Source organism: Ambystoma mexicanum, chromosome 13 (genome assembly GCF_040938575.1).
Source record: "Ambystoma mexicanum isolate Mex_15411 chromosome 13, UKY_AmexF1_1, whole genome shotgun sequence".
Classification (NCBI taxonomy): Eukaryota; Metazoa; Chordata; class Amphibia; order Caudata; family Ambystomatidae; genus Ambystoma; species Ambystoma mexicanum.
Genome location: NC_090938.1, coordinates 377,924,887 through 377,996,975, shown reverse-complemented (window position 1 = coordinate 377,996,975; position 72,089 = coordinate 377,924,887). Strand labels below are relative to the sequence as shown.

At 46.5% G+C, this 72,089-nt stretch overlaps 1 protein-coding gene across 4 annotated transcripts; it reads right to left on the bottom strand.

Annotated features, from left to right (window-relative positions):
- Window positions 1–15,908: 15,908 nt before the first annotated feature.
- On the bottom strand, window positions 15,909–59,990 carry LOC138521230 (neural retina-specific leucine zipper protein-like). 4 transcript variants are annotated; one of them, XM_069633918.1, is made up of 3 exons: window positions 59,864–59,990; window positions 37,072–37,529; window positions 15,909–17,955 (listed from the first exon to the last, which is right to left on the bottom strand). In XM_069633918.1, exons 2-3 carry the CDS (start codon window positions 37,513–37,515, stop codon window positions 17,566–17,568), a joined length of 834 nt encoding a protein of 277 aa, XP_069490019.1. In that variant the 5' UTR covers window positions 37,516–37,529; window positions 59,864–59,990; the 3' UTR covers window positions 15,909–17,565. The 4 variants fall into 4 exon arrangements, with proteins under 4 accessions (XP_069490019.1, XP_069490021.1, XP_069490022.1 ...); XM_069633920.1 differs by lacking the exon at window positions 59,864–59,990 and adding an exon at window positions 59,413–59,847; XM_069633921.1 differs by lacking the exon at window positions 59,864–59,990 and adding an exon at window positions 59,510–59,847.
- Window positions 59,991–72,089: the final 12,099 nt, after the last annotated feature.

The following is a 72,089-nucleotide window of genomic DNA, read 5'->3' as shown; positions in this document are numbered from 1 at the left end:
CGCCGCGTAGATCGAGTTTGGTAAAAATGGAAGCGTGTGTTAAATGATCTAAGAGTGGAGTGATTAACGGGATGGGATATCTATCCTTCTTGGTAATCGCGTTAAGACGCCGATAATCCACACAAGGACGTAAATCCCCCTCCTTCTTGGGTACAAAGAAGATAGGACTTGCCGCTGGTGAAGTGGAGGGGCGGATGTGTCCTAAACGCAGGGCGTTCTGTACATATTCTTTTAACACCAGTTCCTCCGAAGGAGACAAAGAGTAGATCCTGCCCGAAGGAACAGTGGAATCAGGAAGCAATTCGATTGGGCAGTCATAAGTTCTATGTGGAGGAAGTACCTCAGACGAGCCACGATCGAAAACTGATTCGAAAGCCCGATATTCTGGCGGAATCCCGGACACCAACCCCCCAACAGTATGGGACTGTATGACTTCTGGATTGTCAACTGTCAGTGTGAGTTGTGCTAAGGCTCCCAAGACCCGAGAGGGTGTGTCAGGGGCTTGATGGATCGGGAGACAATAGTTCTGACAAATATCGGACTCAAAGAGTACAGTGCCTGCTTGCCAATTGATCAGTGGATTATGTTCACGTAACCAGGGAATCCCTAGTATGATACCGAATTGAGGTGCGGTGATCAAATCAAAACATAAGGTTTCTGTGTGTATGTCTTGTATGTTCAACAAGAGGGGTGCAGTTTGATGTCTAACAGGACCAGAAACCAATGCGGAGCCGTCAACGGCTTGGACATGTTCCGGTCGTGTTTTTACCACTAAGGGTAGATTGAGGGAATGGGCCAAATCAATATCTATGTAATTGCCAGTGGCACCGGAATCAATAATGATATTGACTGCATGTAGAAGGCCAGTAGAGGGACATAGAGTAGCCTTTACGGAGATGGGTTGAACACGAGCAAAGGCAAGAGGGGTTCCCGGAGAAGATGATGGGACACTCGACCTGGTCTCCGGTTCTAAGGTCGAGCCATCCGAAAAACCTGACTCTTCTTGGGACGTCGAGGACACTCTTTCACGAAATGTCCAGTGGTGCCACAGTAAAAGCACGCATTATCTACCCTTCTACGTTCCCTCTCAGATGTTGTAATAGGACTGCGTACCCCTCCCACTTGCATAGGTTCTTCAGTACCGGAAGCGGGAGTATTAACAAGAGTAGGAGAGGAGGAGGCCCCCAATTCAGCTCTACGCTCCGATCGGCGTGCATCTACTTGCAGGACGAGATAAACCAATTCCTGATACTGAGTAGGCATAGAAGGGATCACTGCTAAAGCGTCTTTCATAGTGTTATTCAACCCCCTATAAAAGACCACCGCCCGCTTATTTTCTGGCCATGATGTTTCCGCAACTAGCTGATTGAACCGGGTGATGTAATCTATCAGAGTTCTTTTGCCCTGAGTCAATTCCAACAACTCCAAATCCCTAGACTGTGCCTTGTGTCGAGTATCGAATACTCGGGACATTTCTAGGACCAGCAAATCAAAGTCATAAAGAACCGGGCTATTGTTTTCTAACAGGGGATTAGCCCAAGCGGCAGCTGTTCCAGCTAAATGGGAAAGGGCGAAGGCGGCCTTAGCAGTGGACGTGGGAAAGGCCAAAGGCCTGCATAAGAAATGTAACTTGCACTGGTTAACAAAGGTTCTGAATTTCTTGGGATCACCCTGGAAACGTTCAGGAGCAGCCAGGGGGGAAGGAGTTGGGAGGATTATTGGAGTCGGGACTATAGAAGCAGCCAAGGGAGGGGGTGTAGTGGAGGAGCTGCCATCTCCAAACTCCGGGTCTGCAGGAAGGGAATGCTGAACGCTCTGTATGGTATCCAACCTTTGATGGATCACTGTGTTCGCGGCGGCCATATCTGCCCTTAATATTGTAATTGCCTGAACTAGAGCAGTTATGGGTTCGTCCGTGGATCCCTGCATCGTCTAACACGACTATACGGCTTCTCAGTCTGTTCTGACTTGAGTGTCGTGTAGACCGATGAGACCTCCGTCCCCAAGTGACGCACAGGGGAACAAAACAGAAACCCGCTGTGCGACCCTTGAGGCCACAGGTGAGAGATGTCTTCCCAGATCCACGGAGCCTCTGGAACACCGATGCTGCTGTCAAGAAGGAATGAGGTTAAGCACCAGGCAATCACAATACAGGCAGGTAAACAAAAGAATCTAAAGTGTCTTACCTATCTGGTGTAAGGGAGACCCAGGTAACCTAGTAGGGAGGTTCGAGGCTCAAAAAGATACAGCGGTCCCTGGAGTGGTAGAACCGCAGGTAAGCGTGGATACAGGTAGGCCACCTGTAAGATAGGGCTTGACTTGGGCGTAGAAGTACAGCAAGGAATTCAGGGATGATCCAAAGACAAGTCGATATGCAGTCCAATAATCCGGCAACAGGTAAACAGTTCCGAGCAAAGGTACAAAGGGGTGTCCAAGAGAGTCCAAGATAGAGTTCCGTGGTCGAGGTAGCAAGGAGCAAGTATAAACGCCAAACAGGGTCCGAAGCCAGCTGAGAAGCAATGATCGTCCTGCTGCTCAGTTCTTTATACTGTGTGTCCCTGGGTCATGTGACGTCTACCAAGATCACATGAGGAACGCCACACTGTATCACGTGACCGACGTGATGACGTATCGCCGTCCCTTCTGCGATACATCCTCCAAGGCAGTTGCCAATGCAGAAAAAGCTGTAAACGAGCCCGTACACCAAAGAAGGAACGGTGTTTTCGGTTCTGTGGGTTCACCGAATCCCTTGAGCCTCGAAGCTGGGGTGGAGGTGTTTGGGGAATGTGAGCAGTGTTCTGAAGTGGGGAGGCCTGATGTGCTGAGGATCGCCTAACAGTTTGCACCATGTTGCACAGCCATTTGGCAATTTTCTGATGTTTCTACAAAAAGCATAACAGTTAGGAACATGTAATTTATTACCCATATTCCTAATTTCACCCTCCACTCATTTACCAACTCTCAAATTTTGAACATTTTCAGATCAGCCAGAAACCCTTTTTAGATGGCCATTACAGTTCCCTGAGTCATGGATAGAAGAATTCTATATCCCCAAAATCACATGGAAATTATCTAAAAAATGACATGTCAATAAAGAAAGCACAACTTATGGTTGCTGAGAAAAAAGCCTAAATGTTATGTTGAAAGTCCTTTTACATTAATAGTAAATCTTTGGCATATGCAAACTGGAGCCCTCCTGCTCTCAGCACCATTTGCCTCTCCGGCCCACTGTTTTTACAGTCTCTTTGAAGTTGAAGTCAAAGTTCAGTCTTGATTGCTGCCCCTGATTTCACACCTCACCTTATATTCTAGACATGCACCAGCCAAGGGAAATTGTCCTGCAGAGACTTCAAGGGCCTGATTCACAGAGAGTTTTCCTATGGGATTGTGCCATTATAAAATGCTTCTGTGAATCAGGCCCAAAGTCTACAGAAAGTTGGTTTTCCAACACCCCTCAGGTAGGACCCATTTTATTGCAGTTGTAAACAGTTGAGAGGCCAGCCAGGCTTTCAGTGGGAGAGTTCTTTGTGACTTTTGCCCAGACCACTATCATTTGTCCTGGGCTGAAATAGACTCACATCTTGCATTTTCTAGCGTCAGCCTTGATTGCTTGACATACCATGTGTTTTCAGGGTCCACTTTGCTTTTTTGCTGAAAGTAGAGGGTTGTTTCTTTCAGTCATTAATAAAATACACTTTTAATTATCTGCTGTTTGTTTTCCTGCTGAAAAGGGAGTCTGAATTGTCACAGCGAACCACCTTTTGATGGGTGACAGTTTCAGAGAAAATGCTGCATTTTATTTCTCAGCCAGCAATGTGATGTGTTTTTCCAATCTGCACTTGGATTACATTTTTTGTTTTAGCCTTCTCTGGATTTCCCTTGCAGAAGACACCTGCATAGTCTGCCTAAATAGGCCTACAGGAACTTTTCATGGCAACCAAGCAGGCTTTTCTTTTCAAATGTGTAGCCGGTATTTTGCATGCAAAGCATAATCTACCTTACTTTTTGTCAACACACACACCATGTCTTTTCCCTGACATTTTTATGTTGGCAGAGGGACGTTTTTCTCATGTCTTGCTTTAACTTGCAAACACACATGCAAAGATGTTTTTGTGTCAGTGTTTAAAAATCCTGTTTTTTTTATGTGAAAGAGACCTTTTAATTTCTTCTTCTTTTGTGAATTAAAGGCTGCTTTTCTTTTGGTAATGACAGGTAAGCCTTTTTCACATGGCCCTTGTGCTGGTTTGGGGCCTTTGATTACAACCCACAGCACACCCTTTGGGCCAAGGTATTCCATTTTTGAGGAATTCAAACTCTACCTTCTAACTTTTCTGCACCTCATTCCATCCTGAAGAACCCCCTGCAAGGTTGTAGCATCACTCTAATATAAAAGTCCTGGTGGCACCTAAAAATTTGGAGAGTTGTGACATTTGGGAGCATGGAGGCGGGCTTTCATTTTGGAATGTATGACAAATGTTTGGGACTTGTAGATGAGAGGAGGGAAGACCTGTGCCCCCTACCCTGACCAGCACTTTGCTCTGTGCCCCCAACATGCCCCGCCCTCAACAGACAAAAGTCCCAAATGGCCAAAGAGAGCAGCACCTGAGCATGTTGTTTGAGGTGTTGTTCAGCCTGCCAACCAACATACGGAGGGAGGAGAAATGGGTGCATGTGATCCGCAAATTTCAAGCAGTCATTTCTCTGAAACAAAGGTTCTTACCTCCCATAACCATTAGCATGTAGCTTATGATAATGAGTGGAGTTTCCAGACTACCCTTTTTCCTCATGAGCCAACTCGTAGATTCTTATTTTTTTGTAAATCTGATCAAATATTCGATTTAAGACAGCAACCAAGAGAGAACGATTTGAGCGGACTTGACAGAGGATATGTGAGCTAGTAAAATGGGACCTGTCTTCATGAGGCCAGAGGGAGGAGTGCAAGGTCTTGTGTTGTTGTTCCTCATAATGCCTACTCCGTCTGTCCCCTGACTAGCCAGTGACTCACCAGAGTAAAGCAAGCATGATAAGTGTTATTACTAGTCAGGTAATGACACTCATTTTATGTGCTTTACCCTTGAGGGACAGTAGACAGTGCCCCACAGTAACTTTCTCAAGGGTAAAGCAAACATGATAAGTGTTATTACATGGCTAGATAGACTCATAAAAATACTTATTATGTTTGTTGTACCCTTGATGCATAGTACTGTGCATCAAAGGGTAAGCAAACGTGATAAATGTTATTATGTGGCTATTTTTGTGTCATGCCATCTTTGTACTTTGCATCAATTGTAAAAGCAAACATAAGTGTAAGTATGTGGTACACTGGCCTATCTTGGTATAGCTAGTCTGGAATGGATATACTTTAATTTTGTGGCATGGCATGTTTTACCTAGTGGGAGCTATATGGTAATACTGACATATGTTGATGCAGCCGGCATGGACATGTATGGGCACAGTCAGCATGAAAATGTTTAATATTCTGACATATGTTGTTGGAAAAGGCATCATGAAAAGGAAAATGGTCCTGTGCACTGTTGGCGACTAGCATCTTTTTTTTTCATGTGGTACCATAGCAAACCACAATGTTAACCCATTATTTTTAAGACATTCTCTGGGGGAGAACCCTCCGAACCCTCTCGTTTGGTTCAGGCTCCCTCTATATGCTTGGTTGCTCCTGCATATTAGGTGTGTACATGTGCGCCCTTCAGTTCAGAAATTCACCAGCAGCTACTGCTATTGAACAAGCTTTTTCCATGTAGGGCGAATTGGAATTTGCAGCACAAGTTCGGAAGAACGTCATAGTTAGTGTGGCCATGTTCATTTTCCCATCCCTGTGCATGCAACTCATTGTAATCCTTCCCGTGCAGAAATATAGCACGATGTACAGGGAGAAAGCAGCAGTGTCCAATCCAAACATCAGGGCTACATGGGCATGCAAGTGAGATCTGACTCATTTCTGGAGGCTGAAAAATAAGTGCTGGTCAGAAAAATTAAAACACATACATGCTTGCACAGTAACAGGAAGCTTAGCACACGGGCAGAGTTTTAAAGTGAAAGCATTGAAAATGATCATCAAAAGGCAAATCTACTGTAACATGGATTGGCAAAAGAAATGTGTCTGGCATTAAAAAGGCAGAGGGCAAACTGTTTTGTTCTGTGTGGGCTTTACACCAAAATCATACCCTCTACATTTATAAAGCCAACCCCAGTGCTTCCATTGGGGGTTGGGCTTCAGCGTGTGACTTTTGGCAAGGGGTATGCATGAGTCTCTTTATAGTTTGTTGGGATCAGCATCTGGCTTGGTGCCCAGATGTTGGTTATTGCCATTGATTGCTCAAGCCTTACTATCTGGCTAATTGCTGGGCGCAGTAGGACATTAATTCTGACTACTTCATTGCGTATCAGGTCAGTCAATGATTGCTTCATGTAATTGCGGTTGTTTGGTGAATGATTGCCATGGCTGCAAGGTATATTGTATCCTTGTGGTTTCCTTGAAGTGATGCGTTTACAGAATTGCGCCTCCTCAGTTGTGATGGGTATTGTTTTACCATTTCTTATCTAAGATGGGAGTTAGATGGCTCAGAGAGGGTCTTATTGCTGTCAGCCAGTCTTTCTTTTCTGCTGTGGTTTTCTAGATCATTGGAAACGTCCTATAGTTGCTTTTGTGCTATCACCTCGATGCACTCCGCATGAATTTTACATTTGTGTGCGTATGCTGTGGGGTCTATTTGAGCATGCTGCATGAGCAGAGGTGGACTGGCCCTTAGGGAACTCTGGAGATTTCCAGGGAGGCCTCTGCACCCTGGGCCTCTTTTGTGTGGCAACTTATTTTATTTCCAAATGTTCTCATAGGAAAAGGTTTGGGCTTGCTGATATGGGGCCGCTTTAAAAATTATTTCCAGGGCAGCTTTTGGTTCCCAGTCCACCATTGTGCATGAGTGTATCTCCGAGTTCGCTTGTCGATTGCACTCAATTACATTTTTATGGCAATTTAGATCCTTGAAAGTCCTCTTCCCATTTGGGGGATCGGATGGAGGACTCATTTGGATCATTGGGTGATAGCCTTCTGGTGGCACTTACTAGTGGCCCCAGCTAGTCATTGGTCTCTTTATCCATTCATTGAGAGTCATATAGACCAGTATGGACTGGCATGCGTAGACAGCCGCTGGTGCCCCATCGCTTCTGGCAGCACTTGGGTGTGTTCTTAGAAGACTTCCCATCTCTCTGTCCAGGGAATACTTTTGGTAATTGACACTCTGTTTCCTGATGCTTTTTCAGGCTCTGTGGTTATTCTACTTGGCTTTTTTTGATTTCTGATTCTGTGGCTTTGCCGTCACCCATTTTTACTGATGCCTATCGCTGAGGGGCTGAACTTTCTCACTCCCGGGCATATGGCTGGAGGTGCCTTCATCTTGTTTAGCTCCTTGTCCCTTCATTATTCACATTAGAATCTTGCAATGGAAGTTGGGGTAATAGGTTTTGCAAGCAGTCTCAGGGATTTTGGGCTGACTATTAGCAGCGGTTCTGCCGCTCATTTCATGTTGTGAGCGTGTGTCTCAGGGTCAGGTGCCGAAGGGTGTTATTGTACGACATGCCACTGCTTTGCACACCCTGATCCTGTTAGGACTGTGACGAACAAGAGGGAGAAAATAGTAATGTCTTGATTATTTAGTGGTATACCTTACATGCACCAATTTCTAATCTTCCTCATCACAATCCTTCGACATATGTTGTACTGCTTGGTTACTGTAAAAAGGGTGTACCGGGCATGTATATATGTCCTCAAACAAGGGGAGGGATTTAAAGGATATGTGCGGTTCTTTGTTACGTGGCCATGGACTCACCCTCATTCTGTTAGGACTGTGAAGAAGAAAGGGAGGACTTACTGAAGATTACCATTCAGTGTTCAAAGTCACCACTCCCATCTAGAATGAAGAAACATTCCATGTTCGTCATTACAAACTTTCCATCATTTCCACACACACTTATTTTCACGGGCAATGTAAAAATACCTCTACTGCCTAACACAATTTATTTGCATCTTCCCCCTGGAACACTTAATTGTCAATTTTACATGTCTAATCCTCCATCTCTGATCAACTGGGTAGACTTGCGACAATACGGGGCCTCTTCTTGCATTGCAAGACCTCCTATAAGAGATTACACACAGAACCAGTAAAGAATTCGTGCAACTTGCTTAGTCAAATGTTTTAATGTTTTTTTTATTTAAATACAAAATAAAGAGAATTAAATGAAACCTACAGATGTAGCAATCCTTTTGCATCTGCCCATTTGTATCTCTGATAATCACGTGCCATATTTCTGATGAGTACCATACTCCTTTGGTTTCAACAGCAGGAAGAGTGTGGCGGCCATTTTGATCTCTGTAGAGGAGCAGTCACTGTCTGCCTGAGCAGAATATAAGCTCCTTCCCGCCCCCTTGATGTTGGTACGGGGTGGAGCACGGCAGACATTTTGATCTCGTACCATTGGGACAGCAACCTGATTCTGTCCAGCAGCTCACAAGCTCGCCTCCCCTCTGTCTTTGATGTGAGGAGGGCATTTCGAATACCAGTGCCACAGACACACACTCATACACACTCACACACAAACAGTATAATTGTTCACAAAAATGCCAAAAATATGAAAAGAAAACAAACTCCTGCTTTCTCTAAATATATTATTCATATATAATATAGGTATAAAATCTGATTTGTGCAGAACTAAAGCACGTACACAGTAGTTGGAGATAGGACCTGCCTAGATACTGCATCCATGATATGTCTAGTTCCAGACTCTGAAGGTTTTTTCAGTTTCCCTTTTTCGAAACCCACCACACAGGTTCAACTTCCCACAAATCCTTGCTCTTCTTTCTCCTGCTTCAGACTACAAGTTTGCAGTAGCGTTTAGTTGCTTGGGGCAGCTAAGAGGAGTTGAGGGTCGTCAGAAAGTCCCAGCCCTTGGTAAAGTGAAGGGATGAAGAACATGAATTTTGGGGGGACACTGCTCCATTGAAAGTATGGAGCCCATTTTAGAGCATTGAGTAAGACCTTTGCAGTTTATGGGGAATGTAAACAGGGAACAAGTGCTACTCTCTCTCTGCAGGTTATGGTTCCAGTGGTAGGGGATTGGGTGAGACTTCTCAGTTGGGAGCACGGTCAGCTATTGGGGAAAAGAATAAAATGTGTCTGTAGTGTACGGGGTCAGTAATATGAGAACAAATAAGACCTGGCTCTGGTTTATGATGCCAGGCCTTGGGCAAAAAGTAAGACGGATTCCTGCTAGGCCTTCAACGGGAGAACAAGCAATATGTCTATGTAGTGTAGGAGGCCAGCAATGGGGAAACATGTGTGACATCTCTTTGGTGTGGGGAAATGCCTGAGCCTTGTGGGAAAGGTCTACAATCAGCCATAAGGAATACTTTAGACGTTTCTTTGCTTTACTAGTGGGATAGGGTAACACGAGCGACTAATCTGTAGTGTATGAGGCCAGCAATAGGGCGAGCACAGGGCACCCCTCTGTACTTTATGAGATAAGAGAAGGGCCAATGAGGGAGCCTTCTCTGTAGTCTTTGAGGCAAATGATGTGAGGATGGGAGGAGCCTGGATATGTTTCATCTCCTCTTCCAGGTGCTGCACGCCAGATTCTGTTTTAAAACGTGACCTTCCAGAGTCTGCATGAGGAATCGATTTCAGGTCATAATGCTAGATTCCTGTATTCCTCTCCGGGAGTCTAAGCAAGAAGCACATACCTCCATTCCAGGCTCCTTTTCAGGACATCCCCTATTCAGTTACCTTCAAACAATGCTGGTATTTATATTTTGGCTTTTGTATAGCTCAAGGCTTGCTAGGGAGCAACGGAGGACTGTAGGTGCCCTTGAGGGTAACATGAGGTAAGATGAGGGGTGATATGTGCCATGGGATGCTCAGTCCTTTGGTGTGGGATGTGATGCGGGAACACGCAGGGCCTAGGTGGCACCTAAGTATTAACTGAAGAGTATGGTCCTGAGTTCCTCTGTAAACTGCAAGTGCCTTGATGTGTTGCAGATTGCCCGTAATGGTGGTCTGGTATGTAAGGGTGAAAAAAAGAAGTCCTGTTTCATGATTTGCCCATCAGTTTCGCGTCAGGCCTTGCTATGGCCTAGCACCTGGAAGAGTCTGACCCACCCACGTTCTAGAGTTTTGCAGCTAGGTAGGCAGGTGTGGGAGCGGAGGTTGCTTTATAGGTAACGCTGAGGCTGGGATAGGAAGCCCGTGCAGCTCCCTTAGGATTAGAGAAATGTGGTTGAATTTCTTGTTCCCATGATGAGTCGTGTTGCAGTGTGTTGGGTGTCCCTGGATGGGGCCAGGTGTGTGTATACGCAATGCCGGTCAGGAGGGCATTTCCCCCAACAATGTGTGAGATAACCATGGCCTTGACTGTGGTAGTGAAGCCCTTGAGTGGTAGAGAGGTTTCATCTCTGGAGAAGGGTTAGCTGATACCAAGCGGTTTGGGCCTTTTTGTTGAAATGCTATCAGAAGGACAAAGTGCTGACTACAGTGAACCTGAGTGATTTGGCTTTTGGGTCAGGTGAGGTGGGAAGCCATCCAGATGCAGGCTGTTTAACCCCAGTGCCCCCTGCGTGGAATGGAATCCTGCTTGGAAGGGTGACCAAGGAGAACAAATTCCGTCCTTGTGGGATTGAGTTTCAGGTGTGTGCTTGCCCTCCAGGATTGAATGGAGGCAAGGCAATTCCTGAGGCGTGATATGTTCTGTGTACAGCTGACATTTAGGTATAATTGAGTATCATCCACGTATTAGTAGGGTGAGATGTCAGTGTTATTGAGAAGTGAACCCAATGGCCCAATGCATAGATTAAAGGTCACCGGGGAGGGTACTGAGCCATGTGGGACTCGGGCAGGAGACGGGCAGTGGTCCAACCTGATGTTGCCCGCCTGGATGATTTAGTATCGCTCCAATCCTGTGCTTCCCAACTCCTTGCTAGGCTTCTTCCAAAGGTGAGCAACTTTGTATAACTCTGCAATAAATGATGAAAGATTACCGCCCTGGTATGTATGTTGGTGGCCTTCTATAGTGCAAGCCTGTATAGGAAGCAACAGAGGACTGCTGGGGACATTGTTTTCTATACAGCAAGGGCTTAATGGTTGGCTGAAAGGGCATGCATGCTTACTGGGTACATTGTGTAAGGCCTCCTTGTGCAAGTGCAGGCTCAATGCTTAGGTGCAAAAAGGCCACATTTCACCATCACTGGAAGGGCTTGTTGTCTCGCATCATGGGCTAAATTAGTGACATAGGCACTCAGTGCCCAGATATAGGAGTTGATCACAACCAAGACAGAGGAAGCATCACAACCCATGCACAAGAAGTGCTCACAGTCCAGATATATAAAGGGGTCACATGCAAGTGATGAAATCACTGGCCAAGTGGAGGCCAAGTGGAGGAGACATTTACAGTGCCCCCACTCCTTGTCCCCACACTGGAAGGGCTTGCTGACCAGGTACAGGAAGACACTAAGGGATACAGTAGCTCACACCCATAGAACATGGACTTACCAATGGGTTAAATGAGCTTGCTGCAGGGGTGCAGAAGCTCACTGCCGGGGCACAGGCATTCACTCCCAGCGATTGTGGATCCCTGCCAGAGCACAGCAGCTCACTGCTAATGGTGCCTGCTGCCGGGGTACACAAGCTCAATGCTGAGCTCCATTAGCTCACTTGCAAGATACCAGAGTTTACCGCAGAGATATAGAAGCTCATTATAGGAGTGCAGTATTTCAGTCCTGGGATACAAGAGCTCCCCAACAGGAGCAAAGAAGGTCACTATCGGGTGCAGGAGCTCGATACCAAAGTGCAGGAGCACAACAGCAGGTTGCACGAGTTCACCTCCGGGGTTCAAAGGCGAATTGCTGGAGTAAAGGAGCTTACATCTGGGGCACCACCCTTGCTGCCATGGTACAGGATCTCACAGCTGGAGTAATACACTTGCTTAGACAGCAGAGGAGCTCACTGCCTGAATTTAGGAGCTCACTGCACCTGTACAGTGGGTGGCCCTCACTACTTGCCAAACAAATAAATAATAGGCGATTGTTATGACTTATTTCCTCTGAGGAAGAGTCACATGACCAGAATATGAAGAGCTCTGATGTAGTGACATGATACAGAATGCACAGGTGAGATGCAATTCTAGGACTCCAGAATATGCGCAGGCCGTAAGTATTCACATGTCACATGCAATACAGTCATATGAACTGAATGCGCACAGGCAAGAGGCAGTCAGGCGACCAATGCAATGCAAGCAGAAGGTGCGTGACCACACAATGTAAACGTGGTAGGGACAGTTATATGACCACAGAATGCACAGAGGTCAAAGCAGAGGCAGCCAAATGACTACAGAATGTGCACATGCCAGAGACAGTCATATGAGCCATAGAATGTGAGAGCCAGTCGCATGACCCGGAATGCACACAGGCCAGAGAGTTTGAGGCAGTATCTGAATGCACAGAGAGCAGACGCTGCCAGTCGGCCCAGAATGAACACAAGGGCAAAAACAATGGCATGGCCATAGCATGGGCACAGGGGTTGTAAGCAGACACTGCAACATGCAGAGAGCCCAAAGCCAGTTACATGAGTCCATATTGTACACATGGGCCATAGTCAATTACACGACCCCAGAATGTACACAGGCAAGAGTTCTTTAAGTAACCACAGAAACAAAGCAGACCAGAAGCAGTCACTTGGCCACAGAATGCACCAAAAAATGGTAGTCACGTGGTCAATGAATACACTGTCAAGGTAAGGCATAAGACCACCAAATGCACACTGGTGAGTGGTGCCCAGAGACAATCAGTCGACCACAACATGCACTTGATAGAAGAAGACAGCGCTACATGACCACAGCAAAATGGCAGGCCAGAGGCACAGAAACCTCTGTGCCGCCTGGCACACGACTCTTGAAAGGACACAGGCCAGATATTGTGAAGTAACCAAGGGATGCACATGGGCACGAAGTGGTCACTTGACTACAAAATGCACCTGCTGCCTTACAATTGCAATTTCAGAAAGATTTGGATATTTGCTGGTTTGATTTCTTAATTAAATGCCGGTATTTGTTTGCCATAAGCAGTTTCTTCCATTTTGCACACAGAGAGGCCCTGATGGGGAAAAGGCAGGATGTGTCCGGGTGCCTCAGTGATGCTGGAGGTTACTGGTTCTCCGTGGGAAGGGCAGAGTGGGGAACGTTTTCTTGAGCTTCCCTTTCATCAAATAAAATAGCAATTGGAACTCATGTTGGCCAACAACCAGATTACAAAAGTCTTGTGTTAAGTAAAAACAACCAAATTACCGACTCTAGACTTGTTGACCTGGACCATCACACTAATCCGTTTTTTTGTGTTTTTCTTTTTGCTTCAGTCGCCCAATGAAAGCGCTTTTTGTTGACTAGAACTAAAATCGGTTCTTTTTGGCTGGAACTAAAAGCGATTCCTGGAAGAGGGAACTAATCAATAAAATAGGTCCACGTTGGTTTGATGTAGTGAACAAAATGCCCCCGGGATGCTAGTGCTCTTTATAATGTTATAAAATAAATAAATAAATAAAATGATCCCTTTTTGGTTTTTCTGTTCAATAAAATTGGTCTTCGTTGACAATGGCCAGTCAACCAATTGGTCCATGTTTGTTTTCTTACTATCAAGAGTCTGGCCTCATTAAATGTTACCATTTATCAAATTGGGTCTTTGTTACACTGAATATAAAGTCGAGTATTTTTTTGATTAAACTAAGGAAACAGAGTGATGTCTTGTCTGCCGGCTTGAACAGCAAACGCTGCGACTCTTTGTATGAACTAACCGATACAATCAGGCCTTCTTGGCAGGGACTAAACAACAAATAAGCACTTGATTGTCTGAAATATATGATCTTGCTTGAACTAACAAAATTTTGGGGGTAATTCATGGATTATTTGCGACGAAAAAAAACGGTATTTGTGCGCCATTCTGCCCGCAAATCCCCATTTGTTAAACAGGGATTTGCGGGCAGAATGGCACACAAATCCCGTTTTTTTCGGCGCAAATAATCCATGAATTACCCTGGCTTGCCTGAACTAACTGCCACAATCAGGTCGTGTTTGCTTTAAATAATTATCACAGTCTGGTCTTGTCTGTCTGAACTGAACTACAGAATCTGGTTATAGTCACTTGAACTGACAAACATCATTGAGGCGTGATTGCCCAATTGGACAATAGCGTGAATTACTACACAATCTTGCCTTGCTTGCCTGAACCAACCAACATGATTTGGTCTTTTGTGCCGAAACCAACATAATCTGGCTTTGTTTGACTGAACTAAATATGAAAACCTGGTCTTGTTGGTCAGAACTAAACAACGCAATCTGGTATTGTTATCATGAATCACCAGAACTAACCAACAAAATCGGCCCATATTGAGCTGAACCAACTAACAACATGTGGGCTATTTAGCATGAGTTAGACAGGAAAGTGCAAATACAAGTCTGGGAACCCCTCTACTGAGAACAAACAAAGCCAAATAACCTGTTCTCTGGGAAGGTGGCCACTCAGGAGTGCCTACAACCAGGTTTTAGCTCACTGTACCTTTCACAGTGGAGAAATATCAATTTGCTTATCAGTCTGGTCCCACCCACTTGGGCAGTCCAGCACCGAAAGGCTACGCAATTCTCCTCTGAACCAGAGCACCATCAAAATCCCCAGACACATGTTTCGGCCTAGTTGGGACTCATCAGTGTGGTGCAGCTGTGCCTCTCTAAGCACAGTGAGCAAGGGGTCCACGCCTGGATTGCCCAGTCCTTGTTGGCTGGGACCAGTCAGCAAGATCCGGCCCAGTTGGACTCAACAAGACCGAAAACTAATCTTATTAAATTAATATAGTAAAAAGTCTGCACTTGTTTAATTGAACCAACCAACAAAAGCGAGTCATATTGAATTAGCCCGCAGCATCTGGGCTTGTTGGTCTTAAATAAGAAACCTGGTTAATCTTTTGATGCGGGCTCCCAAATTTTACATTTGTTGAAGGTTTGAAACAGTCCACACGCATGTTACTTTTCTGGCATGAATGTGTCAACAGTATATGCCGCGTTAGAGGAAAATCTAGCTTCGAACTTCACTCGCTAGTTAATGGGAAAAAGTCAACACAATCTTATCTTATTTTTTTGGACCAGGCAGTAATCCTCTTTGTTATCACACAACCATCCTATAACACATGATAGCATTGGCTATTGTAAAACATATAAAGATTTGATCCTGCTGTCATACTACATCAGTTGGTGACTCACGGCCGGTCTACATGAAGTGAGTGTCTTGTCATGCCCCCACTCTTCCAACAAATGAGCAGCATCCTAGCCCGTGGTCCACCACAGGGCCTGTGTTCGTGTTGGCCCACAGCCACTTTCAAGTCCAAAGGAACAAGAACCGCTGCAACCACAGTCATTTTCTCCACGACTGCGCAACTATTCAGTACTCAGAGTTGCCTTTATTTTCGGTGTCCTCCTTATGCCATCAGACACATCCTCTCACCATCAGCAATCAAGATAGTCGGAGCCAACTCCTGCAATTCCTCTGTCCATCATCGCACCCACACCTGTAATACTACCACCCAGACTATGGCACGGCTGTGAGCTTCCTTCTGAGGCAACCGACATAATGAAAGCGGCAAGTTCTCATGGCCAATGCACAGCCCTGCACCTACTGCTTGAGTCTTCCTTCTGAGTTGGAACTCGTGGTAAGGGGCTGAAGGTGGGCTGCAAGTAGCTGTGGCAAACTTGCTATGCATATGCCAGTGGATGTAATCTCTCTGGTTTATATATGCCACAGCGTCAGTGCACATCTCCACACTAGCATATCTTTTTTTAACCAAATAAGGGAGAGATGACTAGAAAAAAAAGGACCCCAACCTTTACTTTTTTATTAAAAAACACCAAATCTGCGCCCAATCTTCTTGGTGTAATACAGAGTTGACAGCTGTTGCAGTGCTGTTCCCGCTGCTTGGATCTCTTCCGGCTAGCCCTGGAAGAGCCTGCACCTCAGAAGCCTTTGAAACGCATTTGGCTGTGCTTTTAGAAGTTTGTGGAATCTAAGGTGGTCCTGGGCATGCCTGATAGGAAATTAATAAGAATGTCAAAGGCTTGCAGTCCGGCCCGTGGAGGCACAGCCCGGTTGGGCGGTAGGGGTGGAAAAACAAATGATTATGATTCGAAGACATGGAATGGAGCGTAGGTGCACACAGTAGGCTTTATGAATTGTAAGGGGAATCCCAGGCCGAGCCTGTGAGATTTACATGCAATGCACCTGCTGGAAAGAAGCCGATTTTACAGGAGACATCAAAGGAGGGCCGCAGGCTCTGCACGGCGCAAAGAAGTGTATTTCCGGTTGTAAACTCAGGGAGAATATAAGTGAAGGATATTTTTCTTTAAACATGTAGAAACTAAGATCCGGTTATTTCGTCTAATGTGGCAAAAACCCACTGTAATGTGTAACTGCGCTTCAGAGTTGACTAGAAACCTTACCACCTGAAAAAGCGACTGTGGAAGCTCAGGAGACGCCCTTGTTCCTAGAAGAGACAGCACCTCAAGCTGTATCCCCCCCCCCCCCCCCCCCCCCCCCCCGTCTCCCCGTGACAGTGGCTTGGACATTTTGGAATGCATACCATGGCCCTCCTGACAGCAGCATGACGGTGCCAGTGAAAAGGAACTGGAGTTGTTTCAGGGTGGCTTGCTGCTGGAGTCATGCGGGTGGTGGTTTTGTGTCTCCGCGCATGGCCTGCATGCATGGAGCTGATGGAATAGACTGTGAAAGAGGGTGGTGAGTGGGGGTGAATCCAGACAGCCTCACGTGATGCACAACAGAGCTGCCAGGGAGGGCTTTGTGTAGGAAATGTTGCATGGGAACTGCATCGAAGGCACCCCAGGGACTCACTAGAACTGCACCTGCCCCAATGTGTATAGAAAACAGGGTCTATGATTGGCATAGAATGCACTCCTGGGACTCAACTCTGCAGTTGTAGTACCTCCCTTCACTAGGAAAAGTCCTGTAATCTGTAACCCCAACCCCGCTCCCCCCTTACCAAGCATGCACCCCATTTCTTTTGTAACCAAGCAGGACCTGGCATCTGGATAGAAAACACCACTGGGCTCCACCTCAACACACTGTCACCTCCTTATAGGAAGCAGTTCTTAGGAGCTCCATGGAACTCGCTCCTGGGAGTCAACTCGCCAGTGTCATGTAAAAAGTAGAGCGTTGCATATGTAGAAAACAGTGCCTGGGAGACGTCTGAGCTGTTACTAGATTTGCCTGGCAGTGACATAACTCACATCTATTGAAGGCAGCGGCAGCGCCACTGGTACCTCGCCTACTCCCACCCCCACGGTGTCATTTGATTGTGGTAGGCCGGCTGGGTTTGGCAGGAGTGTCGTGGCCGCGCCTCTGTTGCGCCTTTGGTTGTCCCCACACTCACACACCCTGTATTCCCTACCCCTGCGGCATACAAGCACCCCTTGCGCCCACAGTCTGTTATTCCCACCCTCCACCTCCTAGGGGGGTCACAGAAAGAACTCGGGTGGCGGGGTGGGTTCCGAGGCGTTGTGCTCCGCCGCCGCGGCTGCAGCGGCCCGGCTCTCTGCGAAACCGCTGGCCGCCAGCTTCTCGTAGCGGGCCTTGTAGGCGTCGCGCTCGCGCATGACGCGGCTGAGCTCGTGCTGCAGCTGCTCCAGCTGGCGCGAGAGGTGCGACTTCTCGGACTCGAGCACGTGCTTCTGCTGCACGCGCTTGAAGCGGCAGGACTGCGCGTAGCCGCGGTTCTTGAGCGTGCGCCGCTTCTGCTTCAGCCGCAGCACCTCCTCCTTGCTGAAGCCCCGCAGCTGGCGGTTCAGCTCGCGCACCGACATGCTGACCAGCTGGTCGTCCGAGAAGCGGTCGTCCAGGTGGGAGAGCTGAAAGGAAAGGAAATACGGGATTATTACCACAGGAAGCCAAGTCATGTTTAAAATCAGGGGAAGGGGCGGGTATTCTAGTGCGTCAGCCCCAGTGACAGCGAGGATCACAAAACATACACAAAACACCTCAGTCAGAGCGCCAAGAGACTACGCAGGTGGCAACAGTGCGTGGCACAAAAACCTTTAACATGGCATGGCATTTGAAAAGTGGTATCTGCACGCTGTCCAGCAGGTCACTGGAATCTAGCACTCGCCCTTACAGACTACACCCCTATGGGGTACAATATCACGCTGCTACCCTCTTTTAACAGAACTAGGTAATGTTGGGAGTTCAGATGTTCCTGGCAGAGTTCCTGCAGCCCCCTGGTATTGTCATCTCAGCGCCCACCTCCTCTGTAAATGTCCAGGACCATATACATACCCACATTATCCATTTGGGAGATGCTACTCCAGTTCGGTCTTTTGGCATTCTGGGACTTGTAGTCCTAGAATGGCCTGTTATAAATCCAGGACTACAAGTCCAGGAATGCAAAATTAAAACCAGGACTGGACTAACGAAGACCCGAATGGAATGGATAATGTTGGCAATTATGGCCTTGGTCTAAGTGGTTTGTTGATGGTGCCAAGTTTACAAAGTTATTGGTCGGGTCGGGCCTAATCATTATTGGCGGGACCCAGATCAAACAGTCAATAATGGAATTGGTGCTGTGGAAACTACCGTGGATGCACGTGCAAGGGCCTTCCTCTGCACGCCTAACTATTGCAGGTAATAAAGCTCCCCAGGAACTGCATTCTTGGTCTGGCACCTATGATATTTCTAGCTAGCCAGGCTTTCCGTTGTTATTCGACTGTCAGGGTGAGTGGCGCCTGTACCCCTCGCCACTGAGGATTTCATTTTCTATCCTGCGACTCCGCAAGTCATAACCTCCAAGGGATAGAATACTTGCATCACCATCTTCCTCCCATACGCCCTCTCCCTCTCCCCCCATTCACCTGCGCACACAGGAAACTCTTGGCTCCACTTTATTTCAAGGATTGGTTATCACCTATCTAATGTGCAAAATGTTATAAACAACATAAGTTTGCCGGTTTACCATAAAAGTTAGGGTGCAAAATGAGTTAGGGTGCAAAATGTTATCATAAACAACATAAGTTTGCCGGTTTACCATAAAAGTTAGGGTGCAAAATGTTATCATAAACAACATAGGTTTGCCGGTTTACCATAAAAGTTAGGGTGCAAATTGTTATCATAAACAACATAAGTTTGCCGGTTTACCATAAAAGTTAGGGTGCAAAATGTTATCATAAACAACATAGGTTTGCCGGTTTACCATAAAAGTTAGGCCCTGTTCTCCCCTAGAACAATGTACAAGTAACCTTGCTTCCACTTCTTTGCCTATTCAAAAGGTTTTTTGTATAATCAACATTTGGTACATAGACAACAAAATGCATTGAATTTTGTCTGAAAAACTGTTTCGCTATAACTGCATTACTATTTGTGTATGTCCATTTTGGATGAATTATAATCCAACCACACTTTGTTAAAAGATTGCAGAATCAATACAACTGCTTTATGTTCTTTTCTCCTGGTTTGAATATTAAAAACCATCAGTCTTTCACGAATAGGTTACATGAAAATTGTATTTGTTTGTTACATCTTTAATTGGTTTTCATTTCTTATTTCATAACCCATGTTGACTTTTGATATGGGTACAACTGTTTCAGATATTGTCTCCACTCCTTGATTATACCAAAAACAATGATCTTTTCTTGTTTATCTAAATTGTTCACTCATAATACATGTAAATAAACACATGTCCCTTGAATTAAGGGGTTCATAACAGTTCCTCTGCTTCATTCGAATATATACTGTTATCTCCTCAAATTGTGAGTTAAGTTTTCAATTTTCACATGCTGGGAGGAAGGTGCTTATTTGTGACACCTCTACAGTTCCCTGTATACAACAGAACATTCTACAATTTCAGAATGGTTAATCATTTCGGCGGTTACCAACTCTCTAGTTATACATATCTCAACTTTATTTCACAGCATACGCCAAGGCAGTTTCAAGCTTTAACAGGCTGCTTATTGGATTTGGGATAATGTATTCGATTACCCTTTTGTGATGAATTTCCTTGTTTGTCTTTTTTATTTTTTTATTTCTGGCTCTGTGGCATACTTTTTCGTTTTATTTATCAAACTGCCAACACGTCTTTTTATGTCCTTACTTACACTGCCATCTAGTGGTCATTTGTTTTCACTTTTAGACTGGTAAATCGTTGTTGGGAACAGTTCAAATATGCAAGTGTGAGAAAAATGGCTGGCGACAAAGGCAGCCCGACAGTCTCCTAGAAACCTTTCTGAGACAGTGCGCTGCTGCGGCTACAAAAGGTCCCCTGCTAGCCGCAGAGGCCGAGGCTGCTAGAATCCAAGGCCTTTTTTTTAATAAAGCATCGTGCGGGAAAGCTTCAAACTTTACAAAAAAAGGCCTCGATTGCCTTAATGGTGGAGTCAGCCCTTGCCAGGCTTCTCTTTAAGAAATGCACAGTTTCATCTCTTAGTTAAAGGGGTGCCTGGTTAGGGTCAGCGCCACCATTAGGAAATGCAGCGATCACCCGAGGGTGATTGCTGCATCTCTTAATTAAAAGTATGCCTGACTGTGGTTAGCACCACAATAAGGATGAAAAGGCGTGGTACCGGCTCCTGTCAGGCATCCCATTAGCTGAGAGATGCAGCAGGCATTTGTCAGTGATGATAGCTGCAAAGGGATGTCTGGCGGGGCTTGGAGACACTTATCTAAGCCACTGACCGCCCGTTAGGCCGTGCCCCCTTTGAGGACACGCCCCTAGAGAGCCCACCCCCCTCGATTTTGGGTGCCAGTTAAAGCACTGGCCGTGTGTTAGAGCAGATCATGATTCCTACAAAAGCTTCACCCCAAAACACTAAGGCCCTGATTCGTGGAATTATTTGCGTGTGAAACGGGGCTTTGCGTGCCATTCTGCCCGCAAATCCCCATTTGTCAAACAGGGATTTGCGGGCAGAATGGCACGCAAAGCCCCGTTTCACACGCACATAAATCCATGAATCAGGTAAGAAACCAAGGTTGAGCCAACAGTTGCTGTAGGCCCATCTTTCCCGCTACCTCCAAGTCTCCAACTGTGGATGCACTTGGGTGCAACGCTTACACGTTAAAACCCCAACAATACACCACCAAGCAATTGAGTTGGCACACTTCCTCACACCTAAAATTACTAAACATCTTATCTGAATGAAACACCGTTTCTCCATGTCGCTGCAAGCAAACGCCATTGCCCCTTTCCTTTTAGATGCCTTGGCACCCCGTGGCGCAACAGGAAGAACTATTTGAGAGAGCAGGTAGGGGGCACAGGCCGCAAGGGTGCAAGCATTTTCATATAGGTTACTGGTACCTTGAGGTTAAGCTGAGCGGAGGGTGTATCTTTAAAGGTGAACCGGCGTGAAGCCTCAGAACGTTCAACTCGTCAGACAAGCAGCTGACTATGGAGCATACTATGAGATGGAGTCCCAGACAATGGGCCTCATTCTAATTTGACTGTTCTGGTGAAAACGTGCCGGTATTCATAGATACCAGCACTTTACCGGACCGGCCAACTATGGGTTTGCCAGTGGGGGACCTGAGTTACCTCCAGCTAAAGGCAAGCGCCCAACCAGGAATAAAAGCCGTCATTACTGGCCCTGGTATTGGCGGTATTGATAGCAAATCCCCTTGTGCAGTCCTATGGTACTCCATGAATGGGGATTACCACTGTCACTCCGGCTCTCGAAATCTGGCGGCAGTGCCGACGGACCAAGTGCTGGAAACAGTAACATTTGCCCGTATCCTGGCAGCTCTACCGCCACAATACCAGCAATGTTAGAATGAGGCCCAATGTGCCTTAAGCTTTATTACACCAAGTGCCACTTTTGCCCAAACTACAGACCCAAAATTTTGCATAGCACGACTACATGATGTTATTTTTAATGACCGTTAAGGGACATGATCAGGTTGTGGCCCTCAGATTTCAACCACTGCAACACGGTTGTATGTATTTTTGCCACTCTTTACGTTCCAGCTATTACTTCTGCCACCCAGAAAATTCTGCTCCCCATTACTCCACGTTTTAGGACTTTCAAGCTCCATTATGCCACCCTCCCTCCAAGCTGCTTCCTTATTTTTCTTTTTCGTTCGGGGTCCCACTCGAACCCTAAGTACCGCACCTCACTGCTCCATGCTCTCCAGATCCCCATACTGGTCTCCTCCACAACCCCTAAGTGGTGTTCTGCATGCAGGTTTAGAGTGGGCAGTCTTGGACGGACGCCCCTTTAACTGATACTCCGTACTCCAAGAGGCTGCTACCATCTTGTCGAACAACACTGCGCGCACCACCTTAGGAGATCTTGTTGCAGTTCATAAGCCACAACAATGGTTTCCCTCACACCTCTGCTCAAGATAACAATAGAGGTTTTGTTGCCTCTGTGCCTGGCACCAAATGCCACAAACAGAGGTTTACCAAATCTCCTCCTGACCTCACCCAAACAACTTTTAACTTGGTTTGTGCATGTGGGTCTTTTATACTTGGGTGGTTCTTGATCCTTTCCACCTCCACCTTGGTCTTTACAATCACCTGACCTTTGTGTACAGTCTACCCCTGCGCTTTCCCCTAGGGCCGGGTTACAGCAGTATATATAACACTTACAAAGCATGTTAGAACAGCACAGGGAGCGCCCCACATAAACCAAACCCTGCCAGGCATAGCCCTTTTGCCCAACACGATGAAATTGGGAGGATTGGCGAGTGCCACACTCGGACAGATTTCTGAACTTCTGTTAACCTTCATACAAACCGACTAACAAAAAACTCAGCATTTCTGCAGACTAATCTCACTCAAAAATCTCACACAACCATCTCTCGCACAACAACCCGCACGCACTTCACAACACCGCAACAACACATAAGCAACACCAACAGCACACGTGGACTGACATCTATCCAATACTCGCTCCGAAGCTCAGCACCCGTTGTATACCGATTTGAAGCTGCCAACAGAACACCACTCCTCTCACTATCCTACTCCCGCTTCACCTACTAACCCATCCCACCTTCTCATTTGCAGATCCGCCAGAGCGCCTGGGGACCAACTCCGTTGGTGACGGTGCGCGGTACAAATACCTTTAACATTTAACATTTAACATATATTGTAAGTCCCCCCTTAGCCTCATCCCCTTTTCATTTGTGGATGTTGGGTCCGGCTTGCCTCCTCAAACTCACTATGGTTACCTACACAGGCCTTCCTTCATTGACCTTGTGAGGCGTATGACATTGTAATTGACCTGCTGGACATCTGGAGGTTAAGGCTCGCAACCAGCGTTACTTTGGTTGTTCGCAGTCTGTTCCGTTTCGGCTTAGGGGACTCTGGGTGATGTGGTTCTGCAAATGAAAAAGAGAGACTCTCGCCAGGAAAGAGGCTGGTAGACATGGATGGTGCAACAGGCCCTTGAACAGTGCCAGGCACTCCTGCTCCCCACCAACTCCCTTACCCTGGCTTTAAGGTAGGATTGGCTCTGGCGCACACCCAGGTAGGCTGCCTACCCCAGGTTGTTAGGACTGATTTTCTGTACTCTGGCCTGGTGGACAGATGTATAGAAGGCCAACCTATATTGTGGCAGGGACAACTCTGGGAAGCTGTAGCCAAACCAGTTTAGGTAGCAGTGACAGGCGGTCTAGGCTAAGTTCTTCACAGGTGGAGAGCTTGTAAAGGGTCCACAATGAGGTCACACAATGGGAGTCACAAATTGCACTTAGACAGGATGTATACAAATACAGTTATTTAATTATGGCCAACACACACTATAGAAAAGTGAAAACAAGTAGGCAGACCTATCACACAACACTATCAAACTAAATACATATATATATTCACTGGGATGTAAAGCATAATACAAATCAAATACTCCTGCAAGGGAATGGATAGACAAGGAATATACACAAAAAGGTCCACAGAGATGATCCCTAGCTAGAATTGTCCAGCTCTAAGTTGCCAGGGGCCTTGTGCCCTATTGTTCAGTATACAGTTCCACAGAGCTTAGGATGCAGGAAAAAATGCAGATAGGGTCTCTGGGGTCCAGTGTGAAGGGTTCTTAGAGTTAGGGTTCAATGTAGACTAATGCTAAAAATTATCCCCAACAGTCAGAAGTCTTGCCTATGCAAGTATTGGCAACGCCAAAAGTATTAGAAATTGGTTTATTTTAACCCCATTGACTTATAATGGGAGTATAGGGGTAGGTTAAAAGCTCTGTAACTTACCCCCCTTACTCTGAATCTTCCACAGTCTTGGTAAAACAAAGGAAGGGTGTCCTACGTTGTGTTTCCCGCTGAAATCCACAGTCCTCGATTTCCTGGGGTGGCAGGTTCAAGCTTCACTCCGGTTGGTGTCTTTTGCTGGTGCAAGAACTCTTGGTCAAGGAATGCAAAAAAAAACAATGCAGCACCCGTCTCATGATTGGACTCATGTCAGGTAAGCAGGTTTCGGACGGTGCACGGCGTGCACAGCGATGCGACATGACTGAGTAGCCACAGTCAGACTTTCCGGTCTATCTCAGGGCCCCTTTATGCTAGGATGGCGAAATTACGAAGGAGAGAGCCTTGAAGTAGCAGCTGAGGGTCCACCAAGTTTCAGGCGGAGTTTTTGGTGCAGTGACGAAGTTAGCATGGTATACCAACAACGAAGCTGGTCAGCCACAGGACGGTTGCAGGGCACTTCCGAAGGCGGTTTTTGTGCTGGACACCGAGCAGACATTGGAAATGGATGTTACCTCACTCCAAGGGTCGTAGCACCTTTGCAAGTCTACCGAAGATCACTAGAAAGACAGGGCTCCACGAGGGCTGCAGCAGAAGTTGATTGCCAGACCTCCATCAGTCAGGTTTCAGATTTCTTCGCAGGTCTCACAGCTGGACAGGATACTTGGCTCCTTCAGGTTTCTCCAGGATCTCTGAAGAAAAGGTGCAGGGGTCCCCTGCTTATCCTAAAAGCCAGGTAGGAGCTGAAACTCCCACTGCCAATAGAAGGACTAGCCCACACACACACCCCACAGTGGCCCAATCAGGCCCACTGGCAGGAACATTCATGCATACCACTCAGATACACAGAAACCAGTATGTGGATTGGAGTCAGACTGACTCAGCCCACATCCTGCCTGCAAACCCACACAGCCCTCCAGTAGCACGCCGAACGCTGCTGCTTTCCCGGGCACTGTAAGTCCTTATAAAGATCTTCCTGGCCTCAGGCCAGGAAGAAGGCTAAAAACAAGATGCAAAAAACACAGGCAAAAACTCTTGCGGCACGCCCATGTTTGACCAGTAGCCACAGTTTATAGCCAAACGCAGAAAATGCGGCAAAGCTAAAACGAAATTCCCAAAAAAGTGGGGAAAAGTTACTGCTGCCACCAACCCATCTTTTAAGCACATCTAGAGTAACCGAAAATCCTCTGAGCGTTAGTCTAGGGCAAAAAAAAATGCACCCCATTACTCTGCAGTGTAAGCTGCTTTGCGCAATGATAAAAAGTTACCACAAGTTATACAAAATTAACCACAAGTAGCAACATAGTAACACGACTAAGGGAAATATTGTTTCCCAGTACTGATAGCCTTAAGGACAGATCAGTTTCCCCATAACATGTGAGCAAAGGCCAGTGCAGTGAAGTTTAAGGCCTCACTGTACTGCAAAAAGTACAGGTCAGGCAAAAAATAAAAGCAAAAGGTTTGGGGGTTCCATAAAGATAGAAGGAAAGGTGCAGTAAAGAGAATCTTTCTTTCCTAACACATGTCGGGAGGCATTGCTGTTCCCATCTGTTAGGGTCCAGTCCCTGACCCTGTCACAACTCATACAAACTCTTGCAAACACACACACACACACACACGCACAAGCACACGCACACACACACACATTTCATTACATACACTTTTTAAAACTTACCTTAATGCAACGCTACTTTGATGTTTCTATTCGGGTGAGGCACAGGCAGCGCTCCGTAGCAAGTGGGGTACTTAGACAGGATCTCAGCTTCATTGCCTAGCAACATGTGCTCTACATCATGCAGCACTTGTATGATGCTGGCATCACACTGCTCTCTCCTGTGCACTTTATAAAATCAAAATGCATTGCTCTATCCGTCTTGTGAGCAATGACAACACAGTGGGTGGCGGGAAGTGCACTGGACATAGAGAAGGACCCTCTGGGGGGTGGTGCTCTCCCGTTTGCCACTACTGTGACTTCATTACTGGTTACAGATGGGATCATTACACATTTGGCAGTATTTTGGTGGTAAATCTGCCAAAATACCACCAAATGGATTTATCACCACTTGGTCCTGCAGATTTACTGCAGGATTACAAGTGGTGGTGGGTGTTGTAGATCCCCATTTTTTGGAGTCTGTAGGACTCTATGGTGATGTGAGAATTACCGCAAGCGGTAATTCTGCTGGCAGTACTTCTGATGATTTCTGGCTGCAAGGTGGTGGATTTACCTCCAGCATTTTGGTGGAGGAAAATCCTCCACCTCACTGCAAAACCTGTATTACAGCAGTGTGGAAATTTAGCAGTAAAGCAGTGATAACAAAGTTACCTCTGCTTTACCACCCTTTTTCCCCACACCACTGTACTTGTAAGGACAACTAAAGTATTTGAGGGCTTATAGTATTGCTGACAGTTTCCTCCAATTAGTTGATTTCCCTCTCTCTACTTTATTCCAGAATGACTGACCTGGTACTCCTAGAGTTGCTCCACCACAATCTGTTCTACTTGGGTCGATTTTGACAACATTGTGGTAAAGAGAAGCTAGATGCATACTCTTGAAGCTGTTTGCCTCGATGCACCGCCACTGTAGAGAGCTCCAAATGAAGGATTACGTAGGGATTTTGACAGAGTTATCCTGCTTTTTCTAGAGGCCGTGCATTCAACATGTGCCTTACCAGAGACTAGAGGTGGACTTGCCCCTATGGACAGCGAGTAGGCTACTGCCATCTCCCGTTGAGATGCAGGAGGGATGTCAGGTGACTCTGGAGTGACTGAGCATGTAAGTTCGCTGAAGAGAAAGGAATACATTTAGATGGTCGGTATCGACCACTCTTCCAATGAATTCCGTACCCTGTGTTTGAATGAAAAGAGACTTCTGGACATTGAAACTCCAACCATGACCATAGAGGACATGGGGGAGTCTCGGAGTCTGAGACAGAGCATGGATCAGCCAGTCATACAGATAAGGGTGGATGAGGATCCCGTCCATGTGGAGAAGGCCCACCAGCGGCACAAACCATGAGCCCAAATGGAAGGATTTGAACCTGACAGTGCTGATCCCACAGTACAAGCCTCAAGGACCTCTGACGATGCTCCAAGATTGGAATGTTGAATCGGTGTCTTTCAGATCGATTGATCTCCTAAAGTCACTCCGGGAGAGTACCAGACAGACCATCGTGGAAAGTTATGTTCATCACTAAGTGGGTTACCAATTTGTGGATCAACACTTGGCTCCACTCCCCTGATGGCAGGGACCCAAAAATAATCTTTAGTAAAAAGCGCAAAGCACTCTCCATCCTGGGACCCGAGGAGATGGCCCCTTTGTTACCGGCCAAGGGATCTTGGGGATCTCTCCTCTATTTCCAGGAACGAGACTTTACAGCATGTCGCGAATGATGTGGAATTTGCAGAACTTCGATCTCACGACTTTGGGGTACGATGTTGAAAACACAGCTGTCTGAAATGGAACCTTCCCAGGTTGCCGCTAAGGACTCATTCAACCCCACTGGGCTCATAGGAATGCCTAGCAAGCGGTGCGAGAGGACTGTGGTGGTCAGGAGTGCTGCGGGGGGCCGCTGTGCGTGCGGTGCGTCATCAAGCCACTGCAATCTTCCCTGGGTTCCATGTGATAATGGCGCCTGGAAAAAAGTCGCCAGGTGCCCGACTTTTTATCCTGACCACTAAAAACCTTTCCCCAAACATTCTAGGAGGGGTATCATTTTATATCATGAACTCCCATCGTAGAATATTTAGGGAAAGTGTTTGATTTTGATGAGGGAGCATTATTTTGGGAAATGTCGCCCCCTGGTGGCCATTTCCTAGGCAACTTTATCACTGGACACCCTTCCCTGTAATGCTAAGCAGCAGGGAGTCCATCTTTATGTTATAAGATACATTATTCTCAATGCCTTGAAGGAGGGACATGTCGGTCAGGGACCTATAGATGCGTTGTCTATCTGAATCCCCCCACTCACGAGGAGCAGCATTCAATATTGGCTCTATAACACCCTCGGATTATTGTAGCCTCACTTCCTCGGAAGGTTGTGGTTCACCTTCCTAGGAAACTCCAACCACCACCTGATGCGAGAGAGGGTCTCTTCTAACCCTTCCCTACACAGGTACCTCCCGCTTGGCCCTGGGGGTCCTCAGGTGGGGATGGGATTATCTGCAACGGTCTTGCACTTTTGTTTGGGGCTCGCCCTCTGGCGCTAATGCTGCGGCCAACAATCCTCTCCACTGATCTTTCAATCACCTGTTCATTCTGCGGAGGGGGGACGTCAGAAAGTAGGGTCTGCGCAGCAGGAGCCGGCACTGGGGGCTGCAAGGGTTCTGGTGGCAGCACAGGCACTGGAAGCTGCATTGGTGCAGGATAGGTCACTATCATGGGAGGCTGCAAGGGTTCTTGTGGCAGCACAGGAACTGCAAGCTTCATTGGTGCAGGATAGGTCACTAGCATGGGAGGCTGGATGGGTGCTGGTGGCAGCACAGGCACTGGAAGCTGCATTGGTGCAGGATAGGTCACTATCATGGGAGGCTGCATAGGTGCTGGTGGCAGCACAGGCACTGGAAGCTGCATCGGTGAAGGATAGGTCACTATCATGGGAGGCTGCATGGGTGCTGGTGGCAGCACAGGCACTGGAAGCTGCATTGGTGCAGGATAGGTCACTATCATGGGAGGCTGCATAGGTGCTGGTGGCAGCACAGGCACTGGAAGCTGCATCGGTGAAGGATAGGTCACTATCATGGGAGGCTGCATGGGTGCTGGTGGCAGCACAGGCACTGGAAGCTGCATCGGTGAAGGATAGGTCACTATCATGGGAGGCTGCATGGGTGCTGGTGGCAGCAGAGGCACTGGAAGCTGCATTGGTGCAGGATAGGTCACTAGCATGGGAGGCTGGATGGGTGCTGGTGGCACTGGAAGCTGCATTGGTGCAGGATAGGTAACATTAGATTGGTAGGCTGCATGGGTGCTGGTGGCAGCAGAGGCACTGGAAGCTGCATCAGTGAAGGACAGGTCACTATCATGGGAGGCTGCATAGGTGCTGGTGGCAGCACAGGCACTGGAAGCTGCATCGGTGCAGAATAGGTCACTAGCATGGGAGGCTGCATGGGTGCTGGTGGCACTGGAAGCTGCATTGGTGCAGGATAGGTCACTAGCATGGGAGGCTGCATGGGTGCTGGTGGCACTGGAAGCTGCATTGGTGCGGGATAGGTCACTAGCATGGGAGCCTGCATGGGTGCTGGTGGCAGCATAGGCACAGGAGGCAGTGTAAGGGCTGTCAGTTCCATAGGTGAAAGGAGGCAGAATTTGTGCTGAGGGTGGCATGGAAAATGGAGGCAGTACATGCACTGGAAGATGCATGGGCGCTGGCGGTTGTATAGATTTTCTTGGGAGTTTGCATAGGGGCTGGAGTCTGCATGGGTGCTGGAGTCTGCATGAGTGCTGGGGTGGTATGGGGGCTGGAAGCGGTGCAGGTGCTGGAAGCTGAAAAGGTTTGGAGGAGTCAGCATCACTGGAGGCTGCATAGATGCTGAAGGCTGCATAGCTGCTGAATGCATCATGGATTCTGGGAATGGGAAGAGTGCTGGATGCTGCATAGTTGCGCCGGTTATCTGTGCTCAGGGTGGCATGGGTGCTATATGCTGCATAACCGCTGATGTCTGCGTAGATGATAATGGATTCATGGGTGTTGGGAGTCTGCATGGGTGCAGGAGCCTGCATGGGTGCTGGGGGCTGCATAGGTTTGGTAGCATGCCTCTTGTGCTTCCTGTTACCGTGGTGCCCTTGAGGACTGTTTTCGGGCGAAGAGGGGGGCCTCATACTCGGTTATCTTCCAGTCCTTCATAGAGTCTGCGTTCATCGATATCGAGCTAGTATTATTTGTATCTTCCAGGGGAGGAGTTCTTAATTGACACCGATTAAGTACTTCATTTTTGAAAGCTTTTGGAATAGGGCGGGTGTCTCCGGATGCACAGAGACCTGATGTGTTTACGAATGTAAGGTGGAGGGAGGGCGATGTGGCTATGGATGAGTTCTGAGAATGGGGTGAAATGGCCCAGTGGGGTTCTCTCTTCAATTTGGGTCTCTGCAATCATGTCGCTACCCCCCTCAATGCACGCGCCTAAATTGCCCTATTCCTTGCATTTCACTCCACACAATCCTCTTTGCCCTGAGGCATCCACGTAGCTGTTTTTAAAATCGGGGCATCTCCCTTCACCAGTATTTCAGCACCGAAGGCCCCCCGCCCGCTCCCCCCTCCCCCCCCACACACACACAAGAAGTCAACTTGCTTTCCAAATACAAGTGCTTCCTTGGAGGTGATTATATGGCTTGGTAGCCAAACAGCAGAAGATGGGTAGATTTCGCTGCAAAGCCTAATTTGACACCAGCAGCTCTTTTGACTCTGGATTGCAAAGGCAAACATGCCAGCGTTAGCCATTCCATTTCGGAGACACTAGTACAGTACTGGCAGGGCCGGCCTTAAAGCAGGGCAGGCTGGGTGACCGCCTAGGGTGCCATTAGTGCCCCTCCACGCCAGCTCGAGAGAGTCGTTCAAGGTCTCCGCCGAGCTGGCGTAGTGAGCGAAGGCGTGGCAGGCGCTCTTTTGTTATTAAATGCAATTAATAACAATAGGCTGCTGACGCGAAAGATGATTACCTCCCCGCTCCGACGCGGGAGCGAGGTGGTTCCATTAGAATAGGGCGCTCATGCATTAGCATGAGCGCCCTATCCAGTGATTAAAACCCAGCTCAGGTGCCGGAGCGGAGAGTTAAAAAAAATTGCCCATCGCCAAATATTTCTCAAACCGTTTGGGGCGCTGCTGCCGCTAAGGCAGGCACTGAGTCCTGGTTTTAACTGTACTAGATGGCCTTCTCACGCATGGCCACAGGAAACTCGAGAGCTCTGCACATGCACTGTTTACATCTCCACCCCACTCTCGTGCACACACACTCACTCACTCACACTCTCAACGGGCAGGATACACACCTCCTATCGTATCATAATGATAGGACAAACACAAGTGCAGCTGCTCCCAATCAGAGGGCCAACCAACTACGCATAGCAGCCTTCTACCGCCATCAAGGAGAGGCAAGCATCCCATGGACAGGGTTTCTTTAACCACAAGGCAACTAGGCCAGACAGTACAGACTGACTTGTATCCAGCGTCATGGTTCAAGGTGTGTCTTCATGTTGCCTACATGCCAACCTTGACCGTTCCATTCGGGAGACGCTGGTCCATCCCCAGCTTTCACTTTGTATTCTGGGTCTTGTAGTGCTGGATCTATAATGAGAACCCCAGGACTACAAGTCCCACAATGGGAAATCCAAACCAGGACCGGGTTAGTATTTCCTGAATGGAATGAATAATGTTGGCTTGTATGCAAAGGCAACTTGATATCAAGGCATTATTTTCCCCAAATCGAAATAGAAAAATCAGCACAACCTGCATCGTTACCAAGACAACTGTGAGGCGGATGGGGTCTGAATATATGGTCCTGATAAGGTGGATTTGCGAGGAAAAGAGGTTGGGCAGTTGCCATCTCGGGAGGGGGCCTTCAACCATTGGCACGCTAGACGTTTTAGGCTATGCTGTAAGTGTCTGCATGTTGCTCTGTGCTGCTCTGAATGCTCTTGTAATGCGGCTGCGAGCCCATGAGTAACAGATCAGGAGAATGCTGACAAGCGCTTGAGGTGTGAGTGTCCAGAACGCGTCAGTTAGGGGCCTGAGCTGGAACGCATGATGATCTCTCTCTCTCTCTCTCTCTCTCTCTCTCTCTCTCTTTCTCTCTCTCTCTCTCTCTCTCTCTCTCTGTCTCTCTCTCTCTCTCGCTCTCTCGCTCGCTCCCTCTCTCCAGAAACCGGAGCCACAAAGTAACCGTAAATATGTATAATAAAGCTGCCTGGACTTTTCTACAAAGATGCTAACAGGCGATCTGTGTCTAGCGTGCCATCTAACCTCTATGAAATCTGAACAGGCTACAATTCCCATCAGCCCTAGCCAGCATAGTCAATGGTGGTGGAACATAGAAGTCACGGTCCAAAACATCTGAAGAAACAAAGATGGCAGAACCTTAACCCAAGGCCTGCCCACCCCATTGATGTTCTTAGAGAAGAGCCATAGCTTGGGAGAAGGGACCTAAAGACCAGAACTTGACTTCCCACACTTCATACCGTTTCTTCTACCCTCTTTTCACCTCCATGATTGTGAAGTCTTTATGCTTCTTGGGATGACCATTATCGGAGCCATTTTCTCTGCTATGTGCACCTAGGCCATAAGAATGAAGACCCTAGATTTTCCAGGCATGTTCTTGAATGCAATCATTTTGTTTTGTGGCATCAGTTTAGGGGTGTCTTCTACGATGGCATGTGCTTGTACATGATGGTTGACTGTCCACTGTTCGCCATGAGTTCATGCCCCTCTCCTGTGATGTTTCTCATAAGGGGAGTCTAAGATGGCGCTGGGGGGAGTTTCTACCAGCGACAGTGATCCCTGACCCGAGTGGTAGGTAGGCAAGATGGCTGCTCCTAATGATGCAAAAAATCCAGCAAGCTGAGAATATGGATTATTAAGTGTTCCACGATCCACAATGATGAGGAGAGGTGGAGTCATTTTATTATTTGTTTTGGGTTTGTTTCCGTTTGGATAAAGATGAACTAGGCCCTACTGCTGTTTATGGAAGCATGTGACTATAGATGGACCATATAGAGTGCACGTGTTACACGTCAGTACAGATTTCTGCTCTCCCTCTCACACACCTCAGCCAGTAGTGCCCAATCAGCACTGGGTGTACAACCCTTCCCCGTGACATAGGGCACAATACATTGTGCACCTCTGCGCTCATTTGCTCCATTGTGACTCCCACATGTGCACATGGGAGGTTACATGTGATTTGAACGAATTACAAAATTACAAATTAAATATTAAAAAATACCCAATTTCCCCACGCTTCCAACCCCACCCGAATCCCCCCAGTTATTGTTTGTACTGCTATTGACTGCTAATGTATCCTTTAAATGCCCAGATGTCTGTAACTACGCCGTGGCACCCAAGGGTTTGGGTGTATAACAAATGCAATAAATAAATAAATAAAATAGGTTTATTTTTCGATATTTTTTCGTTCATATTTAATTTGTTACTTTTTCCCTCTTAAAATCACTGCATACCATTGATAGGGAGTTCACTCACACTCTCCTTTTGAAATCAGTTGTAAACCGCTACACTACTTGGAGAAGAAGCCCAAGCGGACTGAAATCGGGCTACAGCGTCTTGAACTGGTGCTGTTGTCCATGGTAAAGGCAAAAGATCACTACAATCTGGCGCTAGAAGTCTGAACTGTCACACTGCTCTGGGGTGTAACTCAAAACCTACCGAATAGAATTCAAGATACTTCACCAGCTGCCCCTCGCTTCTGCAGTGAAGTCAGAGGCCTGCTGAACCAGACATCAGAATCCTGAGAAGTCACTCTTCTGTGGAAGTAAGCCTTGGGCCTGCTGCATCAGACCTCAGAATCAACCAGGAGATGCCACTTCCCCCTGGAGTGATTCCCTAGGCCTGCTGACTCAGACTCCAGAATTCTGAGCTGTCACTCTCCTCTGAGGTGAATCCCTGGGACTATTGAATCAGAATCCAGAATCCTGAGCTGTCACTCTTATCTGTGGTAAAGCCCTAGGCCTTCTACCTTACACTCCAGGATCCTGAGCTGTCACTCTCCTCTGGGCTGAGGGCCCAAGGCCTGTTAAATCTGAATCCAGAATCTTGAACTGTCGGTCTCCTCTGGGGGGAATCCCTAGCCCTGTTGAATCAAAATCCAGAATCCTGAGCTGACATCCTTCTCCTCTGGGGTGGATCCCAAGGCCTACTGAATTAGACTCCAGAATCCTGAGCTGACATCCTTCTCCTCTGGGGTGGATCCCAAGGCCTACTGAATTAGACTCCAGAATCCTGAGCTGACATCCTTCTCCTCTGGGGTGGATCCCAAGGCCTACTAAATTAGACTCCAGAATCCTGAGCTGACATCCTTCTCCTCTGGGGTGGATCCCAAGGCCTACTGAATTAGACTCCAGAATCCTGAGCTGACATCCTTCTCCTCTGGAGTGGATCCCAAGGCCTACTGAATCAGACTCCAGAATCCTGAGCTGACATCCTTCTCCTCTGGGGTGGATCCCAAGGCCTACTGAATCAGACTCCAGAATCCTGAGCTGACATCCTTCTCCTCTGGGGTGGATCCCAAGGCCTACTGAATCAGACTCCTACTGAATTAGACTCCAGAATCCTGAGCTGACATCCTTCTCCTCTGGGGTGGATCCCAAGGCCTACTGATACAGACTCCAGAATCCTGAGCTGTCACTCTCCTCTGGGTTAAAGCCCTAGGCTAGAGATGTCACTCACCTCCACATCGCTGAGATCGATTCAATGACCCTCAAATCTAACTAAAACAATCTACGTAACGTCCACTTTCCAGATGTCGCTTATGCTCATAACTCTTCAAAATGTACAAAAGACCCACTTGCAAGAGATCCCGGAATCAGAAAAAATGGCTGGGAATAAGAGATGCAGTCATTGTTTCAGCTGAATTCATCATGGAATGGATTAATTAAAGTTGTGAGTCTTTCTTCTAATGCCCACAGTCATCTTGCCCCAACATGCCCAGACACACACCTATATTTAGTTCCCCAAAGGTGGGCTATTTTAGATACAATCCTTGCTTCTAACCATGTCTGATGCATCGGCCTTGATGCACACTATTTGCAACTGCACGCGATAATTCACAAGTCTTGATAAGGGGATCTTGGTGCTCTTATGTTGGGTGATCAGATTTTTTTTAAATAAAAAAAGTAACATGCCACTGGCATAAAAGTAGGACTTCCATTTGGCAGTGGCCGCCATGATTACTGCTCAGTGGTGTCAACGAGGAAACGCTGGCTGGGCGGCTTGATGGGCATTCCAGACAGTCACCTGGATATTAACTGTGCCCATCTGGTTGTGACTATAAGCATGTTAACAAACAAAGGAGCTTTCCCTTCTTTTTGATGTTCCAGGCCTTGCAATGCCACCATTTCAGACGCAGTCTCTGTGACACAATCAGTGAATGTATGTGGCTGGTAACAGGAAGGTCGGGGGTTCGTGGCCACCCCGTTATGGCAGAGATCTGGCTTAAGTGATAGTGTAAAATTACCAATGGGGGCGAGACACCCCATCTCAGGATCATATCTGCCTATTTTTAGGCTTTCATCACCCTTGACACATCGTCTCTATTTTCATTGACTTGAATGGGCTCGCTGTGGCTGGGCCAAATCATTGCCATCCGGGATCCCAAAAGCATTGCATAAGCTGAGCATGGAAGCCCTAAAATGGAGGCTGGGCACCGTGTCAGAGTATGGGCGACGCGCGGCTGGTGTCGGGACATGGCACCGCAGCCATCCCTTCTGCTCCCACGTGTCGCGGCCCGGGTGATCACAGGTAATTATAGCTGCTAAGGAGGGCAGATTACAGAGGCACTAATCCACTTATGTGGTGCTGCCAAAAGCACATGGTGTCTGGGCGGGAGGGTGATTGAGCGGGTGCAGGGGGTTAAGGGGGGGGGCTCATTAGAGGATTTACATTAGATGGAAGGATTTCCAGCCCATTCCTCGTACCACGAGGAGGCGAGGGGGAAAGGTGTGTTTGGGTAGTCCAACCTGGGTATCACAGATTTGACCGAAATCATTTCCAGTGAGGTATTTTATAACGAAACAATTATACCGAAAAAAATATGGAATTATTTTTTAACATGTATATGGGTAGGGGGGGCGCAGGGGTTAAAATGGGTGGGGAGGGGTTGAGGTGAAAAAGATAGGGAAATGGGGGGTTTGAGAGGGGGGACCACCCCTCAAGGGACCCCCCCAAATAATGAAAAATAAAAAATCGTTTTTTTTCTCGATATAATTGATTTGTTAAAAAATACCTCTCTAAAAATAATTTCAGTAAAATCACATACAGACATATAGCACTAAAGTATTTTGAGGTCTGAGGAAGTGTTGGAAGGTACACAACATGTGTTGACTCGTGAGCATTTCATAGTGTGAGTGTCAGTTCACCTATAGCTTAACGTCAGTTGGTCCTGGGAGTGACAGTTGAAATCTGGGGAGCCTGACTCCCTACAACTAGATCTCTTTTAATCCAGGAAACCTTGCAGAAGGGTTGGCTGGCACCTGACCAGGTCTCTTGTAGAACCTCCATTCACTTTTGTTCAGAAAGGACCAGTGATGCACTTTCAATTGACCCTGAACTGGATCCCGCTCAAGGGACAGTGGTTATATGTTTTTGCTTATGGCATTAATCTCCCTAGCATGGTTGTTCATAGTGGTTGCTCTGGGGGCTTTAGTTTTGCAATAGTACACAGTATTTCAGTCTTTTTTTTTTAAATCACTCTGGCCTGACATAGGTTATGCCAGTCTACTGAATCCATATGATGGTCGATGACCAGAACGGCTATGAAGTATTGAAGAGTATTACTTTGTGATTATGGCCCCCATAACCTCTAGTTAAACCGTCATGGCACAGACCTTCTTGACTACCATTTTAGTAGCTTTCCCATCAGGCATTCAGTTGCCTCGGCCTCTTCATGGAGGGTCGGAGACAGAAGGTAGTCTCCTGGCCCATGTCCACGTGGGATTGCGTATGTAACGATGAGGGTGCTACCTGTCATGTTTTCCGAGGCCTAGCCATGAATGCCTTGACCAGAAACTGATCAAGCAGCAGAACCCCTAGGGTTTTAGTTCCTCTCCATGGCCCCCATCTTGCTTTCGACACAGCCCTTACCTGATGGTGCTGTCCGCTCAGCTCGTCGGCACTCAGCATGTAGCCTTGATGAGTATGGTGGTGAAGACCACCCCGGTAAGCCTCCAGGCCTGTGAGCTGTCCACCGCCTCCCACCACAGCTGCTGTTGCGGAGTTGATGAGTGCGTCCACAGCATCCTCTGCACTCAGGCTCAGCCCCTCTACCCCCATTTGCTGGTGCAGTGTGGCCATCCAGTACAAGTCCTCCAGGGCTGCTTTTTGGTCTCCAGAGCTTGGGTCACTGAAGGTGGGTGACGGGGGAACCGAGCTGCAGGGGGTTGAGCTGACCGAAGTGCCGACCCGGGTTATGGGGCCAGGACGCCCATCCTGTGGCTCCCGCTTCACTTCGAACTTCATCAGGTCAAAGTCGTTGACATACTCCATGGCCAGGGGACTGCTGGGAAGGTCCACAAGTGGAAGAGCCATGGCGCCAGTAGGTCCTGCAATCAAGGGGAAGGAAAGAGCATGTGAGAGGAGAAGAGAAGTAGCCTGTACTACATGCCGGCAGAGGCCATAGACAGTGTGGTGAATGACGACGGCAGAGGAACATGCATAGGCTGCACTCTTGACCAGATTGGAGAGGTACAGATAATACTATACACGGACCAACCCTGTACCAAGACTGCAGGGATACATTTAACAGAATACACAGAAGGCGATACGCTGTGAAGGTTGTTGCATTGTTACAGGCTGATTATAAAGAAAGGTGTAGAGACTGTGCCATATTGACCAGTTATGTAGCAATCGTGATTACAGGAAACCGTGCACGCAGTCATATGAGCACCACAACTTTAGGAGAGCATCGAGGTAGCTGGCAATAGAACTACAAAAAAGGCCCAGCCCCCCTGTGAAGCATCTACAGAAAAGAGGTTTCATAAGAGTGGAGTGCAGCCCACCGTGCAGGGTGTGCCATCGCCCACACTGGTGACTTCTCAGATGAGGAACCATTTGGAAACAATGGCCATTGTATCATCGATTAGATCAATGGTGCAATTGATCACATATGGCATCCCCAGTGGTATCTGCTGGCATGATCAGTGACTCCACTGATGCCCGCAAATGACCTCAAAATAACATCACTAATGACATCACAAGTGACACAATTGATTACATTATTGGTGACACTGATGCCAGCACACATGGCCTCACAGGATTTATTAGATGGCACCATCAAGGGTGATATTTAGCACCTAACCAATGACATAATTGACATGTAAAGTGATATAATGTATCCCAATGATGGGGTCATTGATTACATCACACATGACATCACTGGTGGCATCTATGTTATCAAAAAAGACACTGAGCTCTTCTCATTTGACCTCTTCAACTACGTCCTTGGTGACATCACATGGGAGGCAGTGAATAACATCACTGGCTTCAATGCTGAAGTTCTTCCAAGCTTTCTACAGTGTTATCATGGTTGCCACCATCAGTGATGCCATACATAGGGCCTTAGCAATTGCATCACAAGTGACGCGATCAGTTACATCACGGATGTCACATATAGCACCTGCAGTGTTATTGGCATCTTCTATAATGACATTGAAGTCACCAATGACACCATCGATGACATCACGGTTTGCGTAATATACCAGTCTTTACACATTAGTAATTCTTGTATCACAGAGGGAAACCCCCTAGCATAGTTCAAAGACCCGAAAGAGTGCACGTGTTAATGTCCGGATGTACCCCCAAATCCAATCTCCCCCCTACAGTGTCACTAACTGAACACAGAAGGCAAAGCCAGTGATGTCACTGAAGTGATGTCATATGAGATGACGTGTGTGAGGTCCTCGGCGGAGCTGCGCCGCTCGTTGACTTACACATTTCACACATGTTGTGCGTTTGGATGCAAACCTGACAACAATCTCTTCAGATAAACTTGCTCTCAAGAAATGTGTTCTTTTTAAAAAGATGTTTAGCCTAGAATAACCCAGAGGAGATTAAAGTTGATGAGTTTATTCATTTACTGGGAATTTGTAATGTGCCTATACACAATGTGTGTCAAGGCTCAACAAGACAAGAGGGAGGGGGCAGAGATGATAAATACAAAAACAATCCTACTAGGCCCTGTGACATTCGGATTGTGCAAGTGCAATAACAAAGTGAGGGGAGGGGGAAAGTGCTGGTCAGGGCAGAGGGGCCCGTGTGTTCAGCGAGTGCCAGGGGAGGCAGGTGGACAGGGCCTGGGAAAGCAGAGTGCAGGGCAAGGAAGGTCCCCGTGTTAAATGTGAGGTACCAGGCTGGAAGGGCTTGAGGGGTGAAGGCCCAGCCAGGCTAGTGCAGGTGGAGGGGGGCCGGGACGGTCAGGGGAGACCAAGTGCAGGGGTAGACTGGTCGAGAGGGGCCTGGGGCCCCGAGGAATCTGAAGGAACCAGGCAGCCAGTCAAGAGGCTGAGGGGTACATTAGCGGGGGAGGCGGGGAAAAGGAGGGTCTTGAGGAGCTTCCGGAACTTCATGAGATCCAGCTGAAGACTGAGTGGGACCGGGAGGCCATTCCAGAGGGAAGCACCTGCAGAGGAGAGGGATCTACCCCCCACTCTCTGCTTGGAAAAGCATCTGATCTGCAGAGAGTTGAAGCTAGAAGACCAAAGGGCTCTAGCAAGGCGATATTTAGGTAGAGGGAGTTGGATGTAGTGGGTCCCAGGTCCTAGAAAGCATTGCAGATGATGCAGAGGGTCTTGAACTTGATCCTCACAGCAACTGAGAGCAAGTGGAGAGATTGTAGGGCTGGAGAGATGTGGTCCATGGGCTTGAGGCCAAGGATAAGTCGTGCAGTCCTATTCTGGATTAGTTGAAGGGGGCGAAGGGAGGAGTTAGGCAGATTGAGGAAGAAGGTACACAAAGATATTTTCAGCCTTACAGCAGCTGATGGCGATTCCTTAATTTGGTAAATTTATAACAAAATAGCATGTATATTTCAAGTTAAGCTGCACTCAGAGCCCTGATGCCGATGGCTTATCAGTATCCAAAAGTTCAGGTAAAGAAAAAATGAGATCCGATAAGTTGCGCCACTTTTGATTTTAATTTTGTAGTACACACACAAAGGCCACTAGTATAAATGGGCACAGTTCCGAAAAAAAAACGAAAAAAGCCCTTCAAAGGGCACTATTACAGACTGGAAAAAGAAAAGAAATACGTCCCTCGACAGGTTTTTCCCCGCCTATTGGTTGTAGCAGTTCCTCAGGAAGGTTTACTGTCATACTTCTGACTAAATTCAGCTTAATTAAACGTTCATTTGCAAAGATCTTTTTTTATTTGAACTTAAATGCAGAATATTGCTGTGGTTTTATGGCTCTTCTGTGGCTGATTAGCGCAGATTCTTGATAAATAGGTAGATTTCTTCCCATTTGCTTTACCTTTTAGGATCGTGGTGCTCGTGGCATGTTAAGAGGAAGATACTGTTGCAGTATTCCAGTCTGGAGAGGACCAGAGCTCTGGAGACATTGCGTTTCTCTGGGGAAGGTGAGGAAAGGGAGAACGCCTCTGAGGAGGTGCTGCTGAAAGTGGTCCTTCTTGGAAAGGACTGCTATGTGAGGAGAAAGGGGAGTCAAAGTTGACACCAATGTTTTTTTGCCTCACAGGGGGGTGAGGGGAGGAGGCCCATGGAGGGTGGTCAGAGTGTAGGAGGGAAGGAGGGAGCTGGGAAGGAGGGAGCTGGGGTCCCAATGAGAAGGAGCACAGTCAGAGTTGCGGTGTTCACGAGTCCTCACACATATCACACTCCCAACTGAACCTTACCAGCAGAGAGAGGAAGAGGACAAAGGGTCATATCCCCCTTCCACCAGTACACCTCCTTTGCAGTGAAGGAGAGGCCACGCAGTCACATTTCTCTGCCACCTGTGCACAACCTGCAAAGGGAAGGAGATGTTGGGAAGTGACCTCTTTCTCTGCCACTTGTGGACTACCTGTGAAGGGAAGGGAGGCCAAGCAGTCACCTCTCTATGCCACCAGTGCACTACCTGTGCAGTGAAAGAGAGGCTATGCAGTCACCTCTTTATGCCACCTGTGCACACACAGTAGAACGACAAGAATTACCCATAGACAGTAGTATCAAAAATACCTAATGTATAGGGCCCAGAACAAATACAAGTGAATAATGGAAAACACAGTAATAATACTACTTCAACACACAATAGGTAAAATGTATACAGTCACTTTTCCGTCAGTGCGGTAAAGTGCAGATTCCCGCCAAAACCTGCGAGAAGAGAAAGCAGACAAACGTTCTCTCAATGGGCAACTCCAGAAATGGATATCCCTAACTTAAGAAGTCCAGCCCTATGAAGACTGGAGCCTTGTGCTCAATGTAATGTTTGTGCGTAAAAGCACACAGCAATGCGTAAAGCAACAAAGTACACATTTCAAGGGGGAGGAAAAGTAAGAAGAGGACCTGGAATGTGGAATATTCTGATCCGAGAGTCGGAGGGGGGTCTGCTGTGGAGAACAAGGCTATCCCCAACTTTCAGACGGCTATAGGAAATGGAGGTCACCTAAGCCGAATATAATCTCTATCAGGAATCCGTTGTGCATAAAAAGGGTTTGGATGAACTAGGGGCCACCGGTAAGTGGTATGATTACTCACCGTTCTTAGCGCATTCCGGTGTCAAAATTGGCAGGTTTGATGAAGGTCATCTGGACTACGAAATCCCCTCCTTGGTTACATTTCAAAGTAAACAGGGGCTGCGGGTCCGGTCTATAACTGGAGATGGATCTCTCATCACAAATGCATGACAAAGAAAGCACCAATGCAGCTGGTCTCAGGACAGTTGAAGAAAGGTGGGAAAGTTGCCAGCAGTGACCGTCACTGTCGCACAGTGATGGAGGGGCACCCAAATCTCACGGACTGACGCAAGCTTCTCTTTCATGGCCCAAAGCAGTAGGACGATGGGATTTGGCAAGAAGATGCTCTGCAGTGCTAACTAGGGTTCCCCAAAGCTCAAGTCAAAACTTGATGAGACAATGATCCAGCACGGGTGCCAAGGTACAAACTAGTCAGTCCACTGGAGGGCCCAGGGACACTTCCGAGAAGGCTTGTTTGCAGGGCACCAAGGAGGCATCATGAGTGACTGGTCCCACCAGGCCAAGTGGTGCAAGCACCTTTGCAGGTCTTCAGAGATCGAGCACAAAGCAGTGCTCTACTGGGACAACAGCGGGCTCAGGATGCCAAACCACCTCTGCACATTTCTGCATTTTCCTTGGAACCGTTTCGCTTCTCTGGATACTTGGCTCTCTGTATAGGTTGATTTGGTTCTATGGGTGATCTGCGGGTCTGCACTCAGGCACCCTCCTCACATCCCAAAGTCCAGTGAGTGCTCGCACACAGCTGGCCAATGAGGAGATTTGCCCCACTCATGCACGCCAGCTGTGGTCCAATCATGGACCATTGTGGCTCTCATGCTCTCATGCACACCAGACACCCTGGCACCAGTAGTGTGGATTGGGACCAGACACTTTCTGGGTACCCACACACGTGACATGCATTAGCCCGCGAAAAGCACCGGCTTTCGTGGGTGAATGCATGCACAAATAAGAACTCCCCGGGTCACAAAGACCTGGAGGAAGGCCAACAGACAAAATGGCCCAAGGAGATGACAAAAGACCTCGTGGCACAGCCTTGACAGGGATTAGCCACATTCATGGGCCAAACGCAGTAAGCATGGTATGGCTCAGTAAAGAAATGTAAAAACATATGCAAAAGCTTCTGCTGCCACCATTCAACTCGTAGGCACATTGACCAGTTACCAAAAATCCTTAAGGGATGTGTACGGACCAAAAGCTCCAGGACCCCATTGCACTGTACAGTAATGTACTTTGCGCACTGAAATACAGTTGCCAAAAGTGGCAACAAAGTCATAAGACTAGGAGAAACAAACTTTCTCAGTACTGACTGCCTGAAGGACAAGTCAGATCCTCCATAACGAGTCTGTGCTTCCCTGGCAGAAAGACAGGACAGGAGGCTGAAACAAAACAAAAAACAAAAAATTGGGGTCCACAAATATAGAGGTAAAATAGCAGTAAGTGAAATTTTACCTAACACCTGCCACCTGTGCAGTGAAGGAGAAGCCATGCAGTCATCTCTCTATGCCACCTGCGCAATAACTATGAAGGGAAGGAGAGGCCAGGGAGTCACCTTTCTCCGCCACCAGTGCACTACCTGTGCAGTGAAGGAGAGGCCATGCAGTCACTTGTTTTCCACCTGTGCACTACCTGTGAAGGGAAGGAGAGGCCATGCAGTCACCTTTCTCTGACACCTGTGCACTGCCCGCGAAGGGATGGGAGGCCATGCTGTCACCTTTCTCTGCCACCTGTGCAATACCTGTGAAGTTAAGGGAGGCCATGCAGTCACCTTTCTCTGCCACCTGTGAAACGCTGTGCACTACCTGTGAAAGGAAGGGGAGGCAATGCGGTCATCTTTCTCTGCCACCTGTGCATTACCTGTGAAGGGAAGGGAAGCCATGCAGCCATCTTTCTCTGTCACCTGTGCACTACCTGTGAAGGGAGGCCATGCAGCCACGTTCCTCTGCCACCTGTGCACTACCAGTGAAAGGCTGTGCACTACCTGTGAAAGGAAGGGAAGGCCATGCAGTCATCTTTCTCTGCCACCTGTGCACTACCAGTGAAAGGCTGTGCACTACCTGTGAAAGGAAGGGAAGGCCATGAAGTCACCTTTCTCTGTCATCTGTGCACTCCCTGTTAAGTGAAGGGAGGCGATGCAGTCACCTTTCTCTGACACCTGTGCACTGCCCGTGAAGGGATGGGAGGCCATGCAGTCACCTTTCTCTGCCACCTGTGCACTACCTGTGAAGCAAAGAGAGGCCATGCAGTCACCTTCCTCTGCCATCTGTGCACTACTTGTGGAAGGCTGTGCACTACCTGTGAAAGGAAGGGAAGGCCATGCAGTCACCTTTCTCTGCCACCTGTGCACTACCTGTGAAGTGAAGGGAGGCTATGCAGCCATCTTTCTCTGCTACCTGTGCACTACATGTGAAGCGAAGGGAGGTCATGCAGTCACCTTTCTCTGCCACCTGTGCACTACCTGTGAAGGGAAGGGAGGCCATGCAGCCATCTTTCTCTGCCACCTGTGCACTACCTGTGAAGTGAAGGGAGGCCATGCAGTCACCATTCTCTGCCACCTGTGCACTACTTGTGGAAGGTTGTGCACTACATGTGAAAGGAAGGAAAGGCCATGCAGTCACTTTTCTCTGCCACCTGTGCACTACCTGTGAAGGGAAGGGAGGCCATGCAGTCATCTTTCTCTGCCACCTGTTCACTACCCCTCGCTTCTAAGATCGATCACCATAGGTGTTATTAATTCCCGATGTATCGTCCGCAGAAACCTAAAAGGCTGATTCGGCCCGACCAGGATTCCAAATGGTAACCTGCAGGTGGATCAAAGCTGTCAGGTGGGAGCAGTTAACTAGTTGAGTCATCGCACCAACCATATATTTCATGCTCTTGCATTACTTGGCAAATATCATTCATATTTAGTCATATATAAAAGATCATATAGTGGACCAGCGTCTGTCCTGCCCACTACCTAACTGCCTTCTCAATTATAAAGCTATTTCTTCACATCTTATCCCATTCTAGATCACATCAGTAGTTTTATTAACGTGGCAGACCAGAGGGGAATTGTGGGGGCCCGGGGAGGCAGTGCGTACCCCCTCTCGCATCTCTTAATATGTGTCCTCCACAGGCATGATCAAAATACAGAAACGCGTTGCAATGCTTCTGTGCGACTTCCTAGGAAAGGGTGGAAGTTGAACATAGCATGTCAGGGCTCATTTTGCGTTTAATGGTAAAGGCGAAGATTTAAATAGTGCCTGATTTTTCCGCCCACCGCCTCTTGAGTTGGATATTTACCCCATGCTGTATCGAACTCAAGGTCAGAGCACTGGAAAGAAGGCAGATGAGTTCTCAACTCCCGCTGAAGCTACTCGATGTCGAAGCCACACCTGTGGGAAGGAAGAGTCCTACCCCGGTCTACAAAAGCTCCTCGTCGAGGCCACGTCACTAATGCAGATGTGTCCACTAAAGACGTTTCTAGGGTCTTCTAAGAAATAGGGGCCTTTCAACATGTCCAGTCGACCGGGCCCACCAGAGCTATCGATGCAACAACCTAATGGTATTTTTCCAAGACAAATGGACACTCTAATCTGGGCAACCATCATTGCAGTCCTTCCAACCAGCGACATTGCTTGTGATCTACATCTCCAGGGCCACAAACCCTTCTTCCTAACACCCGTCCCTTCACCTGAAACCACAGTTGCTACCATCCTCCAATGGAACCGTCACTAAAACAGTCATCTGCAAAATTAGGCAGGGGTGGACTGGGCACCAAAAGAGGCCCCGGATTTAATTTTCATCGTGGCCCCATATTACACATTTTCACCAAGACCAACCCTTTTCCTAAGGGACATTTGAAAATACCACACACAAAAGGCCCTGGGTGCAGAGGTCTACAGGGAAATCTCCGGAGTGCCCTAAAGTCAGTCCACCCCTGAAGTTAGGATTGTCAATCTAGACCTTTCCGCCTTAGCCCCTATCATCCCCAAGTTCATTAACACTTCCTTGCAAAGAGGCATTGTCCCCGTGAGGCCCCCATACGCCGTTGTCAATCCCCTACTGAATGAAATGAACGCCCACCCCCAGGTCCCTCCCACTTCAGACGCGTGTCAGGCTTCATCTGCTTTAGTAAGGCACTGGCATTGCACAGCTCTCCTCATACCTAGACCCTAATAGACGACCGAAAGACTATCGGCCAGGCTTCCAGGCACGCCGTTAAACACGCGCTGCCCGCCAGAAGATCTGGGACCAGCTTCTGCCCACTAGGAAAGGTTGGGGACCATGACTGGGTGCTTGTACTTTCAGACGCCTGCACTGCATTTCACACAAATTGACCACATCATGGTACCCAATGGTCTGGCCACATTCACTGCGACTGGCGGAATATCTTTACTAGGTTTCACCTCCTTCCTGAAAAAAGCTCACTACGTTCTAGCCTTTTCAGACAATGCCATCGCCTACGACGTACTGAGGTGTTGCGTGGCACTCTTAGCAATCTTCTTAACATCTTTGCTTTTGAACTGTTCTGAACCACAGCATTTGTTCTCCTATTTTTGACGACACCCAGCTCCCAAGGGCTGCTTCCAGGAATCTTCCCTGAATAGCTGAATGTCTAAAACACGTCAAGGTCAGAACGCAACAAAATGTGTTCTGCTCCAATGGATCCACAAGGCTCTTCCATCCATACCAAGCAGCTCGACGATGGCATACATCGTTCCTGTCAGAAGAGCCGGTACGAAGGATGCGGGGAATATGCCTATGCAATCCTCCCTCCTCTGATCTTCTATCCTCGGCCGCGTCCTCCATTTCCAACTAAAACTAGAACCAAACTTCCTGTGTAGTCACATGGTCTACAGCTCGGCATGTACTAAACTCCGGCACCACACTCACTGGGTCTCTACTCCCATCTCACCACCCACCAACTCACAGTAAATTGATCAGACACCAAAAGTGATCCCACCCGCTCACCCATAACTCGGTGAACCAACAATCAGATGTATTTCTCCTAAATCATGGCTTCTCCAGCAGTATCTCAATCTCACGTTGAGGCCTTCTATAAGGCCTGAAGGATCAGTTAGCAGTATGTATGCATGTGTGTTTGTGTGTCTGTATGTCTTGGGAGGATAGCTCAGGGGCAATGTGCTCGCCTTGGAAGCAAGACGACACGGAGCGCCACAGGTCCGATCCACAGGTCGGCGCTTAGAAACCTCTGGGTATTAAGCAGGTTATAAATAACATTTCATATCATGTATGTAAGTATGTACTTATGCACGTATGTATATTTGTATGCATTTATTGGGTTTCATATAGTGGTGGCTGAGCTGGGAAGCAATAGCACCTCTAATCCAGGGATGTGCAACCGTTGGCTCTTCAGATGTTTTGGATTACAGCTCCCATCAGCCCTAGCCCGTATAGCCAATGGTGTGGGATCATGGGAGTTGTAGTCCAAAACATCTGGAGAGACACAGGTTGCAGACCCCTGCGAGCATGTCGCAGAGTGTTTAATTGTAATTGTGAGAGCTGCTTGTCATGTAAGTACGGCAAGATGTTCTCACAATCAAAAGTAAACTCTGGCTGGCATGCCAGTCAGCGTTTACTCACTTTGCACAGCAAAGCGCAAAAGTGAAGCGCAAAAGGCGGCATATACATATGTACAACGGAGAGCAAAGGTGAAGGGAAAAAGTGGCGTACACGTACGTACGTGCCTTTTGCCCTGCTCATTTGCACCGCTTAGTGCAAATGATGGAAATTTGGAGGCAGGGAGATGTCTCTGTTAAAGTGTTAACGTAAGAGCTCCCGACCGTCAAAGTAAATTAATGAGCAAAATGAGCTCCCTAGAGACTAATGGATATTCTAAGACACAAAAGCAACAAAGGATACTGTCAGAAACTATCAGATACACAGAAGGAAAATAAACACTCTCAAGCATCTAGAGACCTACAACCCATATCAGATATTCATAAACCAGAGAACAATATCGGAGTCCAACAGACAGATAATTTTAATCAGACACCCAGAGATCAAAACACTCTATCAAACACCTTAACACCAACAGGAACTATAAGACAGCAAATGATAACCAGACACTTTTAAATACCTCGAGATCAGCAGACATTATTGGCCACCAAAAGACTATAGAACACGACCAGCAAACCAAGTAACGGCAACCCATCATCATCTGATCCTATCGCAATCTCCCACTCAAATGTTCCCATAAAATATCAACATATACTTCATTTATGAACATCAACAAGTGAAATACATCTCTCCATTCCATCATCCCAGTCCTAGAATAGCCGGAGCAATCTCTGGCCCCCAATACGCAAGAACTTGAGTCATAATAATAAATGAACCCAGTCCTACATAACCGGAGAGCCACAAAGCACTTGCCCTCAGTATGCTAGGACTAGTGTCACGATAGTAAATAAACTCATTGCTAGAATAACTGGAGAATGAGGGGTGGGAGAAACTGCTGATATTGGCTGTGCGGAAAAATTGTTGAATTCTGGGCAAAATGTGCCTGCTTCACCAAATTCGCCCAGTGAGTGAAACTGTCAATTTCCTTCTAAAACCAACAAAAGTTTGTGATACAAAAACAAAATTAGGGGAAAGGCAAAATTCGCCTAAAAGTGGCAAAATCAGAAATCATTCATTGGAGCGGGATTTTCCAATTTTGTTTCACACTGAGTAATTTTACCCACCTTTATGGGAAACCATCAAACACTTTCCCTCAATATTCCAAGACTGGAATTAGAACAGTAAATTAAAAAGGAAATACCTACAGTAATTCGAGAACTATCAAGCAATTCCTCCCAATATACGATGACCAGAGTCAGTATAGTAAATTACCCCAGTCATAGATTAAATAGTGCGCCAACATACACTTCCCCTCAATATTCCAGGACTGTAATTAGAACAGTGTCTTTGAAACAAAATATAAATATATTGTTTTTTTTAATTGTTTTTATGACTAAACAAAGTTAACCTTTAACAAACAAACCAAGTTAATTAAAAAAAGATAACGCAGAATATAGGATACAATACATTAAAATACATGATATTTCCAACACATTTTGAAGTACAATATTCAAAGGATTATCATGGGCACAAAGAAGAGAAAATAAAAAAGACTCTTTAGATAACTCAGGGCACACTCCAAATAAATCAAATAAAAGATAACCCAGACAACAATAAAGTGGGTAAACCCACAGGAGGTTCATCTAGTTAATTCCCCTCTCCATTTTCCTCCAACCTAAGGGCTTTTTGATAGGTAATCACGGCTTTTACAGTGGAGTTTGTCGGACCTGATAAACAGGGTGACCATATCCGCTCACTTTCCCCTACAATCAAGGAGAAAAAAAACTTTTATAAATATTTCATTCTTTGAGGGCCCAATGCTGGACAGGCAACAAATACGTGTTTGAGGGTTTCAGAATTAATTTTGTTTTTACAGAAGCAACACCCTAACTGAACAACACTTGTATGTCCCCTTCTGAACAGAATTTCCTTAGTCGGACACAGATTCCATCTAAAGCTTAAGAATGAACGATGGACCCACTTTGCAGGATATACTACCAAAAATGGGGCAAAATTCAGAGTTTCTTGTGGTTATGCTTTAGGTGAGAGAAAGTTTTGCTTGCAATTTTTCCAAAGTGCGAGTCCAGTCTAGTTCGAATGAGCATTTCTTAGCAAGCTCTGGATTCTTGCACATGTCCCTGAGTGAACTGGTCGCATTCCCCAGTACCAAGACACGATGGTCGTGTCTCTCATTAACCCATGAGCTGGTCCTCCTCTCCAGGATGCTTTTTAGCTCTTCAAACAAAGGGTCCCTCCCTGGTGTCAATATTTTCCAGTAATAGAATAACTCGAGAACATTCCAGCACTGCACCCCAAAATGCTATGACTGGAGTCAGAATAGTAAATGAACCCCGTCCTAGCCTAAATAGAGAACATTCCAACACTGCACCCCACAATTCTAGCACTGGAGTCAGAATAGTAAATGAGCCCTGTCCTAGCCTAAGTACCCATCAAGCGCTTGACCCCAGGATACTAGGACAAGCTTTGGTAACAGGAGAGCCACTTACCCCCATTTTGCTGCGGCCGGAGTTAGAATAGGAAATATCCAAATAGGGCAAGACTGGTGGTAGAATAATACATTAACTCAGTCCTACAATAACTGTATAACCATCAATTGCTTGCCCCCAAAAGGCTCAACTTGAGCTAGAATGATAAATTAACCCCGGCATATAGTAAGGGAGCAGGCTTGATGTTGGTTCAACAAGCACAGCGTAAATACTGCAGGATTAGAAAGTAGTCTAGGAAGGCATGCACGTATGAAATACTTACTGTGCAACGTATATTTTTTTTAATGAGTTAACTTTAAAAACAATGGCAATTTTTTTAAAGAGATGGTTCCCCTTTTATTAACTGAATAACCCATCTCGAATCCAGGGTATGAGTATGAGTAGGATTGGTCATTTATAACGCGCCTAATACCCGAGGTTTCTAAGCGCAGACCCGGGGATCTAACCTTTGTTGCTCCGAGTCATTTTGCTTTCCAAGGCGAGCACGTTGGGCCTGAGCTATCCTGCAGGGACGAGCACAAAAGAGATTCTTAGCAAAAACATTAAAACATATTAAAAGTTCCTAAAATGTTTAAGTTAAGGTTGTTATAGGTTTTGTTATTTTAAGAAAAGTAGAAGATAATTGTTTAATTGGCATTGAACATACTGTGTATAGGGTGGCATGGGTTATTGGTACTGATATTGATATTTTATTTCTATCACGCTCGTACACAAGTGTTTCATAGCGCGACAAGGCAAGGGAGGGGAACAGGGGAGAACAAAACAGCGATCTTACTAGGCCCAGTGACATTGAGAATGCGCAAGTGCATGGGAGAGGGGGAGGGGAAAAGTGCATGGAAGGGGGTGAAGTGGAAAGTGCGAAGCAGAGGAGAAACAGATAAATAACAATAAATACATAATAAAGGCAACAAACAGTGGTGGTGCAGGCAGCAATTTGCAGGTGCTAGGTTTAAGGCAGCAGACAGGGTAGGTCTGATAAGTGCAGGAAGAAAAAAGGGGGCTGTATGGGTACAGATACAGACCCCAGTGCAAGGGGTGGCCCGGAGGCAGTGGGGGAGGGTAGCAGAGTGTGCACGTACCTGGGCCCGGAAGACAGAGGGTGGCCAGGTGCACAGTGCCAAGAGAGAACAGATCAGCAGGGGAGAGGGGAAGAGAAGGCAGAAGAAAAGAGGAAGGTCTTGAGGTGCTTCTGGAACCGGAGATGGTTCTCCTCAAGTTTTAGAGTGGCAGGGAGGCTGTTCCAGAGGGAAGCCCAGCCGAAGACAGAGATCTACCCCCAGCTTTTTTCTTTGAAAAACGACTGACCCTGAGGGAGTTAGAGGTAGAGGAGTGAAGAGCTCGAGAGGGGAGGTATTTGAGGAGGGATAGCTGAGGTATTTTGGCACCACGCCCCAGAAAGCCTTCTGGACGATGCAGAGGGTTTAAATGTAATCCTTGCGTCCACTGGGAGTAAATGGAGAGATTTCAGAGCTGGAGAGATACGATCCCAGAGGCCAAGGACACTGTCACAAACACCCAGTATGTTCATTTCCAACAAATAATCTTCTCTGCCTATTACTGAAAAGAAAAATATATACATTCATACGAAGCTAGATATTGTAGCAATTGTTAGTAGTTTTGGAAGGTAAAGCCAGTTTAGAAAAGCGCACCCTGTGAAAAGTGAGAAAAAAGAGAACAACTTGCGACCCTGGCAAAGCTGTGGAGTATCAAAAGAAAACTGTCTAGCTAAGATGTTATGGGAGTCTAAAAACTTACTTGAATGTCTTGTGTGTTAACGCTCGGCCTTCCACAATATCCAAATGCCAATGTACACTATCAAGCAACCATCCACCAAAAATTACCTATCAGACATCCAAAGACAAACAGCCCCAGAAATTTACGAAAATGGACACACTCAGATAGCTCCAACATACAGGTTAACTCTGAAAGAGCAATGTACACTGTTAGACACCCAAAGGTCCAGGGACACTATAAGACTGCCAAAGACCAAGGTACAGTAGTGCATGCCCAGGAGATCAACGAATACTAACAGCTAGCCAAAAATCAACAGACACTTTCAGAACAATGGACAATATCAGGCATCCACTCACCAAAGAAAACTATCAAACACCCACACACAAATTGACAAAATCAGACATTGCAAATGGACAATGCTAGACACCCAAGACCACCATAAGCTACGAGACATGAAACAGCAATTGAATACGCCAACTACCCAATATCAATAGATACTATCAGACAAGCAGACTAATGGACCCTATCAGATACCCCTGCAGACGTCATGACTGGGCAGACCTCTAGAGCCCAATGAACAGTATCGAACACCCAAAAACCAGCAGACACTGCCAGATGTCCTGCGATCAATAGTCCTTTTCTGACACCCAAATCTCAATGGACACTTCTAAACAATCAGGGCTTAAAAGGGCACTGCTATACACCCAAAACATCTTGGACGCTATAGGCCCTGCAGAGACCAATGAACAATATCAGACACCAATAACAAACAATACAAAACCACCATAAAACCACTGCCATTACCAAGTATCCAAACACCAATGGACACTGTCAAACACCTGGTGGAAAATTGACCTTTTTTACGAGATTGAAAGATCACCAAGCAATATGAGACCCCCCAAAGACCAATGGATACAATCTGGAACCACCAGTGAACTTTATAATACCACCAAATATCAACATACACTTTTAGACACCCAAAGACCAACAGATACTAGTGGATACCTAGGGACCAATGGACACTATCAGATACTCTCAGAGACCAATAAGCACCATCAGACACCCAAGAGCACAGTGGCTACTAAGAGATACCCAGCAATGAACTAACACTTTCAGGCATTAAATGAGCAAGGTATGTTAACAGAATCTCAACCACCAATACAATTGATCAGACACCCAATGGATTCAATCAGACGCTACTAACAAACTATATTAAAAACCCAAAGACCAACATATTATCAGACACCCAAAGACCAATGAACACTATTAGGGGGAAAGGATGTTGCATGTAATCCAGTGTGAAATGTCTTTTCTAGAATCCGTGGACAGTGAAAGGAGCAGGAAGGGTTGTGCCGCCAGAGACGGTGAGTGTGCTATTTATGTCAGGCAAGTGGAATGGGGCTGGAAGGGTGGGGGGAGTGAAGGGGATGGATGGGGTGGGGGACTAGAGTAGAAGCAGAAGAGGGAGGGGATTCATTTTGCAGAAACACAATCAGACATTGCCAACAGACCATAGTAAACACCCAAAGTCCACCCTACATTATCAGACTCACAAAGACCAATCAACATTATTAGATACTCAACGATAAATTAACAGGAGTCCAATGGGCACGCCCAGATACCGGAGACCAACGGACTGTATCAGACTCCAGTGGACACCCAGATACCAAGTGACACAATCAGAAACTGGCTGATACAATTAGTCTGACACCACTAGAAACAGTCAGATGCCCAGAGAACCACAATACAGTATCATGGATGAAAAGGCATGGTCAGACACTTGAAAAGTAACCAACACTTTCACAAGGAGAGGCCAGCAAACTAGACACCCAAAAACAACAAGAGATCAATAGACACTCCCAGTCACCAAGAGTGGATATCATCACACATAATACTATACACCCAAAGGTCACCAGTACGATCAGTCACCTGAAAAACAATGGATATAACCAGGTACCCCATGACAAAGAGCCATTTACCAACCAGCTAGTAAGATTATTGTCTCTGTCTTCCCTCTGTTTCCCCTCCCTTGCCTCGTCGCGCCTTGAAAAACTTGTGTATAGGTGCGTTATGAATGCCCTATCATATCAAATTGACTCAAGCAGATGCCTTCCCACTTCAAGACATCTGGCGATTAAGAGACACTTTCGCATAATCTGCATCCAATAGACATGGTCAGACACTGATCAGGCACCAAAAGAGCAATAGACCCTATCATACACCTTGAGAGTACAAGACATCCAGTGAGCAATAGACAGTATCAGCCACCCACAGAGCAATGAAAGCCACTTATGGACTTACAGACACTATTGCACCATAGGAGACGGAGAGACAATTGGACACTACCAAACATGATTAGGCATTCTCAGACATTGAAAGACTCACAGAGTTTACCAAACACCCAGAGACCAACAGCCAGTAATAGAGGCCAACAGATGTAAGACAAGAACAGTGTGACACACACTTTTAGACACAACTAAACACCTATGCCAACTACCAGAGAGTGAGAGTAACTGTAACTTTCAGATACCAAGATGCCAACAACAAGAAGAGACCAAGACACTATGGGCCTCATTACAAAGCAGGCGGTAAATTCCCTACTTTACCACCATGGAGTAAACTCTGTTTACACCATGGTGGATGGCGGATTTACCGCCCCATTCCAAGGTGAGTGGGGCGGTAAATCCCCATTCCCCATTTACCCTTCCCCATTTTTGCCCCATAGGGCATAATGGGAGTGGGGAAGGCGCTAATTACGGCACCGTAAAATACGGTGCCGTAATTAGCACCAAGGTGGGTTAGCGCCTTGCATTTTAACGCCTGCTAAAAGCAGGCGTTAAAATGGTAATCAGGCGTTAAGGGTTAACGGCGCCGACGGCGCCGTTAAACCCTTAACGCCTGGGTTGTAATGAGGCCCTATGACTTCCTGAGACTAGCAAAGCTACTCCATGCCGCATAGCACTTACCATACTATGCACGCCCCAGCCTCTGCCTACCTCGCAGCTCTTGCCTGAGCACCCATATCCTTTCTTATGTAGGCTTGCACTATTTACCCAATGTGGCTCCATGCCGCATAGCACTTACCATGCTATGCACGCCCAGCCTCTGCCTACCTCGCAGCACTTGCCTCAGCACCCACCGGCCTTTCTTATGTAGGCTTGCACTATTTATCCAATGCGGCTCCATGCCGCCTACCACTTACCATGCTATGCACGCCCCAGCCTCTGCCTACCTCGCAGCACTTGCCTCAGTACCCACCGGCCTTTCTTATGTAGGCTTGCACTATTTACCCAATGCGGCTCCATGCCGCATAGCACTTACCATGCTATGCACGCCCAGCCTCTGCCTACCTCGCAGCACTTGCCTCAGCACCCACCGGCCTTTCTTATGTAGGCTTGCACTATTTACCCAATGCGGCTCCATGCCGCATAGCACTTACCATGCTATGCACGCCCAGCCTCTGCCTACCTCGCAGCACTTGCCTCAGCACCCATCAGCCTTTCTTATGTCGGCGTGCACTATTTACCCAATGCTGCTCCATGCCACATAGCACTTACCATGCTATGCACGCCCCAGCCTCTGCATACCTTGCAGCACTTGCCTCAGCACCCACCGCCTTTCTTATTAAGGCTGGCACTATTTCCCCAATGTGGCTCCATGTCGCATAGCACTTACCATGCTATGCACACCCCAGCCTATGACTACCTCGCTGCACTTGCCTCAGCACCCACCGGCCTTTCTTATGTAGGTGTGCACTATTTACCCAATGCGGCTCCATGCCGCATAGTACTTACCATGCTATGCACGCCCCAGCCTCTGCCTACCTTGCAGCACTTGCCTCAGCACCCCCGGCCTTTCTTATGTAGGCGTGCACTATTTACCCAATGCGGCTCCATGCCGCACAGCACTTACTATACTATGCACGCCCAAGCCTCTGCCTACCTCGCAGCACTTGCCTCAGCACCCACCTGCCTTTCTTCTGTAGGCTTGCACCATTTACCCAGTGCGGCTCCATGTCGCATAGCACTTACCATGCTATGCACGCCCCAGCCTCTGCCTACCTCGCAGCACTTTCCTCAGCACCCACCAGCCTTTCTTATGTAGTCTTGCACTATTTACCCAATAGGGCTCCATGCCGCATAGCACTTACTATGCTATGCACGCCCCAGCGTATGCCTACCTCGCTGCACTTGCCTCAGCACAAACCGGCCTTTCTTATGTAGTCTTGCACTATTTACCCAATGCAGTTCCATGCCGCATAGCACTTACCATGCTATGCATGCCCCAGCCTCTGCCTACCTCGCAGCACTTGCCACAACACCCATCAGCCTTTCTTATGTAGGCTTGCACTATTTACCCAGTGCGGCTCCATGTCGCCTAGCACTTACCATGCTATGCATGGCCCAGTCTCTGCATATCTCACAGCACTTGGCTCAGCACCCACCACCTTTCTTCTGTAGGCTTGCACTATTCACCCAGTGCGGCTCAATGTCGCAAAGGACTTACCATGCTATGCATGCCCCAGCCTATGCCTACCTCGCTGCACTTGCCTCAGCACCCACCGGCCTTTCTTAGGTAGGCGTGCTCTATTTATCCAATGTGGCTCCATGCCGCATAGCACTTACCATGGTATGCACGCCTCAGCCTCTGCCTACCTCACAGCACTTGTCTCAGCACCCACCAGCCTTTCTTATTTAGGCGTGCTCTATTTATCCAATGTGGCTCCATGCCGCATAGCACTTACCATGCTATGCACGCCCCAGCCTCTGCCTACCTCGCAGCACTTGCCTCAGCACCCACCGGCCTTTCTTATGTAGTCTTGCACTATTTACCCAATGCGGCTTCATGCCGCACAGCACTTACTATACTATGCACGCCCCAGCCTCTGCCTACCTCGCAGCTCTTGCCTCAGCACCCATCAGCCTTTCTTATGTAGTCTTGCACTATTTACCCAATGCAGCTCCATACCACCTAGCACTTACCATGCTATGCAAGCGCCAGCCTCTGCCTACCTCGCAGCACTTGCCTCAGCACCCACCGGCCTTTCTTATGTAGGCTTGCACTATTTACCCAATGCAGCTCCATGCCCCCTAGCAGTTACCATGCTAAGCACACCCCAGCCTCTGCCTACCTCGCAGCACTTGCCTCAGCACGAACCGGCCTTTCTTATGTAGGCGTGCTCTATTTATCCAATGTGGCTCCATGCCGCATAGCACTTACCATGGTATGCACGCCTCAGCCTCTGCCTACCTCACAGCACTTGCCTCAGCACCCACCAGCCTTTCTTATTTAGGCGTGCTCTATTTATCCAATGTGGCTCCATGCCGCATAGCACTTACCATGCTATGCAAGAGCCAGCCTCTGCCTACCTCGCAGCACTTGCCTCAGCACCCACCGGCCTTTCTTCTGTAGGCTTGCACTATTTACCCAATGTGGCGCCATGCCGCATAGCACTTACCATGCTATGCACGCCCCAGCCTCTGCCTACCTCGCAGCACTTGCCTCAGCACCCACCGGCCTTTCTTATGTAGGCGTGCACTATTTATCCAATGCGGCTCCATGCCGCACAGCACTTACTATACTATGCACGCCCCAGCCTCTGCCTACCACGCAGCACTTGCCTCAGCACCCACCGGCCTTTCTTATGTAGGCGTGCACTATTTATCCAATGCGGCTCCATGCCGCACAGCACTTACTATACTATGCACGCCCCAGCCTCTGCCTACCTCGCAGCACTTGCCTCAGCACCCACCGGCCTTTCTTATGTAGGCGTGCACTATTTATCCAATGCGGCTCCATACCACATAGCACTTACCATGCTATGCACGCCCCAGCCTCTGCCTACCCTGCAGCACTTTCCTCAGCACCCACCGGCCTTTCTTGTGTAGGCTTGCACTATTTACCCAACACTGCTCCATGCCGCACAGCACTTACCATGCTATGCACTTCATCTGCTGCTCACCCCCGAGCACGGATATTCCAGCACCTACCCCCACTCCCACTTCCCTCTTCTCGCTGCACTTGCAAGTTCTGAATACACACACGGCCTAGTAGGTGTGTCTTTATCTTCTACTGTATTTATAGTTTTGCAATTCTTGTTCTCTCCCTGTTGCCCTGTGGGCGCTTTGAAACAGAATTGACTTACTGTATAAGCGCCTAACAAATGCACAATAAATAAATAAATAAATACATGCATCACACTATAATCCATTCAGACATCAGACAATCAGAGACTTATAGACCCTATAAGACACCCAGCAAACCACACTCGACACAAGACACACAGAGTCCCAGAATAACGATCACACATGCAGAGCCCTACTGTCACTAACATACACCTGAACTCCAACTCATATCTTAGACACCCTGAGACAAATGTACACTATCAGACACAGGCAGACCAAAAGAAAGGATCACACTCCCGAAAGCCAGTAGTCCTTTTGGACAACCATCCTGCAATGAACACTGACGGGCGAACTGACAGTGTCAGACACTCAAAAGCTAAATTGGACTATCAGACAACCTGAGTTCATAAACACTGCCAGACACCTAAACACACTATCAAACTCCCAAAGACCCACACCGCCTGACTCACAAAGACCTAGAGACAGTATATGGCCCACTAACACCCAGAGCCCAAAATGGCAGATCATGAGAGGCCGGGACAGCCACAGCCCCTACCAGACACCAACACAATTACAGCTACTATGAAGCAGTGAAAAGTGAATTGATACTTCAGAGATCATTAGATCAACAGACACTATCAGACACCAATAAACTCTAGTTAACACCCAGAGGCCAAATAACACGTTCAGAGATGCAGATTCTGTCAGACACCCAAAAAACAAGTAAGACTATCAGAGACCTACTGATGGCATTAGAGGTCCAAAGACGTTATCTGTCACAGGGACACGAACAGGTGCTATCAGACACCTATGTCAGACATCCTGAGACTAAACCACACAACCAGCAAGACAAAACACCACAGATGCTAAGAGGTCCCTTGGGTGTGGGGTAGTATAAGACACTGAAAGGCCAATGTGCCTAAAAGACACCCAGGCCCTCGGCCACGGAGGAAATAGTAACGCCTGTCAGACTTGTCACCAGTACAAAGTCTGCCTAGTGCATATACCGTGCGTGCCTGGAGTCACTGCTGAAGAAAAAAGAAAGTGTGACGCTGTCAGGGAAGAAACTCCTGCTACTCGTGTTATAAACCTCAGGATGATGAAAGGAGGACACTGCTTTTAGGGCTAAATCGTGTGATTAGCAGGTTTCAGGGAGTCCTCTTCCGCGTGTGCATTAACTTGCTGAGCGCTCTCACAACTGGGAAAGCTAATAATACGAACGACAAAGAATGTAAGAAAGGATACAGAAAACGAGAGGGGTCAAAACAGGGAAAAGGAAAGCAACAGGAAAGAAAAGGCAAGGGCGAGATAACACGGTGCGACGGACGAGAGAGGGGCGAGAAAGAAGAGCGCCCGGAAGCGAGTAAAAGTTTAGCAACAGGCGGGGGAAGTGGGGGCGAGAGCCGGGGAGATACTGTGATACATGGGGGTAAAGGGTGACGAACACAAGCCAAAATACGAGTGGGTCGGAAGGAGCGACGGCTAGGACGGGGCGCTAAAGGAGAGAGGAGGGCAAAGGGAGAAACAGAAAGGGGGAAAGAGGGATTGAAAAACAGCCGGAGGGAAACTGGGGAGAAACTCAAGAACGAGAAAAGGTGCGGATTCTTGGGGGGGGAGGGGCGGCTAGCAGGAAAGAGTGAGACTCGAGGGCAGCGTGGGCTTGAGAACAGAGTGGGAATAAAACGGGGAAATAACAGAGAGAGAAGGCGAAGTGCATTTACCCTGCGAGACCCAGGTCAGGGGAGAGCGAAGCGGTGCGAGGAAGGAGATGGAGAGACGGGGAAGGCTGGTCAGCAGGTGGCTTCACTCACAGCTCACAGGCGAGCTGTCTGTTCAGCAGTCAGCTCCGCGGCGTCCCGCTGTGCTGTGACCGTCCCATAAGGATAGCGACAGGGGGGTCTCACTCACAGCTGCCGGGGAAGCTGTCTCTTCGACGGTCAGCTTTAAGTGTCTGTCTGTGGCTTCGGGAGTTAAGCGTCCCGCACAACTCTGGCAGGGTAACTCTTCGGGGGTCAGCGGTGCGCTCCTCTCTCCGATGACAGCTCCATGTGGATAGACAGCGAGAGAGAAAGAGACAGTCACTCACGTCTCTCTGACAGGCTTTGGATAGACAGCGAGAGAAAAAGAGACAGTCACTCACGTCTCCCTGACAGGCTTTTGCTTCGAGGGCAGACCCATATCCCACTCTTGGTGACAAGTCCACGAGAACAGAGCGAGAGAGAGAGGGGGGGGGGGGAATTGCAAGCAGATACGGTCACTCACAGCTCACTGGCAGACTCTCTTCAGGGGTCAGCTCCACGTCCCTCTCTCTGGTAACAGCTCCATAAGGCAGTGCTGGCTGCAGTCCCTTCCCTGGAGCCAGCCCAGAGCTACAGGAAGAACCCACGCCGCGGGCAACAGAAATATAGCCTGCGGTGACTTCATCTGCATCTCATTATGCCGTGTCCAATGGGACGGGACTTCATCTGCATCTCATTATGCCGTGTCCAATGGGACGGGACTTCATCTGCATCTCATTAGCCATGCATAAAAAGAGCTGCGATGTGATCGGTATCTCATTAGTTGAGCTCAGGCGTGCTGTGACCTCATGCACATATAATTACCACTCCGCCAATGGCTAGTAATCTCATCTTCATCTCATTATCCCTCCCTCAATGGGAAGCGACCTCCTCTACATATAATGTATCCCTCCTCTAATGGGATTTGATCTCACCTGTATCTTACTCATTGCCACTGCTTCAGTAGCCAGTGGGACATCCCCATCTCCTCGTCTCTTTTTTAGTGGGCAATGGACTCATCTACTTTCGTTCGCTCTTTTCTAGTAGGCAATGGACATTATTTAAATACCATTGCCACTTTTCCAGTGGGCAGTGGACTAATCTACATTTCATTCACTCTTCTCCACTGGGCAGTGGACTCAATTACATATTGTTCACTCTTTCCTATTGGACAGTAGACTCATCTACATAGCTTTCCCACTTTTCCTCCCAGTGGGAAGTGGGCCCATCTGCATTTTATTGCCTCTTTTCTACTGGACAGTGGGTTCATCTACATTTCATTCCTTCTTTTCCAGTGGGCAGTGGACTCGCCTAAGTATCATTCTCTCTTGTCCAGTGGGCAGGGCACTCATCTACATATCATTTCATGTTTCTAGTGGGCAGTGGACTCATATACATATTGTTCCCACTTTTCTACTAGACAGTTGACTCATCTAAATATCTTTCCGACTTTTCCAGTGGGCAGAGGGCTCATCTAGATATCATTACCTCTTTCCCACTGGACAGTGGACGCAGCAACATATTCCCACTTTTCCAGTGGAGAGTGGACGCATCTACACATCATTCCCACTTCTACAGTGGAGAGCGGACTCATCTACATATTCTCTGTTCCACTGGGCAGTGGTCTCATCTGCATATCATTCTCTCTGTTCCACTGGGCAGTGGTCATCTACATATCATTCTCTCTGTTCCACTGGGCAGTGGTCTCAAAAGGTCATGTAACAAAGAAGACGATACGCATTGCATTCTCCCTCCTCGTATGGACGGTAACCTATTCTAAATCACATTGCCACTCCTCCAATGGCTAGTGAGCTTGGATGCTTCTCATTAACCATCTTCCAATGGAATGTGGCCCTAAATGTCTTTACTCATCACTCCTCCAATGGGAAGGGAGCTCCCCTGTGGCTGAGTACGGTCCCTCTGATGGGCAAGCAGCCCACCACATCTCATTACCACTCCTCCAGTGAGCAAGGAGTTCAGCAGTATCGCATTACTACTCCTTCCGTAGGGAGGCAGCCAGGCCATATCAACCTATCACTGCTTGGATGTGCGCGGAGCACCCCCTCATTTCATTACCACTACCCTAGTGGGCTGAGATGCCAGCCATGTCTCACCAACGGCCCCTCCCCTGATAGGCAGAGAATCCACACCTTATTTTGACCACTCCTTAAAGGAGCACAATTCCCACTTTTCCCATCTGCTTCTTATGACCTACCGTCCATTGGCGAAGGAAAACTTCTCCCTCTCATTGGCCGGCTTCCATAAGTAAGGATCTCATTCGCTCTCTTGAATGGCCAGCACGCCTACGGATGCACATAGGAGAATCCAACATGGCCTAGGTGCCTTATTTGTAAAAGGGGGACATTATTAGCTCTGAGCCAGGTTGGGTAGAGTCCAGGGGTCCAACAGATCAGACTAATGGGTAGAAGGTTGGCAGAAAGCACTCTGCAGAGTTTGGCATAGTAGGTCCCAACAGATATGTTATGTTATGTTGATTTACATTGCACACCGCTGCCACTTGCACGGTCTCCAGGCGCTCTCGTGGATCTGATAGGGAAAGTGGGAGGGGCTTGGTCAGGGCATTAGAGGGAAAAGACAAGGTGTTGTGCTTAGCTGTTGATGTGTGCGGACCGTGGGGTAGCTGGCATCTGTGCGGGTGTATTTTTTGGGTGGGGTTTGATGTGTATTTTTTCCAGGCGGGATATGTCTAGTATTTGGCTTGTGGTGGTGTCTGAGTCTGTTGGTGAAGTTTGCACCATGATTACAGAGGTGTATGGTTTTGGGATGTTTAGGGATAATGGGCCTCATTACGAGCTTGCCGGTCCGGATACAACGGTACCAGTAAACTTATCGGGACCGTTGTATCTAGACCGGCAAATTCTGAGTTGCGCTCGCAGTGCCTTTTATTCCGCCAGGGCTGACCTGGCAGGCTGTGCGGCACCCACGAGCACAGCATTTCGGATGCACAGGCACCGTTGACTGTGCATCCGGCTTCCCCATTTCTATTGAACCCTATGGGGCTCAAATGGGAATGGGGAAGAATGGGGAAGAATTTTTTCTGGTGCCCAGGAATGGGCAAGTACCAGATCGGGCAAGGCCGTAATGACCCAGTAATTGCCCATTTCTGGGCACCGGAAAAAATGCAACTCCGGCAGCAGCCGGCTACCGCCAGGGTTGTAATGACGCTCAATGTTTTTTTATCTAGCCATTCATGTTGGTGTGGTGAGTGAGGGCGGTTGAGTTGAAGTTTGTTGTTTAAATATCCTTGTGTTGGTGGCGTGATAGCTGTGGAGTACATTTAACGCCAATGCAGAAATCCCCTAAAAAAAAAAGAATGGGGAAAAACAGCTGTGTTTTTCTTTCCATGGCGCATATATGTGGCGAGCACTAAACACAAGAATGCCACCAAAAGAAGTGCTCTGCATTGTTTTACCTCCATTTGAAATCATCTCAAAATGACATGCATGCAGGATGGCACCACATTTGCTGTTCTGTTTTCTGAATACTAAAGCTGCACACATGACATTCAAGACGGCTTAGCAATTTGCTCTTGAATTCCTTTTCAAACATCACAAAGTTGTGCCCTTTATGTACCGTTTTGAAATAAATCCATTAGTTCCCCATAAAGAGATTCACAGTGAGCTGGTTGCAATTCGAACTCAACCACCTCATAACAAGTGCCTTTCTTTAACAATTGTAGTCCTTAAAATATAGTCTCAGTAGAACTAGTCATTGTGCTAACAAACCTGATTTTGCCCGAGTATTTTGCTTTTCTTTAAAATCCAACTTGTATTTCCCATAGACAAACCTACACTATCATCCTATAAAGAGCCATCCCGTAGAATCCTATCTGTTCTGTGCCTTTGTTTCCCATCCCTAAAACCAATTTCCGATTTTGACTGATACGCCCATTTTCTTAGCTGTTTGTCATTTTAAAGCCTGTGTAAAATAAGAAATTGCAATTCTGCCACGTGTGTTTTCCTGTGCATTGTTTTCCTCCAAAAATTGATTTTCTCACCTGTGTCCACATTGCTTTGGTGCCCTCCTCAGTAGCCTGAATTCTAAAAATAAATCAATATTGAATTGTTACAAACCGGCCTGGTTCATGCTCCATTGCGACACATGGTATTTGTCAAGGTGGGTGTGAGACGGGGTGGGGCTTGCTCAAACCAAGAATGCAATAAAACGTTTTTATTGTGCGCCAACTTCAGTGTCAGTGGAAGAGGTCCCTGGCTGAAGTGTGCCGTGTCATAAAATTGGTTACATAGCTCAGTCATAATATACTGTCTGAAAGCCAGTTAAGTAATCACCTCTACAATGTTGTGGCTTTTAAGAGACTGAAAATATCCACATCACATAAGATAACCTAGGTTTGGGGTTTCATGCTTAGCCTTATGGTTAGGACAGATAGATTTAGAGGCCTAAGACTGAAGTATGGGCTCTGGGTCAATTATTTAATCTCAGGGCTATGGGTTAAGATTAGGTTGTGGCTCTATATTTAGGGTTATGAGTTAGATTGTAGGGTTTATGGGCTTAGGTTATGGGGTTTGAAGATATTGTTAGAGTGTCTTTCGTTTAGAGGTTGTGTCTAGGGTTTTAAATCCAGGGTTGTTAGTTTTGGATCTGTCGTGGGAGTCTATCCTTAGATTTATGGTTTAGATTCTGGTTTACCCTTCCTGATGATTGATAGAGTCAAGAAAACGTTTGGAGGAGAAGACAAACTGTGTTGAAGCAGAGTACCATAGAGTACTGTCTGCTGTACTGCTGGGTCCCGCTGCCTCTCCTCTACTGCTACGTGATTTCCTCAACATTCAATTCCAAGGACTTCAATTTGGACTTTCATTTAACTGCTGGGCCACGTCCCCCTGTCACGTGATCCCAAATAAATTTGGCGCCTGCGCGCACACCAAGCAGAGTACCATAGAGTACTGTCTGCTGTACTACTGGGTCCCGCTGCCTCTCTTCTACTGCTACGTGATTTCCTCAACATTCAATTCCAAGGACTTCAATTGGACTTTCATTTATCTGCTGTGCCACGCCCCTCTGTCACGTGATCCCAAAGAAATTTGGCACCAGTGCGCGCGCACCAAGCAGAGTACCATAGAGTACTGTCTGCTGTACTGCTGGGTCCCGCTGCCTCTACTGCTATGTGATTTCCTCAACATTCAATTCCAAGGACTTTAATTTGGACTTTCATTTAACTGCTGGGATAAATTAGCCCTATCCTACACTTGGTTAATTTACTAAGTTAATAATCACTTTAAATAATATATTTACAACGATTTTCTCTTTATATTTCATAGCCATGCCCCCTGTCATTTGATCCCAAATAAATTCGGCACACGCGCGCACCAGCACGCGTGCACCAAGCAGAGTACCATAGAGTACTGTCTGCTATCCGCTGTCACGCTGGATGCTGAGGTGCACGTTCTCATTATAAAAATCCCTACAAGTAAGCTCTTCCCTAAACTCGTATATTCATATTGACAAACTACACTGACTATGATTCTAGTTTTATCTTCCCACATGTACGTTTAACAACAGACTCCAAAAAATCTACTCTAACGTTCACACAATATCCAGTTTGAAGTTGGTAATCTCATTTTTACCAATCGTCAACTTTGGCGCTCACTGATTACGTATATGCACCTTTACCCACTTTTTACTTACTTGATCTTTGATCCTTTGCTCAAGCTGCTGATTGAGTTTCTGCCCTGTTCTGCCCCCGACTGGCTCTGTGCCCTCCCTTCGCCAATTCTGTGCGGCGTTCCCAGCTGCCTTATCCGGGTGCTTGCTCGCTGCGTTCGTGCTCCTGTGTGTTTGGGCCTCGGTCTGGTGGTTGACACGCGCCTCCGTCTTTTGTGGGTGTTGGCTGTTGTCATCTGGTGGGGTCACTGGTGCCTAATTTTCTCAAACTTGGATTCTCCCTCCTAATCACCTTACTATGTGGGTGATCAAAGCATAAAGTTGTTAACCATTTTGTGCTTAAAATGAACACATTAACCTCTGGCATGCCATACCCGCCTCTTTATTTTACTCCACGACTGCCTGTTCATACCCGTCCATGCTTTCATGTTTCTTGGCTTCTGGGCACTTTTACATTGCATACATCTGCTTCTAAACGCTCTTCCCAAAATTGCTAAAAAAAACTACCACTAACTGGTTCTTACATCATTCCTCCTGCTATAGTGTCTGACACCTGTAAACAACATCTCCTTTCGGACAAAACCATGCACGACTGCATTCCTGAACATTTCCCATCTCCTTTCTTCACACCGACTTACCAACCTAAAATTCCACCTTCTTCTCCAACTCTTTATTCCCAAATCCTAAATCGTCCGCACTACACACCGATGAACTTGGAAGGCCTGCCATCAAACACTCCACCCATCCCACTCACTCCCATAGCCCATTCCACTCAAGCAATTCCTATGATGACCGTTTCCCTGAATAATCAAAAAGACGTGACTGGATCATTACCTAAGCCCAATGCCTCCAGACTCTCAAATTCTCCAGAACTGTTTTCCACCGATTGTCCAGCAGACATCATCTCCTCACCTGAATCCCCTTCTTCTCCATCTTCATCACTTGCAAGACCTATGCCTTGTCCGTCCTCTGCATTTTCTGCAATAAATAACCCATCTCTTGAGTCTTCTCCAACTGCTATCAACACAACAATATTTACACTGACTAAACTCTTCGAACTGTTAGACTCGAGAGCATCATCTCAGAAATCTCTGGTCCTATGTCTAATCAAAAAACTTCACTGGATTGTTTTCAACTTACTAGCAATGATGAAAACAACTGTTGAAACCGCAACTATTTCTTCTCACACCTGCCTCGCTGTTATACCTTCCATGAATGACAATCTACCAGGTGAGATGGAGACAATACATGAGGATCATGGCTCTAGTTCAAATCCCTAGGGCCAAATTTCTCCCCCTATGATAACTAACAACTCTCCTACAATTCCTCAATCCCCCATTGCTGAGCAAACTGATCGAACTGCTCCGCCCTTATATGATATCTTCTATCGCCCTTGCCAAAACAAGCGAAGAAAGTGAAAAAAAAAATAAAAAAAGAACTTCTGATTTTAACTTCGATCAAAATATATCAGCAAATCAACCTAATAACAAAAAAAACAAAAAATCAACCAATATCTGAGAAAAAAGAAAAAAAATCAAAAACTAAAAATTTGTGGCTAACATCTCTGTGGACGAAGATCAACACGTTAACTCCCCGGTTAGAAATAATGAGGTGAACCATAAAATCCCATGTATTGAAGCTCTCCTTCCAACCATAAGTGTGGAGTCATTTAAAGGTAAGGCTATTATTGTTAATCCTCCACTCTCAAATGCTGACAACTTGACCAATGGTACTCCAATGGTAAACAACACTAATACTGATGAACAACTTATGAATATGTCAGTTTACTGAAATAACGATATATCAATGGCAGAAACCATACACCTTAGCCTGCACCATCAAAAAGCTAAGCAGCCGATGCCTACACCCACCTTTTGTGTTAATTAAGATCACGATAACAAGTCATTTATGACTCTTGAGGAAAAACAGAAAGAACTGGTTAAAAGAGTTACCTTCTCAAAAAGGCTCGCCACCTAAAACCTCAAATATGGTACCTGAGGATGTCATTTTGATAAATAACCCCACTATACATTTGCCAATCCTGGCACATTCAAATTCCATCGAACAAAGCGGTTATATGAATAATCAAAACAAAATGTTATCCGATGATCTTAAAGATAAATCCCTAAGATTTACAATGATGGATAGAGTCTACTCTGATCCCTTCCGAAATTGAAATACCCTGTTGACAATATTTCAAGTGATTGCTCAATTAAGACACATCAACTCTGCAGATGTTACATGAGTAAGTTACCCTATTCCGGCCCATCAAGATATTGTTGGGTTACCAGTCAATTGGTCGAAAACATTTGGTCGACAGGACAATTGGTCGACACCATTTGGTCGAATGCCAAATGGTCGAATTTTTTTTTTTTTTTTTTTTTTACCCCTTTTTTTTTTTTTTGGGGGGGGGTCCCCCCCAACCCCCTTTTTTTTCTTTTTTTTTTCTTTCCCCACACGAAAACCCACAAAAAATATATATAAATTAAAAAAAAAAAATTCGACCATTTGGCATTCGACCAAATGGTGTCGACCAAATTGCAGTCGACCAAATTGCAGTCGACCAATTGACAGGACACCATATTGTTGATGTGTCTATTGCCTCTCACATGATTAAAAACTATGTCTGGCAACAGAGACAGCCGCTCTTTGAGAAAGGTCTCTTAACAGAAGCTATTGTCCCAAAGCCTTCAAAACGAATCCCTAATCAAGACAGTCAGGTGCTAAAACAACAATTCAACTAGAACATAGCAGTCCAACCTGCTTGAAATTGCAATAGCTCTGTCGGCCCTCCTTCTCAAGCATTGAAATCGAAATGGAGCTGGATATCATCTGCAACCCAAAAGGCCACTCAAAATCATTAGCAATCCCCCTCAAAACAACATGCTTGCTCTATAATCTCATGGAACACGCAGGGTTTCTCGCATCTTATCTCTTCTAAACCCTAATTATTGAATAAATATGATCTTGATGCCTTGCAGGAAACCTGGATGATGATTTCTCCCATCTGACCTGATCATCAAGTATGTATAGTAACAGCCTCTAAAGCCGCCAAAGGCAGACGTGATGCTGGCCTCCTGCTAGCTGCAAGACATGATTCATGTCTGACCATAGACCCTTGGCCAAGTCCTGATTCAGGAATACAACCGGTGAGTATTCGTACTAATAATCCAAATCAGCCTATCTTTCCGGCAACTATGATCATAAATATTTATTGGAACCCAGCGTCTCTGACTGCAAAGGACTTTACTGTTAAGATAGAAAATATTCTAGATCAAACTCTATTAGACTCTACCATCGTCAACACCATTATCTTAGGTGATTTAATATGAATTTACATCAGGTCTCCCCACCTCCACCAACACTAGAGCTGATAAATGGTTAACTCTAATGAAAACAGGAGAATTTTCAATGCTCAAAGGTACTTTTTTTAATGATATTCCACCCAATCCAACATGGTCGAGAGGCGCTTCTTCTTCAATTTTGGATTATGTTTTTGTATCTAGCAATGCTAATAGGTTCATTGAGGCATTTCAAGTCATCTCTATGTCCAAAAGTGATCACAACAGAAACTTGTCAGAAGATGTCTCCCGCATCTGGTAGAACATCTACTATACTTTAAACCAAACCAAATGTCGATCTAAATAATGCAGGTAATTGCCTCAAATGGACATCGCGTCATGTAGCTATTTTACACCAGAGGATGGCCTCCAAACAATCAGGAGACCATTTATATTATAACAATTTGATCCAAATAATAGCACAGACTAATTTGACTCATGGAAAAACAACTTTTTACTGTAAACACTGCTGGAACCCTCAAGTCCATACTTTAAAACTGGAACTTCGCAAAGCTATAAGATTATTACACCCCAACTCAAATCCCACCGATAAAAGACATTTAAAATACAAGTATACAAATAGAATGAAGCACGTTTTTGCAGCTCAAAAACAAAATGATGCAGAAATAATGATTAGAGCCCTACTTACTAATTCAACTGGCAAAATATGGAAAATATTAAACTATGCTCCGTCGAATGCGCACAAGTCTACTCAGCTGAATTGTATTAATCAATACTCATGGACTATTCATTTTCAAAATTTACTGATTAAGCCGGAAACAGTTATCTTTCGCTTAAACACTGAATCTGCAGACTTATCTGAATTTAAATTTGATTCTTTGGACATTTTATTGATACTCAAAAGACTGAATAGTTGTAGAACACCCGGTCCAGACATGATAACAAATGCTATCATAAAAAAGAACCCTGAGGCCTGGGCCGAAGTTTTATTTTTAATGTTTTCCCAAGTAATTAAGTCTAAGAATATTTCGCTGTCATGGCAAAAGGCTATTGTAATCCCTATTTTTAAAAAGGATGATCGCCTAAATCCGGCCAACTATCGCCCCATTGCACTCTTAGACGTGCCTGGAAAAATGTTTGCAAGGCTTATCATTCGTGATTTTATGAAATGGCTAACAGACAACAATTTAACAGATATCTATCAATCAGGATTTGTTCCCGGGATTGGCACTGCTCTAAACTTGATTATAATCTCGACTATTAAACTCAAGCCATATAAAACACGCAACCAACAAGTGGCGCTGATTGATTTTATACAAGCGTTTGATTCTATATCTCGCCAACTTTTATGGAATAAATTACTGAATCTGAAATGCCCTTATTATATTTTTTATCTAATTTTTCAATTTTACTCAAATACTAGCATTAATATTAAACTCTCCACGGATGGCCTACTTTCAAATTTGATTGCTACTAACGTGGGCCTAAAACAGGGCTGCCCATTCACGTCAAAACATTTTAACTTTTATATTAGTGATTTTTTTACTGCTCGAAATAAGATCCATTCCTTTTCATCTCGACTAGGTACTTTCTATATCCCGTACTTATTATATGCCAATGACTTGGTCCTCCTTGACAGGACTCCAGTCGGCCTAGAGAGAAAGCTATTGGCTTTAACTTTATTTTCAACTGAGAATAAATTAGAAATTAACACCAAAAAATCAAATATTCAAATTTTTCATCACCTCTGAGAAAAATCTGGTCAAACCTTTAACTGGACTTTAGTCGGAAACACGTTGATCAAAACAAAGGAATATAAATACCTAGGTGTCAATATTAACTCAGACCCGTTAGATAAACACTATAAAGAGAAACTCATTCCAAAAATTAGACTCTTAACCACTCAAGCTAAGTCCATACAAAGAAAATATGGAGCCTTCTCCTGGTTACCTGCGAGGATGTTTTACTTGCAGAAAGTAATGGCAATAATCACTTACGGTAGTCAGTCCCAAATTATGAAAAAACCACCCAATTGGGACTTCCTTGAAAGTATTTACTGGAAAACTATTCTACCGGTCCCGCAATGTACTCCAATTGCCCTTGTTGGACATGAATTTGGCCTGATGTCCTTAAAGGTGGTTGTATCATAGGCAATGATTTCATTATATAGAAAAATCCTACTCTCAACCCCTGCCACGAGAAATCTTTTTCCTGTTCTAAAAAACCTCACAGAAAAGGAAAATTCAATGCCTCTTTCGAAATGGAAGAATGAGTGTCTTGATATTTTAAATGAGGCAAACATTTCTTCTGGCTTACTTATGGAGTTCCCTCACAAAACTAAACTTAAACTGTATGATTATGATTGGATCTTAACATGTGAAAAATCACAAACCTATGTAGAAATCTGGTGCATTTATACCAAAACCGCTCAATCACATTCCTGAGTATCTTAAAATATTTCCTGATAAGCATTATGCAAATACTTTCTTGCACCTTAGATTAAACCTTCTATCTACTAAAATTAAAAATGCTCTGTATTCTAAGGATAAGCAAATCAGCACGAATTGTAGATTCTGTAATATGGAGGATAAGCCTGAAAGTATATACCATCTTATTACTGAATGTCCTAATCTCTCTGAAATAAGGAAATCTCACTTTCATAAACATTTTAAAGATAGACTACTTTTAACTAAAGACCAAATGTGGGTTGACATTTTTTTAATGCATCTAATTTTTAATGCATCTAAAACTTTGTTGACTATTGATTGCGTCAAATTCATGTTATGCTTTAATTTAAACACCTAAAATCTGTGTTGTCATTTGATCACTCAAAAATTGAAACCAAATTGTTGCTATTGGATTATTTCTATCTGCCTGAATCTAATGACAAGTTTATTCTTTTATCGTTTATTGTATGCTTTGTATATCTACTGTCAAATTCATTATATGCTTGAATTTTAAATACCTAAAATCTATGTTGTCAACTGATCACTCCAAAAAATTGAAACCAAATTGCTGCTACTGGATTAACTCTGTTGAATCTAACAACTTGTTTTAGGCGTTTATCATTTTATTGTACGCTTGGTCTTTATAATGTAATCAATTGATGCAATATGTTATTATTGAAAAAGTTGATTTATCAACTAAAACAATTTGATCAATAAAAAAATAAAAATAAATAAACTAACTGGTTAAGGCTATGAGATGTAGCTTTAAACACCACATTTAGACAAACCTATTCAAGGTTTATGTTTGGAGGTATAGCCGTAGGAGCTAAGTCTAAGGATTTAGGCTTGCACTTAGTCGTAAGGGCTGGGAGGATAGTGTCATGAACCACCAAATTCGGCCGTTCTGGACTTCATGGTCCATGATGCACTGTGGCATGAGCTCAGTGACTCCTCCAAGATGGCCGACGGCCCAGAAACATTGCGCTCTAGCCTTTGCGCGCAACACTCTGCTTCCTAGAAGACAGGCACGCCCCTGCAGCTCTGCACGTCTCAACGCAACTGCTTGGAGTTGCTAGACTTATGTTTCGAGTCCGTTAACGGTGCTATCTCCAGTTTAAATCCTTTGTTTTTCCCTTCCTGGAACCCCCTCCAGATTCTTACCTTACCCGCTAGCCATATCCCACATCCCGGACCCCGTCTTGCACTCGTGCCGAGGTGTCTCGAACATCCTCTGACCATAGGACACTTGATCCTCCTCCTTCCTGGATTCGTGGCTAACATTCCTGGATACTGAACGCAATCCCGCTTGGGCAGC

What these genes read in the sequence shown, in the direction of transcription:
- LOC138521230 (XM_069633918.1), bottom strand. Translation starts at nt 37,515, where the DNA reads ATGGCTCTTCCACTTGTGGACCTTCCCAGCAGTCCCCTGGCCATGGAG. An exon ending in TGAGCGGACAGCACCATCAG is followed by an intron (nt 17,956 to 37,071) that starts GTAAGGGCTGTG and finishes CTTTCCTTTCAG; the next exon opens with CTCTCCCACCTGGACGACCG.